Source organism: Haematobia irritans, chromosome 4 (genome assembly GCF_050003625.1).
Source record: "Haematobia irritans isolate KBUSLIRL chromosome 4, ASM5000362v1, whole genome shotgun sequence".
Taxonomy (NCBI): Eukaryota; Metazoa; Arthropoda; class Insecta; order Diptera; family Muscidae; genus Haematobia; species Haematobia irritans.
This window is the reverse complement of record NC_134400.1, coordinates 109,052,479-109,124,567: the sequence shown is the minus strand read 5'-3', so window position 1 is coordinate 109,124,567 and position 72,089 is coordinate 109,052,479. Positions and strand designations below refer to the sequence as shown.

The following is a 72,089-nucleotide window of genomic DNA, read 5'->3' as shown; positions in this document are numbered from 1 at the left end:
AAACAATCGATAGCTTTAATTTTATGGTACTATCGATTGTCATTTTTCGATAGCGATCGGCGAAACCCACATAACTACATCCTCAAAAAATTGCTTCTCTAACCTAGGTTTCAAACCTATTTTGAAGGAAGCATATATTTTTTGGACATTATGTTGTTTGTTTTATGTAAACATGTAAATTGTTTGGAAACACTTTATCCTAAACAATAAAATATGTTTGGGAACACCTTTCCCCAAATAACAGTGTGCTCTTAAACAAGTTAAAAATTATTTATCGCAAGTTGAATATAAACAAACAATTTTACCATCGAATCATATAGTAAATTAACGACAACCATTTACAAGAACATTATATTTAAATCCTAAACAATCATTTTTTTAATCCACATATAAAATTATTTACACCCACAAAAAAATCGCTTTTGTAACATATACTCCCCAAACACATGTAGCTTCGAGCAAGTAAATTTCTTTTCCCGCAAAAGGAAACCCTATATATACCCCCCTAGGTTAGGTTTAAGTGGCAGCCAGCTTTATTTCAGGCTTAAGGCCTGGTTATGCATCCAAAAACGGCTCGTAAGCGTAGCGTTGCGTGTCAGCTGTTTGTTTTTGATATTCGACAGCCCATACAAACGATTACCCAACGTTTGTACAACGTAAACGTGTCGTAAGTTGTTTTTCGATCAGGTGATGCGTTGTCGTATCACCTGATCGAAAAACAAGCGTCATCGATTGAAAGGGGAAGAAAAATGCTATTAGCGTAACAATATATTTAATTAAAAATGTACTACTGCGTTGTTTTCGGTTAAAAATGGGGAATGAGAAATTAATATTATTCGTGAAATTAATTTTAAGTGTAAAAAAATCAAGCATTTTTCTACCTGTTCTTGATAGTTGTTGGTACGTTTAGTCTATTAAGCGAATCGCCAAAAAATCATACGTTGCCGTTATGTTACAGCTACGTTACATTTTTAGATACATATCCAGGCCTTTAGACTATTCAATCCATTGTAATCCCACATTGAATAAAAATACCTATTACATATATGGTATGCACTACAAGCTTTTACGAGTAAACACACCAGATAATTTTCTTCTGTAGAACCAACCTGAGTGTTCCGTAAAACACTAAGGGCGTTTTCGTTTCGCAAAAAATATGTTGCCTTGGTGTTACACTACTTTTTCCCTCATTGTATTTTTGCCCAAATGATAGTGTCATTCCAAAGTTATTATTAATTCATAACATTTTGAGGGATACATGATCAAAAATTTATGACAGTGTCCTTCGTGTTTGAAAATCTATTACGAGAATATTGTACCTTTTTTCCCAATCGAAATCGCCATAAGTCTGCTTAAGTAAACATTTTTCAAGTCCTCCAGTAATCTAAAGCTAAAGCTTAAGTGTCAAACACTCACACCATAGATTTTTAATTGTTTCCTGACAATTCATGTATTATTACATACATCAGGCGTAACTTTACGGGAAATGTGTCAAATGGTACAGGACTTTAACATGGGTATGGCATTGGCGAGGAAAATTTACACTTTGGGACACATCTTGGACTCGTTCCAAAGGACACGTCTTGTGACAACTTAGTACACACAGAAAACAAATTCGTTGCCTCAACCGAATTATTTGCCAACCGAAAGCAGGTGGTTCCATCAACTATCAATGATATCTGTCAGCACAACTAACATTTGGCAATTGTAACTACATGGTAGTATGTTGGATCAACTTTGCATTGGTTGTCGCAATTTCATATTAATTGTTTTGTTTGTTGGTGCAACCGCCCTCGATTTTCTTTACTATTATCCTAACCAATTTCCAATATCAAATGAAAGGGCAGATTATATTGAGATTTTATTAATTTATTACAAGATTTACAATCATAATAAACTACGAAAATAAATACAAAAGGTGCTAACCACAAAGGCTTTTGATCTACATATATGTGAGATCAATTTACATTACAATTTACAATTTTTTATAGGTAATGTTTGTATACCAATGACAGATGGTTATTAGGTTGCAATTATGTGGTCAAACTACAGAACCTAATTCAATATATACTTGCCAGAAATTTCTTCCTTAAGCCTCTACATATAAATACAGATCGACTTAGACTCTTCCTGTATTCTTAATACAATAAAAAAAGCTCGCTTGCCGTAAAAAGTATTTGTGTTTGTTGGTGTATGAAGCCTGTAATTTTTATGGAAACTTTTGTAATATTCCTTTTTTATAAATCGGTGCGATACTTACCTGAAGGCAACTTCTTTTCTATGGGATAAACTTTATTCAATGTATTGCGGACTATTATCAAGTAAATGTTGTTCCCCGTTTTGCAACTTTTGTAGCGTCATACCATTTACCATGACGATGTTGATATAAATATTTATATGTTACAACAACTACCTTACGCCCGTCCTATAATTGAACTAAGATTCTATTAGTATACTCAACTTTTGGTTGTACCAACCATTTGTTGATTCCCATGATGTAGGTCTCACTATGCTGGTGGTTAGCTCAACAATTTTATGCAGCATAAAACCAAATTTATCGGCATTGGTTATTGTAACCAACTGAATGGTTATGGGAATTTCGTTTTGATCCTGTGAACTTTTTTATGGCCGTGTTGAATGTATAATGGGGAAAATAATCAAAACATTGTTCTTGTAACAATAAATAAGTTACTGACATCATTTCCTCATTGTAATTATCGAATTACAACCAACCATTTCTCTGGGTGTATGTAGGACTACGTTTTCTTTGACAACGTTTTTCTTTTGTTAGAGTTTTTTTTTTAATTTCTTCGAAAATTGTAAACCTTTATCACCAAAAAAAAAAATCGTTTGTTACAAAATTTTTATTTTTTCAATAAAAAAATTATTTTTGAACCAACAACACAGTGTATTTCGTCTATATCAAACAATGCTCTTTTCTGACTTTCAGTCTTTAATAAGACACATTTTACAGTTTCATAGTAAAAATTTAATATAGTAGTATGTAATGTTGAACACCTTTTCGGAATCTTCTGAACATATCTGGAATATATGTAAAAAAACCCGGAATATATGTTCGGTCGAAGCAAGGTTCGAACCTTTTTATACTTTTCTTCCAAATAAACTTCCTTACAGCGAAAAACAAATGAGAAACGATCTTTGTTTGTCTAAAATTTCGTTTGGGAGGAAAGAATTATTTTTAGCGTGTATGATAGTCTTGCGTCGTTCCAGGACGAACTAGTTCCAATGAACTGTTCACCAAATAGAACGACCGGTACTAGTTCTGTCACTTTCGTACCTACTGTTCCATACACACAAAAAATTTTTTTTGATTCAATTACCAAAATTATTGATCCAATTAATTTTTTAATTGAAATGTCTTCAATCACAGAAATGATATTATCAATTAAAAAATTAATTGACAGTCAATTAAAAATTAATTGATCCAATTAAAAAATTAATTGATACTATTTGTGTGATTGATTATTTATTTCAAATTTTATTGATTCAATTAAATTTTTAATTGAATATTTTTTAAAACTCAATTAAGATTCTTCTTCTTCCACTACTTTCATGTGAAAGAGAGACGACAGTTGAATGATTGAATTTATTCAAAGGAACTAAATGAAACGAAGGAACGATATAAGACTAGTTTATGAACCTGTTACATTTTGCAAAAGATTATAGAATCAATAAATTATATGAAAATAAAAAATTGCGACAAACAGCAAAGTACTGGTACCAGCCCTGTGATAGGTCCGTCCGACAGCTGAACTTGATCTAAACTTTTCGACTTTTGAAGTGCCGTCAACCAGACAACAATGCCATATAGCATTTTAGATCTATCCACTGCCGTATACAGTCAACGAAAAATTTTCTTTTTTTCTATTTATTTATTAAGTCTATAAATACAAAAATTCCTACAGACTAATATGTACAAACAAATACAACTATAACTATCTTTTCAAGTGCAAAATAATGTTTCTTTTCAATGCAACTCGGTTCTCAGACAGATTTATAAGGTTATAGTATTTTTTGACATAATGTTCGTGTTTAGTTACCTTGTAACCTGGTAAAAACTTTCCATACCACACACACTTTCGTTTGGTTTCTCTATCAAATACAGTTGTTTTTATTTATTATTTTATATCAATTGCAAATAAATAACTTTTACACTTCAGGTTTTATTTCTACACAACGTAAACTTATTTCAATCCATTGATTTTGTTTTATCTACACTTTGTTTTGAACTTTTGTCTCCTTTAACTTTGGCTTAAAATCGCTTTGCACTCTGCCGCTTGCCTCTTGGATATATTCGGTACAACTGTAACAAAACAACAAAAATTATGATCGATTGAAATGTCCCTTTCGACACTTCACGTAATACCACTCCACACGGTGAAATGCTTACGTGAACAATTCGAAACGGATCATTATTTGAATAGTTAGTTCTATGATACAGAATGTTTAATGGTTCAAAATTTCTGCTAGGCCTAACAGGTATATTGAATGAGAGACTGCTGAGAAGAAACTCTAATTCGATTTCACCTTGAATTATATTCATTATACAACAGATATTTAACATTGTTCTGCGACTTTCCAATGAGGGTAATTTTATAAGGTTTAAACGAAATTGATATGATGGTAGATTGGTGACCCCAGCCTCTGTGCCGAAGACAGAATAAAAGAAATTGTTTCTATACAGATTCGATCTTATTGGAATAGATGATGTAGTATGGATCTCAAATTATGGAACCATACTCACGATTGCTTCGTACTAATGACTAACAGCCTGTTTCTGTATGTCGAATGAGCTCTATCGATCGACTGAAATGCATAGAAACAGTTGATTTTTGGTTATAAATTCAGCTGTTTGTCTCCACTTCAGTCGATCGATAGAGCTCGTTCGACATACAGGAACAGGCTGTAAAAATCTTCACTAAGGGGTTGATTGTGCTGCCTAAAAAGATTTTATTCCTATTTGCAAATGGTCCTTGAATAAGAATCACATATATGTCCCCTTTCATCGGGAGGATTTTTTAGGCAGCACAATCAGCCTTAATGGTGAATATTTTTTGCAGAAGCCGTAGAATTCCCAAGATTTTCAACCACCGTCACATCAGTCATTTCGATTGATACATCACAGATCTCAGTGACTCTCGCAACCACCCATGGCTCAACTTTGGTTTTATTTTCTGGAAGGAAAAAATATTAATATTATAAGAAAAGATTAGGAGACTTAGTTGTTGGCTCTTTGACTGCCGTAAATAGACAGCGAATTTATTTTTCTTCAATACATGAAACCACAAAAAAATATTGAACATAAATCCAAATATAAAATTTAAAATTTTTATCGTTGTATATGTTTGTATATTCATTTAGCAAAGATGCATCAAACATGCCAAGGTTCGATGTCAATATTGAAGTACAACAATCCCTCGATTTACGATGTGTCGATTTACGTTGTCAAATTTTCTGTTCCATCCAAGTGTGCAAATATAACCATAGCGATAGGCGGTAGGCGAAACATTTTTGCCGCAACGGCAAATACAATAAGCTTGACGGCGAATAATTCCCTTTTTCACGTTTCCTAGCGTTTTTGTTGTCAATACAGCATGCTTTGACAATATTAAACAATGAAGTTGAATAAAAACATACAATGGCTTGTTATTTGTTGAGTTATTTCAAGAAAAAATAATATACACGTGTCCAGGCAACAGCAATTCCTAGTGTTGAGCTAAAAAAATTGATAAGCGATGGCAACACTATACCAGTTTTCGCCAAGGAGTTAGAATTAGTTTTAATTTAGCGACACGCCGCTATCCGTCACGGTATTCCGTCGCGGATTTTGGGCTTCCCATAAGAAATACACGTAAATAAGTGTTCGCCTACCGCCTATCGCTATGGTTATATCTACACACCAACTTTGATTTACGTCGCCATTCGATTTTTGCCAACTTTATCAAAAACGCCTTCCATAAGTGAAATAAGTACCAACGATGATGACATCGAACCGGAACCATATACGACGTAAGTCGAGGGATATCAAAATGGGGTATCAAAATCGTTGCAGCATATATTCAATGTTGTTCTAATTGTAATTTGTTACAGTAGTTCTGCATACAGCTGCTTTCTCCTTTGATTTAATCGCCAACAAGAACCGATACATTGCTCAAATACTGGGTTAGATATGTATTGAGGTTGGTTAATCGGTTGGTGCGGTTGAAAACGCAGTGAGTGGTGAAGGTATGAATCCCACATATGCAAATGATTTGCATAGCGGAGAAGCTATCGTATGATCTGTGCTAATGAAGTTAAGGATGATCAATAAGGCCGACCATGATACATTAATGAAGTTTTGTTTGTAAATTTTGATGATATTGGAGGTGGATTTTTAATTGGAAAAAAATAGATCCCTTATAGGTTGAAGAATCTAGGTATTTCCGTCAACACCTGTTTTGCGTTTTGAAACCATATTATACATTGCCCCACTCTTTATGATAGCCAACATAAAGCTGTCTTTTGTAGCCCTGGAAAACGATCTTTTATCACTTTTTGATGTTTGAAACTCATCAGGGGATATTTCCCTTTTGTCAGCTTCATGGATTCTTTGCGCATATTTTAAGGAATTATTCTACGTAGCGCTTGGGTCAACTAATCCTAATTTCTTTATGCAAAACAACTCATTTCTATGTTCCTTAAAACAATTTTTTTTTGAGGGAATACCATCTTTTCATGTCGTTACCTTTATAAAGGTTTGACTTGCCAACAAGGTGTCACAGTCTGTCGACCCAGTTGATGACGTTGAATTTCGTCGCATCGTGGCTTGTTATACCACCAGACTTGAAATCCGTAACAGGTACCTATTACGATAAATTGATTTAATCTGATTTAGAAAAACACGATTGAATATAAATATCCTCCACAGATTACTTTGGAAATATTTCTGATAGATGCTACAGTGTAATTGACATAAGTATTTCTATTCCATGATCTTTTTAAACCATAAGATTTAGAAAAATCTGACAAGAATGATGTGTCCTTCCCCGACCAGATATCGAAAAACAAATTTTGCACTTTCATTACATGATCGTCCTCTACGTTCTCTGAAAATTTAACGAAAATCGGCTCAGCCGTTTACGAGCTTACCCGGAAGTTACCACGAACAAATAACAACAATACGGATTATATATATATATTGACATTTTATAACTTTATGGGATTTAGGAATGTCTTTTTCAGAAATTAATTAAAATTTTAATTGATTCAATTAAAACGTTGATTGAATTTTATGTCAAAAATAAATCACTTTTTTAATTTATTCAATCACACAATTAATTGATTCCGTGACAACAGTCAATTAAATTTTTAAATGGATATCGTATTGGTTTTCAATCAAAATGGGAGATTGAACTCAAAAAAATTTTTTTTTTGTGTATGACATTTTTGTTGTTTAGGAAAATTTCGAAGAACAAAATGAAGGTTAAATTTTATGAAAATATCTTTGGCGACATACAAAGTTCAAGGGGGGCACAAAATAGAGATAATTTACACATTTTAGAAAATTATGAATTATTTTGTGCGAAATTTGAATTTTGTTTGTGTTTTGTTTTCTTAATTTCTGTTCTCGGAACAGAAAATTAATTAAAATAAAAATGTTCTCATATTGAAGAAAATTTAACTTTTCATTAACTAAAATACAGTTCAATAGGCTTTTGAAATTATCATTGGCTTTTTTGAGGATAAGAGAGAAGTTTACCAGTGTGGTACCGTGAACGTGATTTTTTTCGTGAGCGTGAATTTGGTGTGATCGGGATTTTGAAGAAATTTTACTCAAGCCCATTCACGAACACATTTGATTTTCACTCACCCTCATACATATTAGTGTGATTTTTATTGTTTTTATTATTTCCAGTTATTCATGCTAATCATATTTATTTACGCCTCCATTCGATCTGGATCAGATTATCGTTTTCAGTAGCATATTAATCACCTTTGTCACATTCGCACGACCGTTATTATGAAGCATTCATCATTGAATCAGTCCGTTATTATGAGACGTTCATCATTGAAATTGAATACCAAAATAATCACCATAATTCGAATCTATAAACTCGATTATTCAAATTCCAAATTATGTAAATGGTCGCTCTTTATGTGACCATCATTGTCCATTGCCTGTCTGTCGTTAATCATGTGAATTTAAATGAGAACATCGGCCCTCCTAAGACCACAGATGATCGAGGCAAATGCGTTAAACGTCAATTGAAAGAAATGTTTACGACTCTAAAATTTATACCTTTTTTATGATCCAAATCAAAGTCAATAAACCAATGACATTCAATACCAGCTGCAGTTATGATGGAACAATAGAAAATCACTAATTTGTAACTATAGAATTATGAATTAAGTTATGCATCGCCAACTCGTTTGGATTTTAATAAAACTAAAAGATTTTGAAGAACATAGTTTCTATGGTGTTATCGACATCGGTTATACGGATTCAGTTACAGAAACCGTAACCGGATATGAAGAAAATGTCAATTACGGTTAATCGCGGTTAAAAACGATTTTTTGAACACCTGTTAACCTGGTTTTCAATTCACAAAACAATTTCAATTAATTTTTTTTTACTTTGCCACGTATTTCCGTCGAAAGCTAAAGCTTTCAACCCCACACTGAAAAAAAATCATGCCCGGTTCCAAAGATTTTGTCTTTACTTTAAAAATGTTGGTATTGATTCCGAGCCAAAGAAGCGGAGAATACAAGTAAGGATACTTTTAAGACACAATTCTCTTTTAAATTTGGGTTTTGTGTACTTGTTTTTGGGAGGCAAATTTTAATTTTTCGCTTTTTTTCTTCATATGCTATTAAAATCCTTTAAAAACGAGTTAACCACACCTTTAACATATTTTCCAAATTAAGACTCGACTTCCAGTAGAAATTATGCTATGTTTCAAGTAAAAAACGACTTTAAAATAAAGTGTTGAAAAACATGTCCTATATTTGAATGACTTTTTGCATTTTTTAAGTCTAGATGCAAAAAGACAACAATTTAAAGATAATTTCATTACATTTAAAGAATTTTTCTGAATTATTAAAGTCAGGTTGACCTTAGCAAAAAAATGTTTTTCTTTCATGTTATGATACCCATTTTTAAGTGAAATCACTTAATTATAAGGTCAATACGACTTCATTAAAAAGTTTATCGACTTTTGGACCAGGAAAAAAACTTTATATTGGAGAAATGCGTATTCTATGCTAAGCAAAATTTGCATTCGTATTTTAAAGACATGAAATCTTTGACCTCACGACAATATTTTTTCAGTGCAGATTCGACCAAACACCAAAAAGTTTTTCATTATATCCCCTCAGTAATGCTGGTGAGTGTTTCAAAGCTTCGCCATTCGGACTCTGTTATAAAAAGGAGGTCTGTTGTCAATGAGCTTAACATACACGCACAGAAAAAACATGTTTGGACATGGTTGCCGCATCCATTTAATGCTTATCTAGAGTAGGTAATTGTCGCGAAAATCATGTATTTTGTTTTTGTAAAAATTATTTTCGAGCGGAGAAAAATATATGTTGGCAATAAGCATTTAAATGGTTCTCAAATGCCGCAAACATGTTCTATTATTTAAATGATAGAATTTGAGACCATTGGTCGGGAAAATCATGTATCTGACCATTCAATTTGTTTACTTTTTTGTAGAGAAAAAAATATTTTTATAGGTTACGTATAGACATGTCTAGAACCATTACATGGCCATAAAGACCATGTACATTGTTTTCGTGACCATTTAATTTTTTAATTTTGTTGCAGCGAAAAGGATTTTATAAAAACATTGAGCAGGTACACTCGATTTTCATTTTGCGCGTCAGTCGTGTGTTGATTGTTTCTTGGAATGGAAGGAGAACACGGAATTACTGTGTTTTGTGTTAATTTGTTTATTCAGAAGTGGCACGTGGTTTTATGTGAACACAAAAAAGGAAAGTGTAATTGAAAAAATGTACCTGTTTTTATACCCTCCACCATAGGATGGGGGGTATATTAACTTTGTCATTCCGTTTGTATCACATCGAAATATTGATCTAAGACCCCATTAAGTACATATATTCTGGGTCGTGGTGAAATTCTGAGTCGATCTCAGCATGTCCGTCCGTCCGTCTGGTGAATTCACGCTAACTTCCGAACGAAACAAGCTATCGACTTGAAACTTGGCACAAGTAGTTGTCCTACATAAAGGTCGGATGGTATTGCAAATGGGCCATATCGGTCCACTTTTACGTATAGCTCCCATATAAACGGACCCCCAAATTTGGCTTGCGAGGCCTCTAACAGAAGCAAATTTCATCCGATCCGGCTGAAATTTGGTACATGGTGTTAGTATATGGTCTCTAACAACCATGCAAAAATTGGTCCACATCGGTCCATAATTATATATAGCTCCCATATAAACCGATCCCCAGATTTGGCTTGCGAGGCCGCTAAGAGAAGCAAACTTCATCCGATCCGGCTGAAATTTTGTACGTGATGTTAGTATATAGTCTCTAACAACCATGCACACATTGGTCCACATCGGTTCATAATTATATATAACCCCCATATAAACCGATCCCCCGATTTGGCTTGCAGAGCCTCTAAGAAAAACAAATTTCATCCGATCCGGCTGAAATTTGGTACATGATGTTAGTATATGGTCTCTAATGACCATGCAAAAATTGGTCCATATCGGTCCATAATTATATATAGCCCCCATATAAACCGATCACCAGATTTGACCTCCGGATCCTCTTGGAAGACCAAAATTCATCTGATTCAGTTGAAATTTGGTACGTGATGTTAATATATGGCTTCAAACACCCATGCAAACATTGGTCGATATCGGTCCATAATTATATATAGGCCCCATATAAACCAATCCCCAGATTTGACCTCCGGAGCATCTTGGAAGAACAAAATTCTTCCCATTCGGTTGAAATTTGGTACATGATGTTAGTATATGATATCCAACAACCATGCAGGAATTGGTTCCTATCAGTCCATAATTATATATAGCTCCCATATAAACCGATCGCCAGATTTGACCTCCGGTGCCTTTTGGAGAAGCAAAATTCATCCGATCTGGTTGAAATTTGGTACGTGGTGGTAGTATATGATATTTAACAACCATGCCAAAAGTGGTCCAATCAGTCCATAATCATTTATAGCCCCCGTATAAACCGATCCCGAGATTTGGTTTTGGAGCCTCTTGGAGGAGCAAATTTCATCCGAGTGAGTTGAAATTTGTGGATGACAGTCTTTCGTAGAAGTTTCTACGCAATCCATGGTGGAGGGTACATAAGATTCGGCCTGGCCGAACTTACGGCCGTATATACATGTTTGTTCTGCATTTTGAAATATGGTATAATTTATTTTTATTTACAGTTACATGATGTCTGCGTTGGTACATTTGATGGGCACGAAGTAAATATGGAATGATTACTTATTGTTGAAATTGAACCAAAATAGAGTGTGTACAAATATGTGATGTTTGCTTGCACGACATTATAAATACAAATAAACAATGAATTAGTTTATAAATAAATAAAAACAAATAAATAAAGTTAATTTTGTGTTTTCTTTTCTCAAGTGGCGTTTTTTTCTGTACGACGAAAAAAGTTTTTTTTCATAAAGATCAAAACATTTTAGGTTGTGACCATGTTCTTTTAACTGGAAGAAAAAAATTTTTACGATACCATGCCATTTTAGATCGTGACCATTGACTGTTAATTGAAACAAAATTCTTTTTATCAATATAATAACATCTTAGATGAGGACAATTTTATTTTTCTTAGAACCATGTTTACTGAGCCAACATGGTTGCAGGTGAAAATGTTACGTGGTCGCCGCAAAAATAGCTCCTATCATATTATTTTGCTCTTCGAATATGGTTGTGGCAATCATGTTTCTTCTCTGCGTGTAGACTCGGGCGGTAGAGAAATTCACATCGTGAGGTATCACAATGGACTGAGTAGACTAAGTCAGCCTGCTACTATATCTAATCTATCTGCTACTATATCTAATTTATTCTAAATGCAAGGATAAAGGTAGTTTACCACCCCCTCCCATCATATGGTGGAGCTTATAACAATATTTGTTTCCAATATTCGTTCTATTAAAATTAGTGGTTATGTTATTGTTTTTTTTACAAAACAAAAAAACTATACAGGCAATGTTTTTGAAACTCATTTTCCCTGATTTTTATTTTTCTTAATCGTTATTTTCCAAAAAACCGACTTTCAAATACACCTAAAACCGCTTTAAAAATTGGTCACGAAACCTTAACTTTCCTTGCCAATAACAAATCTTGGAGTAAAAATTAGAACTTTTATTGAACACTCCTTTTGGTAATATGTATGGGACGGTGAATGAAACCGACTCATTTTCGTCGGTGGATGCGGTTACTACGCTTTTACCCTTCACGGCAGAGGCTTAACAGTTAAGCTGGGCGACGAACTGGTCTACACTGATAGAGAAAACTGAGTTGCCTAATTGTTCAATAAAACAAAAACTAGCGTTCACGAAAAATCAATACCCAAAGTTCATGGTTTCATCAGAGTAGGTTCATGATTCAATGAACGAACGTTCGCTTTTCAATAACAAATCTTGAAGTGGTATTTGCCACTCCTTTGCTGAAACATTATGCTAACGTCTATGAGGCAGAGAATGAAGCCAACCCATTTTTGTCGGTGGAGGCGGTTACTATAACGCCGACCGCCGAACGGACGAGCCGATACAAATTTGTATAGATCCATTATCCATTTTTTCAACGATAGCATTCATGAGTTTTACTTGGAAACTTTATTACGAGTATTTTATTTTAATGAGTTGGCGGCTAAATTTCAGTCGATATAATTGATGGCGCACAGAAAAAGCCTTTTAATGCTTATTTTGAGCATATAATTGTCGCAAACACCACGTATTTTGTCTTTGAAAAAAGAGTTTTCTGATATAACAAAATATAGTGGCTATAAACATTTAAACGTTCCCCAAAACACAAAAAACATATTCTAATATTTAAATGACAGAATTCACACAATTTTTTTTTTCTGATTCAATCACGAAATTAATTGATCCAATTAATTTTTAATTGAAATGTCTTCAATCACAGAAATGATAGTATCAATTAAAAAATTAATTGAAGGTCAATTAAAAAGTTAATTGATCCAATTAAAAAATTAATTGATACTATTATTTTTGTGATTGATTTTTGTTTCAATTAAAAAAATTGTTGAATCAATTAAATTTTTAATTGAATATTTTTTAAAACTCAATTAAAATTTTAATTGGAAAAATTTTCTTGAAGTTTTTTTGTGTGTTGGTAATCATTCAACTTTTCGTCTGATTTGGGGTTTAAAGAATTTTATGAATATTTGTGGTACACATGAGATCATAATATCCCAGCAAAAAAAATTGGAAGTTGTTCCACAAACATTTCTTTTAAAGCCCATCCCAGAATCCCCCGTCGAGTTTTTTCAACTTCCGATGCAGTCCTTTTGGACAAGTCCACAAACATTTCTTCTAAAGCGCGTCTTGGGATCCCCCAATGATTTTTTTCTACCTCCGATGCAGTCCTTGTGGACAAGTATTAGAAAGAACGCAATCAGGCTATTTTAAGTGCAAATTTTGTACAATTACATTTTACAAAAAAATAGAAAACTAAAAAAATAGAAATTCATAAAAAAGTAAAAAAATAAAAATAAATTTCATCCGCGCTGGGATTTGAACTTGTGCCGATTGACTTTTTCGCTTCCATGGAAGTTCTTTTGAGAAGGTTTTGCAAATTACGAGAATTTTTAATTTTTTTGTTGATTTTTAATGGAAAAAATATATTTATACGAAAACATATGCCGAAAATAACAAATAAAAACGATGCATGACATAAAAAAATATTTTTTTAGAAAAATATTTGATAAAAAAAATTGCCGCTGGTGAGATTTGAACCTGCGTTTCTTATTTTTTCGTTCATACTAATAAAGAACATCTTGAGAAGCAATTAAAATGTTATTCCTTGGTATCGTCTTACGATCATATCATAAACATTTGAATTGACCTTTCGACGCTTTATGTTCAATGGCGTTTGTGGCTGAGTGTGCTAAGGCGTTCTGTTATGGTGCCAGCAAACCCAGGTTCAACCCCTGTCGGAGCGAAAAAGTTTTTCAAATTGTAAAAATTAGATAATAGGAAAATAATTGTGTAATAAAACATATGGATGAAAAAAAAGTGAAATTGGTTGAAAAAAAATTTTTTTTTCGCTTTTTAAATTTCTTCATTCAAATTAACTTCCAGGGCATAACTTCTAAAGCAATGCAAAGGATCCAAAAAGGGAGTACTTCCGTCCTATGACAAGCACATGTAAAATTCATTGGAGATGATCCAAGTTTGCACTACTTCCGGATCACAGATTGGGGATCCAAACTACTTTTTTGGAAGCTCTTTTTTTGCTGGGATCTTAAACGACAATCAATTTATTTTCATTCCTAATATGTTCACTGGGCGAACATGGTTGGACCAACTTTTGATTGATTATTAGAATGCATATACTGACGTCATGTACAAATCATCGCTATATCTACTCAGAATTTCACCACGACCCATATTTTTAATACAAACGTAAGGAGAAAGTTAGTATGTACCCATGCTATGGTGGAGTGTACATAGAAAAAAATTTCCTGAACATTTTTCCAATTAAAGTCTTAATTGAGTTTTAAAAAATAATCAATTAAACAATTAATTGATTCAACAAATTTTTTAATTGAAACAAAACTCAATTACAAAACTTAATAGTATCAATTAATTTAATACTAGCATTTCAGTGATTGAAGACATTTCAATTAAAAACAAGTAAGTAAAGTAGAAAGTCAGGCGGGGCCGACTATATCATACCCTAAACCACCCTTACCGAATTAGAAATCATAAGCATTTTGGGGTAACATTGATATAGATTTGGGAGATAACCGCAAATCCATATTTAAGAAAATTAAGGGGTACATGTTTATGGGTGCTTTGTCTTTGTCTGAACGGAAATAATTGATATTAGGAGCTATAGTCAGTGTTGCCAGGGAAAATGTTCGGTTTATTCTATAAGGACAAAAAAAATTCCCTACTTTCCCATACAATTTTCCCTACAATATTTTTCGTTAAATTTAAACAAATTTTACAAAACAAAAATTGTTCTATGTACTTTATTATCCTAAAATATGAAAATGCAACGTATACGTGGGCAGTTCGGAAACTTCTTAGCCTAGCACAAAAAGCGCGGTATAAACAGAAAAAAGTTAAATGTTTGGAAACTTCCATCTCTGTTATGAACACATGTTAAATATTGTTTCGATCTGGCAACTCCTTCATATAGAAACAGGTGTTCAAAAAAGACGCATCCGCAATTTTTTTACAATGGAAAAATTAGAAATGCGTGCTGTCATTAAATATTTACATAAAAAAGGTTTATCGGGACAAGAAACTCATAATGATATGGTGAATGTGTTAGGTGAAAGTTCTCCCTCATATGCAACAGTAAAAAATTGGGTTGGTGAATTTAAACGTGGTCGTACAAGCATTGAAGATGAACCACGTAGTGGATGTGGTATATATTACGGTGTTAGGAAGTTTTAAGATACCTTGGCAAGGTATCTTAAAAGTAATTCGATTGTGGATGACAGTCTTCAGTAGAACTTACGGCCGTATACACTTGTTTTTTTTTTTTTTAATTAACATCCAACTAAATTATAAAATAATTCGGAGTAAATATAGGGAAGAATAAGTCATGAACGACAGAACTTCCCAAGTTGATTGTATGCTGCTATTACGAAAAAAGCAGTCTATGTTCACCATAAGAAAACTATTTTATAGTTTCAAGAAAATGCGATACAAACTTTTCGAGATACGGAAGCTTTGAAAACCCAAACCCAGCAAAAAAATGGAGCACTATTTCAGCAGGATTGTAAGGGAAAGAGGCAATACCAACTACTTACAAAACAACCGAATCAGCGCTGATTTTTGTGGGCAATGTCCCGATTTAGAGCAGCTTCTACACCCTCACAAAAAATCGCTTCTGTAACATATACTCCCAAACATATTTTGCTTCAAGCATGTACATTTTTGGGTATTGCCCAAACATTTATATTTTTGATCTCTACCAATATATAATATGTTTGAAAGCATATTGGTCTAAACAATATATGTTTGGGTAGTCTAAGTTCCAAACATTTTGTATTTTTGCATCCAAATTCAATAATGTTGTCTTCCAAAAAACAATATGTTATTATGTGACCATATAATATGTTTGGAAGCATTTTGCACCCAAAAATATTATATGCTCAAAAAAAAATCTCCCAAACAATATTGTGCTCAAAATTTTATTTATTTATTTATATATTTACAATCATAATGAATTACGAAAATAAACAGGTAATATAGGTGCTAACAACATAGGTTTTCGACCTGAATGCTCAAAATTTTGTTTCTGCCTAATTGTATATTCCCCCACATTCTTTCTCACTTCCACGAGATTTTTTAGTTCTTAGCACCTTTTTCTGTAATACAAACATTGTAGAAGAAATTATTCAATTTTATGATTTTTATTTTATTTTAATTTTACCTTTTGCCGGACGGGGATTCGAACAGCGGACCACACAGTTTGTAAGGATCAAAGAAGTAGCTGATCAATTGCCCAAGGAAAAATAAAATGTTCATTTTGTAATAACAAGCAACAACCACCAACTTAATTCAATATCGCTCCCTGTTAAATAGCGTTCCAAGCTACTAAACACATATATGTTTATAGGCTATTTCTAAATTAATATATGTTTGCATCCAAGCATATTATATTTACAAACATTTTATGTCCCAAACATAATATGCTCTAACATATTAACATATATGTCCCAAACATGTTATGCTAGTTTATGAACATTATATGATTGCACTCAAAAATATTGTGTTTAAAAATTTGTGTTCCAGACGTATAATGTTTATAGCCAAACATATGAAAAACAGTCTTTTTCATCCGTGCGGACGTCGGACATCGCTAGATCGACACAGAATTTCTCCAGAACCCAGAAAAATATATACTTTATGGTGTCTGATACCATTATTTCGATGTGTTACAAACGAAATGACAAAGTTTGTACACCCCCATCCTGTGGTGGAGCATATAATAAATTGTTTTTTATCGTTATGTAATTAGATTTTGAGTAGATTTAGCGATATCCGTATGTCAGTTAATGTCGTTTTGTGTGCAAATTAAAACTCATAGTTTAAGTCCGATCGTCCACAATCGTCGTCATAGGGTTCGACTCAAGACAATCGCTATTGATTTTGAAAAAAATGGCTTCAGATTTAGATATAGTTGCCATATATTTATCACGGTTCTGGTCATAATTGACTTTGACTGATCTTCTTCAAATTCCATACATTCGATTGTTTTATGGATCTAGTAAAACTTGAGATCTGGCCGGGTGAGATGATTGTAAGTTATACGAAAAGATGATGCACAGTGCTGGTGAATAAATGGTTGAATTTGGGAAGAATAATGCTCGTATGTAAATTTCATAAGGAATTAATATAAAAGACCCAAATTAAATCATCTCACCCGGTCAGATCTCACTAAAGACTATGGAAATGTGTAGTGGCCAACACTGAAACATATGTATAGTCAGGCTTGCGGGTTGGGCATCTGGCATTTTCTTTTCAGTAACTTAATAAAATCAATTCAATTAAAAATTAAAAATTTTGTTAAAATTTTATTTCGATAGAACATTTTGTTAAAATTTTATTTCGATACAAAAATTTTGTCAAATACATAAACACATAAAATACATAAAAACCGTTAACAAAATCGGGTCGGATTTAAATATATTAATATTGGAATGTAAACTTTTATATATCTCTCACCACCGTGGTGCAATGGTTAGCATGCCCGCCTTGCATACACAAGGTCGTGGGTTCGATTCCTGCTACGACCGAACACCAACAAGTTTTTCAGCGGTGGATTATCCCACCTCAGTAATGCTGGTGACATTTCTGAGGGTTTCAAAGCTTCTCTAAGTGGTTTCACTGGAATGTGGAACGCCGTTCGGACTCGGCTATAAAAAGGAGGTCCCTTGTCATTGAGCTTAACATGGAATCGGGCAGCACTCAGTGATAAGAGAGAAGTTCACCACTGTGGTATCACAATGGACTGAATAGTCTAAGTGAGCCTGATACATCGGGCTGCCACATAACCTAACCTAACCTATCTCTCAACAAATTTGAGAGATTTGAGATGGAATCAAAAATGTTGGTCCACAAAGTGGTGAAGGGTATATAAAATATCTGTATATCATGAAATACTTTGTTATACCCTAAACCACATAGTGGTCAAAAAATGTGCCTACCAGAAATATTGATTTTAGACCCCATAAAATATATACCGATCGACTCAGAATCACCTCCTGAGTCGATCTAGCGCTTGGTGTCCGCCCGTCCGTCCGTCTGTCCATGTATTTGTTGTTCACAGGATTCCGGTCGCAATTATTAACCGATTTGGATGAAATTTGGTACAAGGACGAACGCTATTGAATTTGGAAGAAATCGGATCAAATTTAGATATAGCTCCCATATATATGTATCGCCCGATTTCGACAAATGGAGTCACGTTGCGCTTTTTTACAAACCGATCGTCATCAAATTTTGCACATAGTAAACTTTTTCATCACCCTTTAAGTCTGCAAAATTTCATCGAAATCGGTTCAGGTTTAGATATAGCTCCCATATATATGTATCGTCCGATTTTCCCAAATTTGGCCATAAAAACCTTATTTATTAAGCGATCTTACTCAAACTTGGCTTACTCTAATCTTTTATGGTACTGACAATATGTGCCAAAAATAATCGAAATCGGTTCAGATTTAGATATAGCTCCCATATGTATGTATCGCCCGATTTTGCCAAATTTGCCCGTAAAACCCTTATGTATCAACCGATCGTACTCAAAGTTGGCTAAAAGAAATCTTCTATAGCACTAACTGTATGTGCAAAATTTCATCGAAATCGGTTCAAATTTAGATATAGCTCCCATATATATGTATCGCCCGATTTTGAAAAATTTGCCCCTAATAACCTTATTTTTGACCATAGGGGCCTCATTTATTAACTGATCGTACTCAAATTTTACACCAAGTGATCTTCTGTGGTATCAATCATACCTGCAAAATATTATACAAATTGGTTCAGATTTAGATATAGGTGCCATATGTAATATATGCATCGCTCGATTTTGTCATATTTGGCCATAATACTCTTATTTATTAACCTAACATATGTTATTAAAATTTCAAATTTTGATGTACTAGCTGATCGTATTTAGACTTACATGTAGCTCTTACATGAATCTATTGCCCTATTTGCAGAAATTTGGATTTATTACTCACAACTAATTGACCGATTTCCTCTTTTTATACCCTAAACCACATAGTGGTCAGGGTATAATAAGTTTGATCGGCCAAAAAATGTGCCTACCAGAAATATTGACTTTAGACCCCATAAAATATATACCGATCGACTCAGAATCACCTCCTGAGTCGATCTAGCGCTTGGTGTCCGTCCGTCCGTCTGTCCATGTATTTGTTGTTCACAGGGTTCCGGTCGCAATTATTAACCGATTTTGATGAAATTTGGTACAGGGGGTTTTTTGGGCACAAGGACGAACGCTATTGAATTTGGAAGAAGCTATAGCTCCCATATATACGTACCGCCCGATTTTTCTAAATTTGGCCGTAAAACCCTTATTTATCAACCGATCTTATCCAAATTTGGCTAAATGTAGTATTCTATAGCACTAACTATATGTGCAAAAAATCAACGAAATCGGTTCAGATTTAGATATAGCTCCCATATATATGTATTGCCCGATTTTCCCAAATTTGGCCATAGAACCCTTATTTATTAACCGATCTTACTAAAAGTTGGCTAGATCCAGTCCTCTATAGTACTAACTATATGTGCAAAATTTAATCAAAATCGGTTCAGATGTAGATAAAGCTCCCATATATGTATCAACCGATTTTGAAAAATTCGCCCCTAATAACCTTATGTTTGACCATACAGGCCTCATTTCTTAACTGATCTTACTCAAATCTTGCACAAGGTAACCTTTCGTGGTATTAATCAAACCCGCAAAATATTATGCAAATTGGTTCAGATTTAGATATAGCTTCCATATATATGCATCGCTCGATTTTCCCAAATTTGGACATAGTACTCTTATTTATTAACCAATGTTACTCAAATTTCAAATTTTGATGTATTAGCCGATCGTACTTATACGTACTTGTAGCTCTTGCATAAGAATATTGCTCGATTTTTACAAATTTGTATTTATTACCCACACTAATTTAACGATTTTCTCTTTTTTAATAATGGGCTCAATATTAGTGGCATACTAACTCCGTAGGTGCAATATCAACACAGCCAGTGTTGCTAGAAGTAGGGGAAATTCCCTATATGTAGGGGTTTTCTAATATTTAGCGTCTTGTAGGGACGCAGGGCCACAATGTAGGACATTTTCACTCAACACAATTTGTAATAATTTTTACATTTTGGTGGCTCCAGAGGAGGAAATTAGAAGCCGGCAAGAATTGATCTTTAACAATGTGTGGTAAACTTTGTCAACATTTTATTTCTATAGAACATTTGGTCAAAATTGTATTTCTATAGAAATTTTTTTTCAAAATATTATTTCTATAAACAATTTTCTCAAAATTTTATTTCTGTGGAATTTTTTCTCAAAATTTTATTTCTATAGAATTTATTGTCAAAATTTTATTTCTATAGAAAAATTTCTAAAAAAAAATTGTTTATAGAAACTTTTTCCAAAATTTTATTTTTATAAAGATTTAACAAAAAAGATTACTAATTTGGGTAGAATTCTACCAACTGTGGCAACCGTGGTCATAATACAAATTTATATTCTAAGTTATATACGTTGCATATTCATGTTTTAAGATAATAAAGTACTTAGAACCATTTTTGTTTAGTAAAATTTTTTTAAATTTAACGAAAAATATAGTAGGGAAAATTGTTTGGGAATGTATAGGAAAGTAGAGAACTTTTTATGTCCTTGTAGGGTAAACCGAACATTTTCCCTGGCAACATTGACTATGAGCTATAGTCAGATTGACACAAAGCACCCATAGACATGTACCCCTTAATTTGCTTAAATATGCAACAGCGGTTTATCTCCCAGACCTATATGTTACCCCATGAATGCTTTGATTACTAATTCTGTAATGGTGGTTTAGGGTATGATATAGTCGGCCCCGCCCGACTTTCTACTTTACTTACTTGTTTAATAATGGACTCAATATTAGTGGCATACTAACTCTTTTGGCGCAAAATAAACTATAGCTCCTAATATTAGACATTTCTGCTCAGATTGTGACAAGACATCCATAAACATGAACCCCCCTTTATGTTCTGGAAAACCTATACCAATGATACTCCAAAACCTATACCAATGATACCCCACAAATGCTTATGTTTACTAATTCAGTAGGGGTGGTTTAGGGTATGATATAGTCGGGCCCGCCCAACTTTCTACTTTACTCACTTGTTTTTTTTTTATATAATGGAAAAATGAAGTGGCATTATAAGGCAATGTGTATACTACACTCAAAGAAATTTGTTAGTAGGGACAGCAGAAAAGTCTGCTAAAACAGCAGAAAGGGACAGCAGTCACGGTTTGCTGAAATAGCAAACATTTCCTGCTATTTTTTAAGCTCGATTACACTAAAACATGTTTTATTTTGGCTAAAATAAATAAAAATATCAACTTAGAAGCTATCCTAATATAATTAACAAAATATTTTATGAATATCTATAGTATTTGACCAAAAATCTGAATATTTATCGAATTGAGACATAAAAGCAAACAAAATGTTGGCTGATCGTATTTAGGAGCTTGTAAGTATATTACAGTGCAAAAATATACCAAAAACTACTTATGGTTCTTAAATATGCTTTGGGGAAAACTTTATAACCTAAAAATGTTATAAATTGTTGTTCATTAGACCCTGAATTACAAAAATATAACAGCAGACATCGACTGCTGTTTTTAGCAGACTTTTTTCTATGAGTGTATAATTTTCTCTAAGAAGGAGCGGAGCTGGAGCTGAGCGGAGCGAAAACTTTTTTCTCGGAGCGGAGCAATTTGTTTCCTTCGGAACGGAGCGAAAAACATGGACCGCTCCGGTTCCCGGGTTGCATATTTACTTAACTTTTGCTCTATGGAAGTTAAAGTCATACAAAAGCCCAATTTAGATATTTTCTAATTGTATGACCACCACAAATTCCGCATAAGAATAATTTCGGTATAGCAAATACCTCGAATGATGTATTGGACCATATTCAATTATATTTATACTCTGCACAGGAGAAATAGATGATGGGAGATTTGTTCAAATCTGAAAGCAGCAAATATCCGTTCCAATTTTCCACAATAAATACAAATTTTAAATGTGTGTAAATTAAATTCATGTATGCACAAATAAAATACAAATGTTTGAAAGCAAAATAAACATCAAAAATAGCTGTCATGTACCATACAAAGTTTAACAATGCCTGCGATAAATATGCATAGAAAATAAAAATTTGTTTGCTTAAAATCATGGGTATAAATTAAAAGCCACTTAGTTGCAATGATACATCGGAATTGGAAACCAAAACCATAACGGATAATATTAATCACATCACAAATTCAAAAATGTTGAAATTCGTAAGTTATCTGCATTTTCAAAATAGAAATAAAGAACAAAAATGTTATTCAATCTATTCTTCTACGTTTCATTTAATTTACAGGTCATTGTAGTTTGCGCTTTTATTGCTGTGGCCCATTGTGCCAGTGGCGACGATAAAACAGCTGAAACATTGAAATATGTTAATGAAGTAAATGCCGATGGAAGTTATAATTTCGAGTACTCTTCCTCGAATGGTATTGATTTTGGAGAAGCTGGTGTCGGTGGTTCCTATGGCAAAGGTTCCTATAGTTATACCTCACCCGAGGGCCAGCCTATTGCATTAAGCTACACTGCCGACGAAAATGGTTATCAACCACAAGGCGACCACTTACCCACACCACCACCAATTCCCGAATATATCCTTAAGGCTTTAGCCTATATTGAGAGTCATCCTTTCCCAAAATCGAATTTGGTCAAGAGAAAATAAGCGATGCCTCATGTACTTTCAAAAATTACATAGTGAATTAGTTTTAAGATAGAAAATTTTCTGTTATAAGAAATAAAAAAATTAAAAACTATATATAGAATTAATTTGTCTCCAAAAAGGGAAATTAAACCAAATAAAAAATAAGGTTTGAAAACGACTAATATCTATATAACACCCTCTAAAAAAATCCATTCTCTACCATATACCCCAAATATATTTTGGAAGAAGCACAGATATTTTTAGATATTCCCATTAGCGTAGCTAGACAATTTTCCTAGGGGGGGCTATAGCCCCCCTAGCTAAAACTTTATAGACTGAACTTATAGGTTCAACTAATGTTTTATTTCATAAAATTGAATAAAAAAATAGACATCAAAATAACTCAACAATCAATTTATAATAAAGCCACTAAAAGTACCCTACGGGAAATTGGTGCAAATTGCCACTGACGGACCTATCACAGAACTGGTACCTTTGCTCCAGTTGCAATTTTCGACATATTTCAAAAGTTTTTTTTTTCATTTCGGGTTCGATTAGGAGCCCAAATTGAAAGAGATTTCTAAGAGTTTGTCCGAGACTGGTTCCTGAGGACCTGTTTATGGGTTGCTCCTGCTAAATTGTCGTTCTTGCTAAATTGACGTGTCCTTTGGGATGAGTCCTAAAATGCAAGTTTACTCCGTCAATGACAACCCCATGTTAAAGTGGACGGTCCCTTCCATACGTTTCGATCAGAACTGGGACTGGTCCATACAGACCAGGGACTAGTCTTGTACCAGTTCTGTGGTTGATCCATTTCCCGTAGGGTAGTTCCACACTTTTCCCAGCAATAAAATTGGGAGTTGTTCTAAAGGCACAACTTTAAAAGCACTTCCAAGAATGTTTTCACAAAGAAGTTAACTATTTTAACTACACAGAAAGTTTTTTTACTTCATTTTTTCTATTTTTATGCGTAAGAATAAATAAAATGGTACAAATTATTCAAATTTTGCCACGAAAATGCTAAATCCATTATTGAAAATATTCGAGGGAAAACGTTTCAAACAAGCGTTAGAATGCATTAAAAAAGTATAAAAATTATTTATTTGGGAAAATATCACAAAATTTTTAATTCACATTCAAAACACTGAATTCGGATCACACCTTAAAAAGTGATGCAAATTCATTGCAACGGCTGTTGAAACGGTGGACATTCGCTCTATGACAAATTCATATTACATTCATCGCTTCTCCGCCAATTTTGTACCACTTCCAGATCCAAAAAGAACATTTTCACTTCTTTTTTGGCGACGCTTTTTTGCAGCATTACTAAGATATTAATTTATGAAAGAATATTTATAATATCAATTACTATTTTTTATTCAACTAAATCATAAGTTCAACCACAGCTTTATTTCAAAAATATCAGACTTCTACCACAACCCAAGTAATTCGATTGTGCGTGAAAGTCTTTAGTGGAACTTTGTGCTTAGTACAAGTATATACTTGTTTAATTTTTATAAAAATGTAAAATCGTAAATAGGTTTTAAAATTCTGGGGGGGCTAAAATTTTTCTGGGGGGGTCAAAGCCCCCTCCCCAGAGGCCTTCCTACGCTTATGGATATTCTATATATATATATATATATATATATATATATATATATATATATATATATATATATATATATATATATATATATATATATATATATATATATATATATATATATATATATATATATATATATATATATATATATATATATATATATATATATATATATATATATATATATATATATATATATATATATATATATATATATATATATATATATATATATATATATATATATATATATATATATATATATATATATATATATATATATATATATATATATATATATATATACATATATATATATATATATATATATATATATATATATATATATATATATATATATATATATATATATATATATATATATATATATATATATACATATATATATAAATATATATAAATATATATAAATATATTTATATATATATATATATATATATATATATATATATATATATATATATATATATATATATATATATATATATATATATGTATATATATATATATATATATATATATATATATATATATATATATATATATATATATATATATATATATATATATATATATATATATATATATATATATATATATATATATATATATATATATATATATATATATATATATATATATATACACTGTTAGAAAAATATGTTTTTCATATGTTCCGATATAAACAAAATGTGTTTCGGGCACAATTTTTAAACACAAAATGTTTGGGACACATATGTTAATATGTTAGAATATATTATGTTTGGGGCATGAATGTTTCATAAAAATAATATGTGTGAATGTAAACATATATAAATTTACAAATTTCGAGTAAACATATATATGTTGTGATACTTTATTCAGAGAGCGACAAAGAGAGAGAGAGTTAGTATAGAGAAAGAAATAGATATGGAAACCGGGAGGGTTGAATAAAAAATATCAACATAACACAGCGAGAGAATGAAATGAGAGCAATTTCTGTGAATGTATGTTGTTTCGGAAAACTGTTTTATAATAAGGCCAAAAATTTGGTATGCTTATGTCTAAATATTATTTAATTTGAATAGTAGAATGAGTATTCGGAATAAAGAGAATAGATATTCGGAACCAAGAGAATAGACATTTGAAAAAAAAAACAGCATATTTGTATTACAGAAAAAGATGCGAAGAACTCAAAAATTTCGTGGAAGTGAAAATTATGTGAGGGAATGAGCACAATCTTCTTTGAGGAATTCTTCCAAGCATATACTATTTTTGGACTCAAAATGCTTCCAAACATATAATATGCTCACATAAAGCAAACATATTAATGTTTCGGCAGTATCCAATAATATATGTGCTTCCTGCAAAATATGTTTGGAACATATGTTAGAAAAGCGATTTTTTTTTGAGGGTGTATATATATATATATATATATATATATATATATATATATATATATATATATATATATATGTCATGTTTGTTTTATGTGGACATATAATATATGTCCACATAAAACAATAATATGTTTGGGTGCATCTTCTCCCAAACAAGATATCTATTCTACACCCTCAAAAAAAATCGATTCTCTAGCATATGTCCCAAATATATTTTGGAGGAAACAAAAATATTTTTAGATATTGCAGATACATTGTGATGTTTGTTGTATGTGAACATATAATATGTTTGGAAGAACTTTTACCAAAAAATATACAATGTTTGGGAGTATCTTACCCCAAACAAGATTTTATTCTTATTGATATTAAAAATTAAAGGGTGATTTGTTAAGAGCTTGATAACTTTAAAAAAAAAAAAACGCATAAAATTTGCAAAATCTCATCGGTTCTTTATTTGAAACGTTAGATTGGTCCATGACATTTACTTTTTGAAGATAATTTCATTTAAATGTTGACCGCGGCTGCGTCTTAGGTGGTCCATTCGGAAAGTCCAATTTTGTGCAACTTTTTCGAGCATTTCGGCCGGAATAGCCCGAATTTCTTCGGAAATGTTGTCTTCCAAAGCTGGAATAGTTGCTGGCTTATTTCTGTAGACTTTAGACTTGACGTAGCCCCACAAAAAATAGTCTAAAGGCGTCAAATCGCATGATCTTGGTGGCCAACTTACCGGTCCATTTCTTGAGATGAATTGTTCTCCGAAGTTTTCCCTCAAAATGGCCATAGAATCGCGAGCTGTGTGGCATGTAGCGCCATCTTGTTGAAACCACATGTCAACCAAGTTCAGTTCTTCCATTTTTGGCAACAAAAAGTTTGTTAGCATCGAACGATAGCGATCGCCATTCACCGTAACGTTGCGTCCAACAGCATCTTTGAAAAAATACGGTCCAATGATTCCACCAGCGTACAAACCACACCAAACAGTGCATTTTTCGGGATGCATGGGCAGTTCTTGAACGGCTTCTGGTTGCTCTTCACTCCAAATGCGGCAATTTTGCTTATTTACGTAGCCATTCAACCAGAAATGAGCCTCATCGCTGAACAAAATTTGTCGATAAAAAAGCGGATTTTCTGCCAACTTTTCTAGGGCCCATTCACTGAAAATTCGACGTTGTGGCTCGTTAGTAAGTCTATTCATGATGAAATGTCAAAGCATACTGAGCATCTTTCTCTTTGACACCATGTCTGAAATCCCACGTGATCTGTCAAATACTAATGCATGAAAATCCTAACCTCAAAAGAATCACCCTTTATTTGTCGAATATGAACGTTAATATTTTTCCATCGTTATTTTTATTTTGTGTGTTATTTTTAAATCGCAAACTATCGTTTTTTCAGACCAGGTATAAATTTGTACTTAATTTGATTTCTAACTTTATCTTGTAAAGTGTATTATACCATAAGATGAAGCACTTCCTGTCTGTCAATACATTTAATTTTTTTTTTCTTAAAAATGTCTGGCAAGAAAGAGCTTCTCCTCCTGTGCAAATATCAGAAAATTAAGTACTTAGTTGTCATACAGCAACCACCCCCTACACCCTCACAAAAAATCGCTCCTGTAACATATACTCCCAAACATATTTTACTTCAAGCATATACATTTTTGGGTATTGCCCAAACATTTATATGTTTGATCTCTTCCAATATATAATATGTTTGAAAGCATATTGGTCTAAACAATATATGTTTGGGTAGTCTAAGTTCCAAACATTTTGTATTTTTGCATCTAAATTCAATAATGTTGTCTTCCAAAAAACAATATGTTATTATGTGAACATATAATATGTTTGGAAGCATTTTGCACCCAAAAGTATTATATGCTTAAAAAAAATTCTCCCAAACAATATTGTGCTCAAAATTTTATTTATTTATTTATATATTTACAATCATAATGAATTATGAAAATAAACAGGTAATATAGGTGGTAACAACATAGGTTTTCGACCTGAATGCTCAAAATTTTGTTTCTGCCTAATTGTATATTCCCTCACATCTTTCTCACTTCCACGAGATTTTTTAGTTCTTAGCACCTTTTTCTGTAATACAAACATTGTAGAAGAAATTATTCAATTTTATGATTTTTTTATTTTAATTTTACCTTTTGCCGGACGGGGATTCGAACAGCGGACCACACAGTTTGTAAGGATCAAAGAAGTAGCTGATCAATGGCCCAAGAGAAAATAAAATGTTAATTTTGTAATAACAAGCAACAACCACCAACTTAATTCAATATCGCTCCCTGTTAAATAGCGCTCCAAGCTACTAAACACATATATGTTTATAGGCTACTTCTAAATTAATATATGTTTGCATCCAAGCATATTATATTTACAAACATTTTATGTCCCAAACATAATATGTTCTAACATATTAACATATATGTCCCAAACATGTTATGCTAGTTTATGAACATTATATGCTTGCACTCAAAAATATTGTGTTTAAAAATTTGTGTTCCAAACATATAATGTTTATAGCCAAACATATGAAAAACAGTCTTTTTCATCCGTGTACCTTCCATGCACATTTAGAGAAAATCGGAAAACTTTCGGGCAAGGAAGAGGTACCCCTCTCGAGAGCTTCCAGTAACTCAAAGAAGTTTCAAGAAAATTTGATAAGTTTCAATTTTCAAAAAAAAAAAATAGGCAAGGATCAGATATCGAATAATCACGTACCATATATGTTATGTATTAATTTACTCATATATTCCTACGTTCGCTGTAAATTTCAAGTACACCGAAGAAGTTCAGATTTTGCTCTGAAAATTTCAGAGAAGTTTAGATTTTGCTCTATTGTTATAAAAAAAGGAACGATGAAATATCGAAAAACTATTAAGGTGTTTTTGTCAAGAGACAAACTTCGCTGAAATGTCAAGAAAATCGAACTTGTCTTCATGTTTTAAAATGTCGGGCAAAGGGAGGTCCCCCTCCCCTCATAAAATCGAGAAAAACATACAGGGTTTTGAAAGTGAACTTACCAGGGATGAGAAGCTAGGTTAAATGTAGACTTGTTTACTAAACTATATTAAAATATGACAGAAATAGGTAATTATATTTATATTATATATATTTATATATATATATATATATATATATATATATATATATATATATATATATATATATATATATATATATATATATATATATATATATATATATATATATATATATATATATATATATATATATATATATATATATATATATATATATATATATATATATATATATATATATATATTTTTTTTTTTTTTTTTTTTTAATTTGAAATAAAATAATTTCATTAAAAATATTCATTTACCTTCCATATTGTATTCTACTATTTGAATATGGTACCGCGTAATATCAGGTTGTCTTGTCCGACATATCTTGTATTCTAGTCCAGACCCCAACGGACCCCCAATTTGTTCAAAAGAAGGTTATAAATAAACAAATTACATTCACTACAAAAATAAGCATTTCATCTAATCGGTTGTATAAAGATATTTTGAATGAAAGCTGAAGAATTTACCTCGGTTTGACCTATAGGCGTTGAAAATTGGCGTTAGCTTCAAAATCCGCAATTATGAACCAATTTCCATGACAATTATTTTTTTTTTATGGGCCGAACAATTTATTTATTTTTTCTTTCATAACTGCATTCTCAATTTTTTCCAGACTTTTTCCAATTTACATTTATTTACAAGTGTTATTCACCAAAGAATAAATCATGGAAAGAACAAAATTTCATGCACCCGATATGACCAACTTTCAACCACTATAGGCCAGCCTGTGGACCCTTTAGGTACCTACAAACGAAGAGGGAAACTCCTCATCTTATCACAAAAAAAAAAATATGTTGATATATTTATCCATTCAAAATTTTCACAATTACGATTTGGATTTGTGCATCGCCAAATAGGTTTGAAAGTTTTTATAATTGTTTAGAAACGTCAGAGAGGTTGAGAGAGAATAAAAAAATGGGAAGTTCTCCTATGTCATTGCTTCCCAGCAAAAAAAACGTCGCCAAAAAAGTAACGAAAATGTTCTTTTTGGATCCGGAAGTGGTGCAAAAGTTACGCAGAAGCGATGAATTTAACATGGGACGGAAGTTCTCCATTTCAACAACCGTTGCACAGAATTTGCATCACTTCTTTAGGTGTTATCCGAATTCAATGTTTTGGATGTAAATTAAAAAATTCTGTGATATTTTGTCAAATAAATAATTTTTATAATTTTTTATAATTTTTAATGGATTCTAACGCTTTTCGGAAAGGTTTGAACTCAAATATTTTCAAAAAATCACAATTTTTTCAGATTGGATTTAGCATTTTTTTCGACAAAATTTAAATGATTTGTACCATTTTATAAATTCGTACTCTGTTTTTAACCTATTTGAAACAAAAAAGTTAAAATTGACCATTAAAAGTATGAAAAACCAAGTTATTAAAAATTGAATTAAAAGAACTTCCTGGGTAGTTAAAATAAAGAACATCATTGGGAGTGCATCTTCCCGCTTCGCAAGACGTTTACCACTTCGCAAGATTTGGCAATAAATTCAAAATTTCTATATTTTACTGTGCATAAAACACAGTAGAAATTTCCAAAAACTATCTGAGGAGTGTACCGATCCATTCTTCGGCAGCCTTAGAATTAGTAGAGATAAAAGACGAAAAAGTTAAGAAAGTAAGTTTGTAAGTTTTTCGCTACTTTTTTTATGAAATCCGAAATACTGAAATAGCATCATATCTGAAGAACTAATCCCAAAATCAATACAGTGGATGCTTAAAAAGTTCACTTCCCTCATGTAAAATTTGTCACTATTCCAAAGAGGAATTCCCCTTCAACGACCACACGCTCACAAAAAATCGCTTCTGTAACATATACTCCCAAACATATTTTGCTTCAAGCATATACATTTTTGGCTATTGCCCAAACATTTATATGTTTGATCTCTTCCAATATATAATATGTTTGAAAGCATATTGGTCTAAACAATATATGTTTGGGTAGTCAATTTCCAAACATTTTGTATTTTTGCATCCAAATTCAATAATGTTGTCTTCCAAAAAAAAATATGTTATTATGTGAACATATAATATGTTTGGAAGCATTTTGCACCCAAAAATAGTATATACTTAAAAAAATTCTCCCAAACAATATTGTGCTCAAAATTTTATTTATTTATTTATATATTTACAATCATAATGAATTATGAAAATAAACAGGTAATATAGGTGCTAACAACTTAGGTTTTCGACCTGAATGCTCAAAATTTTGTTTCTGCCCAATTGTATATTCCCCCACATCTTTCTCACTTCCACGAGATTTTTTAGTTCTTAGCACCTTTTTCTGTAATACAAACATTGTAGAAGAAATTATTCAATTTTATGATTTTTATACCCTCCACCATAGGATGGGGGTATATTAACTTTGTCATTCCGTTTGTAACACATCGAAATATTGCTCTAAGACCCCATAAAGTATATATATTCTGGGTCGTGGTGAAATTCTGAGTCGATCTAAGCATGTCCGTCCGTCCGTCCGTCTGTCCGTCTGTCCGTCCGTCCGTCTGTCCGTCTGTCCGGCTGTCCGTCCGTCTGTGGAAATCACGCTAACTTCCGTACGAAACAAGCTATCGACTTGAAACTTGGCACAAGTAGTTGTTATTGATGTAGGTCAGATGGTATTGAAAATGGGCCATATCGGACCACGTTTACGTATAGCCCCCATATAAACCGATCCCCAGATTTGACCTCCGGAGCCTCTTGGAGGGGCAAAATTCATCCGATCCGATTGAAATTTGGTACCTGATGTTAGTATACGGCCTCTAATAACCATGCAAAAATTGGTCCATATCGGTCCATAATTATATATAGCTCCCATATAAACCGATCCCCAGATTTGACCACCGGAGCTTTTTGGAGGAGCAAAATTCATCCGATCCGGTTGAAATTTAGTACGTGGTCTTAGTATACGGTTTTTAACAACCATGCAAAAATTGGTCCATATCGGTCCATAATTATATATAGCCCCCATATAAACCGATCCCCAGGGTTGACCTCCGGAGCCTCTTGGAGGGACAAAATTCATCCGATCCGGTTGAAATTTGGTACCTGATGTTAGTTTACGGCCTCTAATAACCATGCAAAAATTGGTCCATATCGGTCCATAATTATATATAGCCCCCATATAAACCGATCCCCAGATTTGACGTCCGGAACCTCTTGGAGGAGCAAAAGTCATCCGATACGGTTGAAATTTGGTACATTTTGTCAATATATGGCCTCTAACAGCCATGTAAAAATTGGTCCATATCGGTCTTGAGTTATTATGACTTATTACACAAAAATTGGTCCATATCGCCAAAAATAATCTACCAAAACTTTATTTCCATAGAAAATTTTGTCAAATTTTATTACTATAGAAAGTTTTGTCAAAATTTCATTTCTATAGAAAGTTTTGTCAAAAGTTTATTTCTATACAAATGTTTGTCAAAATTTTATTTCCATAGAAAATTTTGTCAAAATTTTATTTCTATAGAAAATTTTGTAATCTACCAAAACTTTATTTCCATAGAAAATTTTGTCAAATTTTATTACTATAGAAAGTTTTGTTAAAATTTCATTTCTATAGAAAGTTTTGTCAAAAGTTTATTTCTATAAAAATGTTTGTCAAAATTTTATTTCTATAGAAAATTTTGTAAAAAATTTATTTCTGTAGAAAATTTTGTCAACATTTTATTTCTATACAAAATTTTGTCAAAATTTCATTTCTATACAAAATTTTGTCAACATTTTATTTCTATAGAAATTTTTGTCAAAATTGTATTGCTATAGAAAATGTTGTTAACATTTTACTTCCATAGAAAATTTTGTCAACATTTTATTTCTATAGAAAATTTTGTCAAGTTTTTATTTCTATAGAAAATTTTGTCAAATTTTTATTTCTATAGAAAATTTTGTCAAAATTTTATTTCTATAGAAAATTTTGTCAAGGTTTCATTTCTATAGAAAATTTTGTCAAAATTTTATTTCTATAGAAAATTTTGTCAAACTAGATTATATACGTATTTAATCGGCCTTTTTTTGTTTAATATATACCCCGTATGGGCTAACTTACAATTTAGAAGACAGTGTTAAAAAGTTTTACGATACCTTGCCATCGGCAAGTGTTATCGCAACCCAAGTAATTCGATTGTGGATGACAGCCTTTAGTAGAAGTTCCTACGCAATCCATGGTGGAGGGTACATAAGATTCGGCCTGGCCGAACTTACGGCCGTATATACTTGTTTTATTTTAATTTTACCTTTTGCCGGACGGGGATTCGAACAGCGGACCACACAGTTTGTAAGGATCAAAGAAGTAGCTGATCAATTGCCCAAGGGAAATAAAATGTTAATTTTGTAATAACAAGCAACAACCACCAACTTAATTCAATATCGCTCCCTGTTAAATAGCGCTCCAAGCTACTAAACACTTATATGTTTATAGGCTATTTCTAAATTAATATATGTTTGCATCCAAGCATATTATATTTACAAACATTTTATGTCCCAAACATAATATGTTCTAACATATTAACATATATGTCCCAAACATGTTATGCTAGTTTATGAACATTATATGCTTGCACTCAAAAATATTGTGTTTAAAAATTTGTGTTCCAAACATATAATGTTTATAGCCAAACATATGAAAAACAGTCTTTTTTATCCGTGCAGATATCGAAAAATCATGTACACTCCGACGTTCCCTGTAAATTTCAAATAAATTGGAGAAGTTAAGATTTTTCTCAATTTTTTTATAAAAGGGACGTCCCCTTCTCCGATCTAATATCGAAACTAGAGTAGGGGATTGTTGTCCAGAGTCTATCACGGTTGCCACAGTTGGTAGAATGCTACCAAAAATAGTAGATTTTTTACTGTTTGGTAGATTGGATTGATGTTTTGGTAGATTTTGCAAAATTTTCTATAGAAATAAAATTTTGCAAAATTTTCTATAGAAATAACATCTTGCAAAATTTTCTATAGAAATAAAATTTTAACATTTTCTACAGAAATAAAATTTTGATAAAATTTTCTATTGAGATAAAATTTTGACAACATTTTCTATAGAAATAAAATTTAGACAAAATTTTCAGTAGAAATAAAATTTAGATTTTAAATTTTCTATAGAAATAAAACTTGTACAAAATTTTCTATAGAAACAAAGTTTTGACAAAATTTCCTATAGAAATAAAATTTTGAAGAGGTACTTCACAAATTTTTATTAGAAATAAAATTTTTACAAAATTTTCTATAGAAACAAAAATTTTGCAAAATTTTCTATAGAAATAAAATTTTAACAAAATTTTCCATAGAAATAACTTCTTGCAAAATTTTCTATAGAAATAAAATTTTAACAAAATTTTCAACAGAAATAACATTTTCTATAGAGATAAAATTTTTGCAACATTTTCTATAGAAATAAAATTTTGACAAAATTTTCTATAGAAATAAAATTTAGACACAATTTTCTATAGTAATAAAATTTAGACAAAATTTTCTATAGAAATAAAATTTAGCCAAAATTTTCAATAGAAATAAAATTTTGACAAAATTTTCTATAGAAACAAAGTTTTGACAAACTTTTCCATAGACATAAAGTTTTGACAAAATTTCCCATAGAAATTAAAATTTTGACAAAATTTTCAATAGAAATAGAATTTGACAAAATTTTCTATAGAAATAAAATTTTGACTTTACCCTAATTTCCATGAAGCTCCGTTAGTGCTACGTCAGCTATCGAAGTTTTAAACCGTACTAAGGGTATATCTATCATCTTGCCTATATCGTATATTCTATATTCCTGTTAGGAACTTAACTGGTGAATTTTCGTCAGTTAACGTTAACCGGAGAGAGGACATTTACAATTTTCTTTCTGTCAACTGACAGTTAACGGATCCCAACAGAGCTACATGAAAATGGCCGTTAGACTACATAAATATTAATTTTTTGGCTTATTGTTTATTGGAAACTAAATGAAATGGGAATTTTGTACAGAGTAGAAGATGAATATCTAACAATTATTTACATTTGCTAAAAACAGTACTATTTCTTTCGTCACATTATTTCTTCTTCACTAATTCAGAAGTAGGATGAGGATGGGACTCAATATAAGCCAACGACTTGAGGATATATTCAGGAATTGGATGTGGAGTAGGCAAATGGTCACCTTTTGGTTGATATCCATTCTCATCGGCAGTATATGTCAACTCAATAGCATTGCCCTCGGGAGATGTGTAACTGTAGGAGCCTTTGCCATAGGAACCACCAACCCCAGCTTCTCCAAAATCAATGCCATTCGAAGAGGAATATTCAAAATTGTAGCTGCCATCAACATTCACGACATTGATGTATTTCAAAGTTTCAGCTGTTTTGTCGTCACCACCAGCACAGTAGGCCACAGCAATAATAGTGGATAATGCGATAAGCTATATTATATTGGATAGAAAAAAAAACGTTTGGTTTATTTTCCTCTAAAATACTCAATAAAAAGGTAAAACTTACGAATTTGAACATTTTTGATATTTTTATAACTACTTCTTCTTTGGTTGTGCTTTCAAGTTGATCTGTCATATGGTTTTAAATGGTCTTCAATTTATACCAAAGCTTTAAAGACAAAAATAAACTAATTTTCCTTCATAATATTCTTCATCGTTTGAATGATATAGTGTCGTACTTGAATATGACAGATATATGTATGCTTCAATATCTTCATTCGAAATTCAATCAATATCGATAATTTCTGCATGTGCTGCATGAATTTACATATATTTTTTAAGATTTAGAGCTAGTTATGGTTTCATTGAACTTTTAGGTTTAACGATGTTAAAATAATGCAATAAACTGCCAAATAATGCAATAATTTGAAGTTCGTCCGACAGATGGCGCAATATGTCATGCCCTCTGAATTTTAACCCAGCAAAAACTAGGTAACCACATCTTATTACAAGTTACATTACCAGGAGTAAAGCTGTCATTACACATTGCATTACATTGCGGTGAGTTATAATGACTAACTTGTAATGGCAATAATAAATACTTCTCGGTAATTTTTGAATTGATATTCTCAAAATGTAATGCATTTGGCCGTTAATGACTTACGGCCATTTTCATGTAGCTCCGTTAGGCTTTAACTGCCAGTTAACAGAAAGAAAAATGGAAATAACTTTTCTCCGGTTAACTTTACCTGAAAAATTTTCAACAGTTAAGTTTCTAACTGGCATTTGGAATATATACGCAAAGTGACAGATATGTAGATATCACGGTTTAAAAGTTCGTTAGCTAACGTAGCACTAACGGAGCTTCATGAAAATGAGGGTTAATAAAATATAATAAATGACGGTGCCATTAGGTATAATTATTCACATAATTGAGCATTTACTTAAAAAAAAAGTATCAACTATAAATGAATAAAATAAAAAAAAAAACTCAAAAAGAATATGTTATGTAACGGTAATTCTGAAGATTTTTCCGTTAAGGAATATTCTTCACGAATATTTCATAAAAATTGTGTTTTAAATTAATGATATTACCATTTTAAATAAATGCTTTATTATACCTCATTCACATTACATTTTCAAAATCGACTTCACACTTTCAAAATCGACTTCAACTGCCATTTGCCTTATAAAAAGGATATATAAAATCCACTTTTAGTAGATTTCGAACATAATGTGAATCTAACTCCCTTAAACGACAACATTTATTTATATTTTAACTGTGAAAATAATTTGCCTGTAATCTTATTTAGATGATTTGTTACATTTTTGTTATACCCTCCACCAAAGTTAATAGGGGTATATTAACTTTGTCATTCCGTTTGTAACACATCGAAATATTGCTCTAAGACCCCATAAAGTATATATATGTAGGTCGGATGGTATTGTAAATGGGCCATATAGGCCCACTTTTACGTATAGCCCCCATATAAACGAAACCACAAATTTGGTTTGCGGGGACTCTAAGAGAAGGAAATTTCATCCGATCCGGCTGAAATTTGGTACATGGTGTCAGCATATGACCTAACAACCATGCAAAAATTGGTCCACATCGGTCCATAATTATATATAGTTCCATATAAACCGATCCTCAGATTTGGCTTGCGGAGCCTCCAAGTGAAGCAAATTTCATCCGATCCGGCTGAAATTTGGTACATGGTGTTAGTGTATGGTCTCTAATAACCATGCAAAAATTGGTCGAAATCGGTCCATAATTATATATAGCCCCCATATAAACCGGTTACCAGATTTGACCTCCGGAGCCTCTTGGAAGACCAAAATTCATCCGATTCGGTTGAAATTTGGTACGTGATGTTAGTATATGTTATCCAACAACCATGCAGGAATTGGTTCATATCAGTCCATAATTAGATATAGTCCCCATATAAACCGATCCCCAGATTTGACCTCCGGTGCCTTTTGGAGAAACAAAATTCATCCGATCTGGTTGAAATTTGGTACGTGGTGGTAGTATATGATATTTAACAGCCATGCCAAAAGTGGTCCATATCAGTCCATAATCATATATAGCCTCGATCCCGAGATTGGGTTTTGGAGCCTTATGGAGGAGCAAATTGCATCCGAGTCAGATGAAATTTGGTACATTGTGCTAGTATATGGCCGTTAACAACCATGCCTAACTAGGTCCATATCGGTCTATAGTTATATATAGCCCTCAGATAAATCGATCCCCAATCACAAAAAATTGGTCCATATCAAGTTCATAATTGTATATAGCCCCCATATAAGCGACCCCCATATTTCAATTCTGGCTCTCTACCACGTATGGACTAATTCACAATTTAGAAAACGATGTTAAGAAGTTTTAAGATACCACAACCCAAGTAATTCGATTGTGGATGACAGTCTTTCGTAGAAGTTTCTACGCAATCCATCGTGGAGGGTACATAAGATTCGGCTTGGCCGAACTTACGGCCGTATATTCTTGTTTATTTCTACAATATTCGTTTCTATTCAAGTAATGTTCATATTACAGCATTACTCGTCATATTTTGATCCATTGTAATCGGCTAGAGAAGTCAATATTTTCGAGATTTGGTTGCCTGAGACAATAAGTGGTTATTTTGTAAACTTTGGTATATCAACGAATAAGTGATTATATATTAGGTGATTATATGCTTTAAAAGCACTAATTATTTCATGGTCAAAGGTATGTCTGGGGAGAAGTACTTTCCTCCTAGGACATGCGTATGTAAATGTAATCCGTAGCGATGATAATTAATAAGTGGTTATTAATTTTTAAACAGGCTTACCTACAAGATTACCGGGTTATGAGAGTTTTTGCTGGGAAGTTACAGAACGACTGAAATGGAAACAAACAGCTGAATTTATAATCAAAAATCAGCTGTTTCTATGCATTTCTGTCGATCGATAAAGCTCGTTCGACATAAAGAAACTGGCTGTTAGTATATATGAAGTCATTCTGATCGGATGAATTTGCTCCTCCAAGAGGCTCCGGAAGTCAATTCTAGGGATCGATTTATATTGGGCTAAATACAATTATATACCGATATGGATAATTTTTTGCGTAATTGTTAGATGGCATATTATAGCATCGCTTAGCAAATTTAACCTAAAAGTGGTACGATATGACCCATTTCAATAAAAAATTAAATAAATATATTTGTTTTTTTTAATCTCTATTTAGGCGATAAGCGTGTCCCAGCAAAAAAGAGGTTCGAAAAAACTTACTTTGAATTCCCAACTTGTGATCCGGAAGTAGTGCAAACTTGGATCATCTCCAATGAATTTTTCATGGGCTTGTCATAGGTCGGAAGTACTTGGTTTTCGGATCCTTTGCATTGGTTTAGTAGTTGTGCCTTAGAAGTTCATTTGAATGTAGAAATAAAAAAATAAAAATATTTCTTTTCCGCCAATTTCAACTTTTTATATTTATCACTATTTTTTATTACACTTTTATATTTTTGTTGTTGAACCTGGGTAAGTTGGAACCATAACCGAACGTCTTAGCAAACTCAGCCACACCCTCAAAAAAAATCGCTTCTCTAACATATGTTCCAAACATATTTTGCAGGAAGCACATATATTATTGGATACCGCCGAAACATTAATATGTTTGTTTTATGAGCATATTGTATGTTTGGAAGCATTTTGAGTCCAAAAATAGTATATGCTTGGAAGAATTCCCCAAAGAAGATTGTGTTCATTCCCTCACATAATTTTCACTTCCACGAAATTTTTGAGTTCTTCGCATCTTTTTCTGTAATACAAATAATCTGTTTTTATACCCTCTACCATAGGATGGGGGGTATATTAACTTTGTCATTCCGTTTGTAACACATCGAAATATTGCTCTAAGACCCCATAAAGTATATATATTCTGGGTCCTGGTGAAATTCTGAGTCGATCTGAGCATGTCCGTCCGTCCGTCCGTCCGTCCGTCTGTTGAAATCACGCTAACTTCCGAACGAAACAAGCTATCGACTTGAAAATTGGCACAAGCAGTTGTTATTGATGTAGGTCGGATGGTATTGCAAATGGGCCATATCGGTCCACTTTTACGTATAGCCCCCATATAAACGGACCCCCAAATTTGGCTTGCGAGGCCTCTAAGAGAAGCAAATTTCATTCGATCGGGCTGAAATTTGGTACATGGCGTTAGTATATGGTCTCTAACATCCATGCAAAAATTGGTTCACATCGGTCCATAATTATATATAGCCCCCATATAAACCGATCCCCCGATTTGGCTTGTTGAGCCTCTAAGAGAAGAAAGTTTCATCCGATCCGGCTGAAATTTGGTACATGGTGTTAGTATATGGTATCTAACAACTATGCAAAAACTGGTCCACATCGGTCCGTAATTATATATAGCCCCTATATAAACCGATCCCCCGATTTGGCTTGTGGAGCCTCTAAGAGAAAAAAATTTCATCCGATCCGGCTGAAATTTGATACATGGTGTTAGTATATGGTCTCTAACAACCATGCAAAAATTGGTCCATATCGGTCCATAATTATATATAGCCCCCATATAAACCGATCACCAGATTTGACCTCCGGAGCCTCTTGGAAGACCAAAATTCATCTGATTCAGTTGAAATTTGGTACGTGATGTTAATATATAGCCTCAAACACCAATGCAAAAATTGTTCGATATCGGTCCATAATTATATATAGGCCCCATATAAACCGATCCCCAGATGTGACCTCCGGAGCACCTTGGAAGAGCAAAATGTTGCACATTCGGTTGAAATTTGGTACGTGATGTTAGTATAGGGTATCCAACAACCATGCAGGAATTGGTTCCTATCAGTCTATAATTATATATAGCTCCCATATAAACCGATCCCCAGATTTGACCTCCGGTGCCTTTTGGAGAAGCAAAATTCATCCGATCTGGTTGAAATTTGGTACGTGGTGGTAGTATATGATATTTAACAACCATGTGAGTTGATAAAGGGTGATTCTTTTGAGGTTAGGATTTTCATGCATTAGTATTTGACAGATCACGTGGGATTTCAGACATGGTGTCAAAGAGAAAGATGCTCAGTATGCTTTGACATTTCATCATGAATAGCCGAACGATCTGCCACAACGTCGAATTTTCAGTGAATGGGCCCTAGAAAAGTTGGCAGAAAATCCGCTTTTTTATCGACAAATTTTGTTCAGCGATGAGGCTCATTTCTGGTTGAATGGCTACGTAAATAAGCAAAATTGCCGCATTTGGAGTGAAGAGCAACCAGAAGCCGTTCAAGAACTGCCCATGCATCCCGAAAAATGCACTGTTTGGTGTGGTTTGTACGCTGGTGGAATCATTGGACCGTATTTTTTCAAAGATGCTGTTGGACGCAACGTTACGGTGAATGGCGATCGCTATCGTTCGATGCTAACAAACTTTTTGTTGCCAAAAATGGAAGAACTGAACTTGGTTGACATGTGGTTTCAACAAGATGGCGCTACATGCCACACAGCTCGCGATTCTATGGCCATTTTGAGGGAAAACTTCGGAGAACAATTCATCTCAAGAAATGGACCGGTAAGTTGGCCACCAAGATCATGCGATTTGACGCCTTTAGACTATTTTTTGTGGGGCTACGTCAAGTCTAAAGTCTACAGAAATAAGCCAGCAACTATTCCAGCTTTGGAAGACAACATTTCCGAAGAAATTCGGGCTATTCCGGCCGAAATGCTCGAAAAAGTTGCCCAAAATTGGACTTTCCGAATGGACCACCTAAGACGCAGCCGCGGTCAACATTTAAATGAAATTATCTTCAAAAAGTAAATGTCATGGACCAATCTAACGTTTCAAATAAAGAACCGATGAGATTTTGCAAATTTTATGCGTTTTTTTTTTTTTTTTAAGTTATCAAGCTCTTAACAAATCACCCTTTATTTGTGGATGACAGGCTTTCGTAGAAGTTTCTACGCAATCCATGGTGGAGGGTACATAAGATTCGGCCTGGCCGAACTTACGGACGTATATACTTGTTTTTTTTTTTTCAAAAGTCTATTCTCTTGGTTCCGAATGTCTATTCTCTTTATTCCGAATACTCAATCTACTATTCAAATTAAATAATATTTAGACTTAAGCATACCAAAATGTTGGCCTTATTATAAAACAGTTTTCCGAAACAACATACAAGCGGTTTCACAGAAATTGCTCTCATTTCATTCTCTCGCTGTGTTATGTTGATATCATTTTATTCAACCCTCCCGGTTTCCATCTCTATTTCTTTCTCTATACTAACTCTCTCTGTCGCTCTCTGAATAAAGTATCACAACATATATATGTTTACTCGAAATTTGTAAATTTATATATGTTTACATTCACACATATTATTTTTATGAAACATTCATGCCCCAAACATAATATATTCTAACATATTAACATATGTGTCCCAAACATTTTTTGTTAGTTTAGGAACATTACATGTTTGCACTTAAATATATTGTGTTTAAAAATTGTGCCCGAAACACATTTTGTTTATATCGGAACATATGAAAAACATATTTTTCTAACAGTGCACAAATTCCATTGAAACAGAAGCGTCGAAACGTCAATTCAAATGTTTGTGATATGATCGTAATATGACACCAAGCCATAAACAAATTGAAAACCTTCACAAAAGAACTTCCATGGAAGTGAAGGTTTAGGTTATTGTTTTTTCACTTTTTGTTGATTTTCTTTTCTTTCTTTGTCAAAATTTTGACTTTAAACCATCAAATAGCGTACTTTCTAAGACTGGTTCAAAATAACTTCATCGGAAGTGGAAAAAATTGATGGGGGATCCCAGGAAGAACAAATTAAAAATTTCAGCCCCGCGGCGATTTGAACAAGTACCAGTTGAATGCGGTTGAAGCGATGTCTACACATAGATCCGTTACTTTATTTTTCGATATTTGGTTAAGGAGGATGACCTTTCCTTTGCCCGACAGTGAAAAACTAAAATTCTCCGACTTACTCAAAATTTACAGAGAACCTGAGGGAGGTTATGAAATTAAAGGGATCTCCACCGTGCCCTGCTTTTTGACTTATTTTTTAGTATATTGAAAACCCTAAAATTTACAAAGGTCCCGATTTTTTTGAAATTTTTATGGACCGAAGTTAGTTTTTTGGCCTAAGCCAAAGCCGAAGCCGATTATTTTCCTCAAATTTGTAATTTAAGAAATTTGGTGTGTTTTAGTTCAATATTAGCATATTTATACATTTCACCACTACTGTGGTACAGGGTATAATAAGTTTGTGCATTTGTATGTAACGCCAAGAAATAGTGGTCATAGACCCATCTTTTAGTATACCGATCGGCTTAGAATTAAATTCCGAGTCGATTTAGCGATGTCCGTCTGTCTGTCGGTCCGTCCGTCTGTATATATAATTTTGTGCACAAAGTACAGCTCGCAATTTAAGTCCGATCGTTCTCAAATTTGGCATAGGGCCGTTTCTTGGGACAGAGACAATCGCTATTGGTTTTGGAAAAAATCGGTTCAGATTTAGATATAGCTGCCATATATATTTATCCCCGATTTGGTCATAGTTAGCGTGTTTATCAACCGATTTTCTTAAAATACCGTACATCCAAATATTTTATGAATCTCGAAAATATTGCAAAATATCAGCCAAATCGGTTCAGATTTAGATATAGCTCCCAAATATATCTTTCGCCGATTTAGACTCATATGACCACAGATGCCAAAGTTTACAACCGATCTTCGTGAAATTTTGCACAGGGGGTAGAATTGACATTCTACCAATGCTTGGTAAATTTGATTGAAATCGGTTTCAAATTTAGATATAGCCCCCATATATATCTTTCGTCCGATTTGAACTTATATGGCCACAAAAGCCAGAGTTTTGCCGTGATTTGCTTCAAATTTTGCACAAGGGGTACGTTTCATAGTATCGTTAAGTTTGTCAAATTTTGTTAAAATCGCTTCAGATTTAGATATAGCTGACATATATATCTTTCGCCCGATTTGGACTTATATGGTCTCAAAAGCCAGAGTTTTGTCCTGACTTACTTCAAATTTTGCACAAGCGGTACTTTTAACGATACTATTGTGTGCCAAATATGGTCAAAATCGATTCAGATTTAGATATATTTTTATATATATTTAGCTCCCATATATATCTTTCGTCCGATTTGAACTTCTTTGGCCTCAAAATCCAGGGTTTTGCCGTGATTTGCTTCAAATTTCGCACAAGGAGTACGTTTAGTAGTATCGGTAATTGTGCCAAATTTGGTTGAAATCGGTTCAGATTTAGATATGGCTCCCATATATATCTTCCGTCCGATTTGCACTCATATGACCAGGGCCAAAGTTATACCCCCATTTACGTGAAATTTCGCATAGATAGCAGAATTATTATTCTAACTATACATGTCAAATTTAATCAAAATCGGGTCAGATTATATATAGCTCCCATATATACGTTCACCAGAGTTGGGGAAATATGGTAGACTGTTACAGATTTTAGACCCATTTTCAATGGAAGTTTCCTCCAATTGACTGGATAGCGTTAGCCGATTTAAATTTTAATTCTAGAGATTTTGTAGAATTAAAAAAATTGTCTCCTTTATATAGCTTCCAGCAAATGTGAAGTAGTTGAGATGGTAACACAAATTTTGACCTACATAGGGGTGAAGGGTATAATATAGTCGGCCCCGCCCGACTTTAGACTTTACTTACCTCCAATTGACTGGATAGCGTTAGCCGATTTAAATTTTTATTCTAGAGATTTTGTAGAATTAAAAAAATTGTCTTCTTTATATAGCTTCCAGCAAATGTGAAGTAGTTGAGATGGTAAAACAAATTTTGACCTACATAGGGGTGAAGGTTATAATATAGTCGGCCCCGCCCGACTTTAGACTTTACTTACTTGTTTTATCTACAAAGGCGTAACAACAATAAAATGTAATTCAGTCCATGTTTTATAATATTTTTAGAACTAAAAGACTTTATAAAGGGTGATTTGTTAAGAGCTTGATAACTTTTTTTTTAAAAAAAACGCATAAAATTTGCAAAATCTCATCGGTTCTTTATTTGAAACGTTAGATTGGTCCATGACATTTACTTTTTGAAGATAATTTCATTTAAATGTTGACCGCGGCTGCGTCTTAGGTGGTCCATTCGGAAAGTCCAATTTTGGGCAACTTTTTCGAGCATTTCGGCCGGAATAGCCCGAATTTCTTCGGAAATGTTGTCTTCCAAAGCTGGAATAGTAGCTGGCTTATTTCTGTAGACTTTAGACTTGACGTAGCCCCACAAAAAATAGTCTAAAGGCGTCAAATCGCATGATCTTGGTGGCCAACTTACCGGTCCATTTCTTGAGATGAATTGTTCTCCGAAGTTTTCCCTCAAAATGGCCATAGAATCGCGAGCTGTGTGGCATGTAGCGCCATCTTGTTGAAACCACATGTCAACCAAGTTCAGTTCTTCCATTTTTGGCAACAAAAAGTTTGTTAGCATCGAACGATAGCGATCGCCATTCACCGTAACGTTGCGTCCAACAGCATCTTTGAAAAAATACGGTCCAATGATTCCACCAGCGTACAAACCACACCAAACAGTGCATTTTTCGGGATGCATGGGCAGTTCTTGAACGGCTTCTGGTTGCTCTTCACTCCAAATGCGGCAATTTTGCTTATTTACGTAGCCATTCAACCAGAAATGAGCCTCATCGCTGAACAAAATTTGTCGATAAAAAAGCGGATTTTCTGCCAACTTTTCTAGGGCCCATTCACTGAAAATTCGACGTTGTGGCAGATCGTTCGTCTATTCATGATGAAATGTCAAAGCATACTGAGCATCTTTCTCTTTGACACCATGTCTGAAATCCCACGTGATCTGTCAAATACTAATGCATGAAAATCCTAACCTCAAAAGAATCACCCTTTAGTATTCGAATAGTTTGATATTATAATGACAAAAGAAGATTTTATAAAATTTCTTTACGTTTTATTTGTACTGGGTGTTTTGACTGTTTATCTTAAATCTAAAGATTCTATATTTCAGTTAAGTTAAGGACGATTTCTTTAAATCAAAAATGTGTTTCTTTACTTTTAGGAAAATTTGCCTTAGTTTAAAGACATGCAACTTTAACGAAGGAACGCAACTTTTCAAAATGTGTGTCCTAAATTTAATGAAGCAAAGATTATAAACTTTCTTTTAATTAAAATTTCATTATTTTAAAGAAATTTGTCCTTAATAGTGTGTAAATTGCGCATCCTAAAATTGAACTTGCGTAATCTTTAATATCACGTAAATATTTTTTTTTCAGTGTAAGACAAATAAATGGTTATAGACAATGTACACTTTAATTTTTGGCTTTATTATTTATTGAAGACTAGATGAAACTATAATGGATCGCTTAAGAGTTGAAGATGAATATCTAACTATTATTTACATTTGCTAGAAACAATACTATTTCTTTCGTCACATTATTTCTTCTTCACTAGTTCAGAAGTAGGATGAGGATGGGACTCAATATAAGCCAATGACTTGAGGATATATTCAGGAATTGGATGTGGAGTAGGCAAATGGTCACCTTTTGGTTGATATCCATTCTCATCGGCAGTATATGTCAACTCAATAGCATTGCCCTCGGGAGATGTGTAACTGTAGGAGCCTTTGCCATAGGAACCGCCAACACCAGCTTCTCCAAAATCAATGCCATTCGAAGAGGAATATTCAAAATTGTAGCTGCCATCAACATTCACGACATTGATGTATTTCAAAGTTTCAGCTGTTTTGTCGTCACTACCGGCACAGTAGGCCACAGCAATAATAGTGGATAATACGATAACCTATATTATATTGGATATGAAAAAAGGTTTGATTTATTTTCCTCTAAAATACTTAATAGAAAAATGTAAAACTTACGAATTTGAACATTTTTGATATTTTGATTATTATTTCTTCTTAGGTTGTGCTTTCAAGTTGATCTATCATACGGTTCTAAATGGTCTTCAATTTATACCAAAGTATTAAGCACAAAAATAAACTAATTTTCCTTAATAATATTCTTTATCGTTTGGGTGGTAAAGTGTCGTACTTGAATGCGACAGATATATGTATACTTCAAAATCTTCATTTGAAATTCAATCAATTTTTATACCTTCTGCATGTTCTGCATGAATTTACATATATTTTTTAAGATTTTGAGTTAGTTATGGTTTCATTGAACTTTTAGGTTTAACGATGTCAAAATAATGCGATGACCTGTTACCGCATGCAATGCTTAGTGAAGTATATATACTCTCCACGACTATGTGGTCGGAGGATAACTACGGTGGCCTACATGGAAATATGTCTACACCCAGAAATAGTGACCCCTTCTTTAAGTTAAAACAAGTAAGGAAAGTCTAAAGTCGGGCGGGGCCGACTATTTTATACCCTGCACCCATAAGCGTAGGAAGGCCTCTGGGGAGGGGGCTTAGACCCCCCCAGAAAAATTTTAGCCCCCCCAGAATTTGAAAACCTATTTACGACTTTGCATTGTGGTAGCAGTTGCCGATTTTATTTCCTAACATTGTCTTCTAAATTGTAAGTTGGTTTCTTTACTATAACGTGAATTTTGTGATATTTCCCGAATAAAAGTTTTTATGATTTTTAATGCATTATAAAGCTTGTTTATCGAATATTTTCAAAAATTATTAAAATATTAAAATTTTCTAGAATGGATTAGCATTTTTGCGGCAAAATTTGAAAAATTTGTACCATTTTATAAACTTTTACTCTTTTTTAATCCATTACAAAAAAATTACCCATTAAAAACACAACACGTCGCAGAGTTCCTCGATCTGGCCATAAGCTGAATACCAAAGCGTATAACATAAAAATGGATGAAATCACAATAAACTGTTACAACAACAACAACCCATTAAAAACAACAACAAAATACCCATTAAAGAAAAAATGAGTTATAAAAAATTGAATCAAAACAACTTCCTGCGTATTTAAAATAATTAACTTCTTTGTGAAGACATTTTTTGAAGTGATTTTACAGCTGTGCTTTTAGAAACACAACACAAAAATTTTTTTGCTGGGAAAAAGTGTGGAACTACTTTTAGTTACTTTTTTATAAATTAATTGTCGAACTGAAGTTCAGTCTATTAATTTTTTTCTAGGGGGGCTATAGCCCCCCCTAGGAAAATTGTCTAGCTACGCTAATGCCTGCACCACTTTGTAGATCTAAATTTTCGATACCATATCACATCCGTCAAATGTGTTGGGGGCTATATATAAAGGTATGTCCCAAATACATACATTTAAATATCAATCGATCTGGACAGAATTTGATAGACTTCTACAAAATCTATAGACTCAAAATTTAAGTCGGCTAATGCACTAGGGTGGAACGCAATGTTAGTAAAAAAACAAGTAAGAAAATGAGCATATGAGTGTAAATCGGGCGAAAGCTATATATGGGAGCTATATCTAAATCTGAACCGATTTCAATCAAATTTGGCACGCTTGACTATACTGCTAAATGTACTCCTAGTGCAAAATTTCAACCAAATTGGGGCAAAACTCTGGCTTCTAGGACCATATTAGTCCATATCGGGCGAAAGATATATATGGGAGCTATATCTAAATCTGAACCGATTTCAATCAAATTGAGTACAATTAACTACACTACTAATTGTGCTCCTAGTGCAAAATTTCAACCAAATCGGTATAAAACTCTGGCTTCTGGGTCCATATAAGTGCATATCGGGCGAAATATATATATATGGGAGCTATATCTAAATCTGAACCGATTTCAATCAAATTTGGCACACGTGACTATACTACGAATTGTACTTCGTGTGCAAAATTTGAACCAAAACTCTGGCTTCTAGGACCATAATAGTCCATATCGGGCGAAAGATATATATGGGAGCTATATCTAAATCTGAACCGATTTCAATCAAATTTGGCACACATGACTATACTACTAATTGTACTCCTAGTGCAAAATTTCAACCCAATTGAGCCAAAACTCTGGCTTCTGGGGCCATATAAGTCGATATCGAGCGAAAGATAATTATGGAAGCTATATCTAAATCTGAACCGATTTCAATCAAATTTGGCACGTATGACTATACTACTAATTGTACTCCTTGTGCAAAATTTCAAGCTAATAGGGATAAAAGTCTGGCTTCTGGGTCCATATAAGTGCATATCGGGCGAAATATATATATGGGAGCTATATCTAAATCTGAACCGATTTGAATCAAATTTGGCACACATGACTATACTACTAATTGTACTCCTAGTGCAAAATTTCAAGCTAATAGGGATAAAACTCTGGCTTCTGGGGCCATATAAGTGCATATCGGGCGAAATATATATATGGGAGCTATATCTAAATCTGGACCGATTTCTTCCAAAATCAATAGGGTTCTATCTAAATCTGGACCGATTTCTTCCAAAATCAATAGGGTTCTATTCTGACCCAAAAAAGGAAGGAAGGCGATTGGACTTATATTAGACTTTGATCACAAAAATGTGTTCACAGACAGACGGACATGGTTATATCGACTCAGGGAACCACCCTGAGCATTATTGCCAAAGACACCATATGTCTACCTCGTCTCCTTCTGGGTGTTACAAACATATGCACTAACTTATAATACCCTGTTCCACAGTGTGGCGCAGGGTATAATGAACTCATTGTGAAGAAAGTTGAACATTTTTATTTGTTTGAATGGTGTGATTTTCGTAGAAATTAGGTAGAATGCATTCCATATATTATTTAGCATTTTTCTATATTTATGTACCACTATACTACAGAATGACAAAAATTTAACTGAATTGAAATCTTGGATTCATTTTATTGAACTTTTTTCATTCATTTGGACAAATCTTACATACTTGTGGTAAACCTTTTACTTCAAAATTAGAACTGCTTACATTCCTTTTTAAATACAATTTATTTATTTATATAAGCAATTTTTTCTTCTATAAAATACATGTTTTATTAATATATTAAATATACTTACTTTATTAATATATTGAATATACTCACTTTTAATAAGTTGCTGTTTAACGATTTTGTCCTCCTTTTGCAATTTCAATACCTACAAATATAAAAAATCATAAACCAATTTTTTCACAAAAGGTTAGCGTCACTGAATATTACCTGATAATTGAAGACGAATTAAGGGGTTGTTATTCTTCTGGTATTTTTCTCACTAATTTAAAATAACAAATATTTTATATATTTTATTTGTTATTTATTATATTATTTTTTAACTATCTCTCCGTATATCATAACAACACGATTCCAACTAAAACAATTATATACGGCCGTAAGTTCGGCCAGGCCGAAGCTTATGTACCCTCCACCATGAATTGCGTAGAAACTTCTACTGAAGACTGTCATCCACAATCGAATTACTTGGGTTGCGGTAACACTTGCCGATGCCAAGGTATCTTAAAACTTCCTAACACCGTCTTCTAAATTGCAAGGTAGTCCATACGTGGTATATATTAAACTAAAAAAGGCCGATTAAATATGTATATTATTAAGTTTGACAAAATTTTCTATAGAAATAAAATTTTGACAAAATTTTCTATAGAAATAAAATGCTGACAAAATTTTCTATAGAAATAAAATTTTGACAAAATTTTCTATAGAAATAAAATTTTGACAAAATTTTATATAGAATTGAAGTTGTGACAACGTTCTCTATAGAATTAAAATTTTGACAACATTTTCTACAGAAATAAAATTTTGCAAAAATTTTCTATAGAAAAAAATTTGACAAAATTTTCTATAGAAATAAAATTTTGGTAGATTATTTTTTGCTCGAGTGGCAACCAGGGCTGTGGAGTCGGAGTCTGAAGATTTTGGTGGAGTCGGAGTCGTAAAAATTTTGCTCGACTCCGGTGTATTTATATGGATGAAATTTCACGATTATATAAATAGTAGGTTTTACTAGAATATGGGGTGAATTGATCAATTGTATTGTCAATTTTTAACATATTAAACTACACATTTATGACCCTATATATATACTCTTGATGAAGGTACAATTTTAATGCAATATAACAGTAGAACCTAACATTCTGTTTTTGGCTGGCATGTCGAGTTCGAAGATGGGCCATACCGGACAATTTTGTGATACAGCACTTACATATAAACCCATCTTCCGATTTGTTTTACGAAATTTTTCCCAGTCTAAAATTTTCATAAGATTTATCAGAAATTTTAAATTTAGAGTTGATTTGAGATCCATAAACAAATGCGGAAAATTCCCGTCGGCCCAGATTTTGTATATGGAGATAATTACTAGAGAAATCTCCATACACTCATAGAAAAAGTCATGCACGGCGTGCTCATTTCAAAACGATTCGTTCAATCTGACAACGATAAAATGACACCATGCGTTGTCGAAATAACAACCAGCGTTCACGATCTGAAAACGTTATGGTTACGAATTTATAAACAGAATTAAAACAAGTATATACGGCCGTAAGTTCGGCCAGGCCGAAGCTTATGTACCCTCCATCATGGATTGCGTAGAAACTTCTAAACACTGCCATCCAGAATCGAATTACTTAAGTTGCGGTAACGCTTGCCGATGGCAAGGTATCTTAAAACCTCCTAACACCATCTTTTAAATTGTATGTAAGTCCATACGTGCTATATATTAAATCAAAAAAGATCGATCCAATACGTTATAATTCAGTTTGACAAAGTAGACATAAAATTTTGACAAAATTTTCTACAGAAATAAAATTTTCACAAAATTTTCTATAGAAATAAAAATTTTGACAAAATTTGCTATAGAAAGAAAATTTTGACAAAAATTTCTACGGAAATAAAATTTTAACAAAATTTTCTATAGAAATAAACTTTTGACAAAATTTTCTATAGAAATAAAATCTTGGTAGATTATTTTTGGCTCGAGTGGTAACCATGATTATGAACCGAATAAAATTTGAACAAAATTTTCTATAGAAATAAAATTTTGACAAAATTTTCTATAGAAATAAAATTTTGACAATGATGAAAATTTTATTATGAACCGAATAAAAATTTAACAAAATTTTATCTAGAAATAAAATTTTGACAAAATTTTCTATAGAAATAAAATTTTGGTAGATTATTTTTGGCTCTAGTGGCAACCATGATTATGAACCGATATGGACCAATTTTTGTGTGATTGGACAAATTTTGGTATGGTTGTTAGAGACCATATACTAACACCACGTTCCTAATTTGAACCGGATCGGATGAATTCTGCTCCTCCAAGAGGCTCCGGAGGTCAAATCTGGAGAACGTTTTATATGGGGGCTATATATAATTATGGACCGATATGGACCAATTCTGGCACGGTTGTTAAAGATCATATACTAACACCATGTTCCAAATTACAACCGGATTGGATGGGGGCTATACATAATTATGAACCGATGTGGACCAATTTTTGCATGGTTGTTAGAGACCATATACCAATATCATGTACCAAATTTCAGGCGGATCGGATGAAATTTGCTTCTCTTTGAGGCTTTGCAAACCAAATCTGGAGATCGGTTTATATGGGGTCTATATATAATTATGGACCGATGTGGACCAATTTTTGCATGGTTGTTAGAGACTATATACCAACATCATGTACCAAATTTCAGCCGGATCGGATGAAATTTGCTTCTCTTTGAGGCTCCGCAAGCCAAATCTGGGGATCGGTTTATATGGGGGCTATAGATAATTATGAACCGATGTGGACCAATTTTTGCATGATTGTTAGAGACCATATACCAACACCATGTACCAAATTTCAGCCAGATCGAATGAAATATGCTTCTCTTAGAGGCTCCACAAGCCAAATCTGGGGATCGGTTTATATGGGGGCTATATATAATTATGGACCGATATGGACCAATTTTTGCATGGTTGTTAGAGACCATATATCAACATCATGTACCAAATTGGGGAGATTGTTTTGTAGTGTGAAGACGTGTTTGCGTAGGGCTCCAAAATACTGCCGGAAAAAAAACGTAAACAAAACAACGAATAGAGGATTGTGACCCAGAAGATCACAGATAAAGATTTTTTTGACAAACTCACTTGGAGACAGTTGGCGGATCATTGGTGGTGAGCAGATTTTTTTGTATAAAACTCAAATCAAAAAATACATCAAATACTCAAAAGAAAGAAATCACTGGAAAGTTAAAATAAAATTTGACACAACCACTAACAAAATCAAAAACTATACTGCTGGACTAGTCTAACAACAATGGTGATGGCACTGATATCGATTAGTTAAAAATCGAACAGTAGTTAGATTCTATCGATTGGCAATACTAATGCAATATAACAACAGGGTGATATATAATTTACAAAATTGAAACTCAACAACAGGTTGACACAATAACAAATATAATTGTAAATAAACAACAGGGTGTCCCATAACAAATTGGTTTTCGACAAAAAAAAAAAAAAAAATAAAATAAACAAGTATGCCCAGATCTTCACCTGAAAACTCCCCCGAGCAATCATCAAAAATTAGAATCATTCATAAATCTCCAGCAACACCTAACACATACACTCCTACACCTGCAATGGACCCAGTTGCGTTAGTTGCCCTAATAAAGGACACCATAAACACCAACCTTGATGAAAAGTTGAAAAACCTACCCTCGAAGGATGACTTTGAAGAAATCAAAAATCAAATGTCGCATGTTAGCAATGAAATAAATTCTCTGCGTAACGAAAATAAAATGTTAAAGGAAGAGATCAGTTTACTCAAAGAAACATGTGAATCTCAGGGTAGAGATATAAACTGGTTGGAAAATCAAGTCGAATCATGCAAGTTGTTTTTCAAAGGAGTAGAGGCATCCAACGATCCAAAAAAGGAAGTTAAAGAAATTTTAAATAAAAAATTAGAAATAAATCCAGTAATAAAAACTGTGAAGAAGGTCTTTGAAAGAAACGGTAAAATGTCAGTTATAGTACACTTCGAAAATTCGCAAGGGAAATATGACGTTTTTAAAAATATAAAGAAACTGAAGGGTACAAAAATAACCGTAGAGCGAGATCTTCCTCCGAAAAAACAAAACAAGAAGAAAACTTTATTGCATATAAAAAATAAACTTTTGGGAATAAGTAAAGCCCATAAAATTTGGGTTAAAGGAGACACACTAATTATCAACAAGCAGCGGTTTATGTGGAATGCAGAAAACATACTGGTATGCGGAAAAACGGCCGCAGAATCAGAATTGATCAAAATTTATGGGGAGGAAATAAAAGGCATTTGTCTGGATTATAACACGATCGTGAAACAACAAAATTCAAAAAACTAATAAGAGTTAGAAGAATAAGGGAAGAGAAAATCTGCTCTAAAATTGATTTAGTATCTTATAATGTAAATGGAATTGAAAATAAACTTCTATATCCGTCATTTTTTAGCTATGTTAATAGTACAGATATTTTTGTTTTAATTGAAACGCACTTATCGTCGGAGGCATTTGAAAAAGTAAAGAAATACTTCCCAAAACATCATTTATATAACGATCCGGCAATTCGGAATCATAGATATGGGAGAAGAATTGGTGGAATTCTGGTTGGAGTCAGCAGGGATATTGTAAAGAAAGGTGTGACATTTGAGGCAAGAGAAGAAGAAATGGCAACATTTTTTATATTTGAATCTATGGGCGCAAGGTTTACAGTTGTTCCAGCGTATTTAAGGCCTGCAACATGGGAAAATGATTTTAATATTATTAGAAATCTTTTCGAAAAGAAGGACCTTGTTAACACAATCTTAATCGGAGATCTCAATATTAGAATCGGAAATGAGAAACAGGATTATAATGAATACATTGGTGATATGTTTCAAGTGGGATATGAAAATAGGAGATCGAAGGATAGAATATTAAATAATAAGGGTCAGCAACTACTTGGACTCTGTACAGATAACAATTTATTAGTGCTAAACGGGAGAACAAAAGGAGATGAAGAAGGAGAATTTACATACATTGGAGCGCAAGGAAACTCTGTAAACGATATATGTGCAGCGGCATTAGATGTTCTGACTTATATTGATAACTTCAAAGTAGATGCCCAAACTTGGTCCGATCACCTCCCAATAGTGTTGAGCCTTAAAATTACCAAACATAGTGGCTCAAAACAACTAAATCTACTTCCTAAGCTAACATGGAAAGATTCGTTAAAAGATGAGTATAAGAGAAGAATGGATACAAATCTCAACAACACAGCGACAAATGAAGAACCAACATTAGAATATCTCTCCAATGTAATAAAAACATCTGTGCCAACTAAAGATAAATATAAACCGATCTTCGAGCCCAAACAAAGGTGGTATGATTCAAAATGCAATAGAGCTAGGGAGAAAAGTTTTGAATTGCTCAATGTTTATAGAGAGTCTAATAACACAGAGGATAAATTACAGTATTTGAATGCAATAAGAGATTATAAGAATATCTGTACAGAAAGCAAATTGAAATGCCACCAACAAATGATCTCAAAAATCAATGCAATTAAAAATGGAAAAGAATGGTGGAAGCTAGTACGAGAAATGCGTGGACAAAATCACCGAATTGGTATTAACATAACCACAACAGATTTAAAGGAACATTTTGCTTCCCTACTAAATCCATTAGAACACAGGGCAAATGTACAATACGCAGCAATGTTTTTTGAAGATTCTGATTTGGATAGCCCGATCACAATTAAGGAGTTAGAAGACATGTTGATGAAGGTCAAATTGAACAAGGCTCCAGGAGAAGACCGTATTTCATATGAGCATATTATATATGCAACTGAAATCTTCCACAAGTTATTAGTAAAAGCATACAACAGAATAATGGATGCAGGAGACATTGAGAATATTTTTAAAAATTCGGTAATATTCCCAATATATAAAAAGGGGGATCCAACTCATGCATCAAATTATAGGGGAATTTCATTCATGAACTGCATTGCAAAAGTCATGATGGGCATATTGAATGAAAGGCTTTATAACTGGGTGGAAAAACACAACGTTTTGGTTGACTATCAGTCCGGATTTAGAAGAAACTATTCCACTACAGATAATATATACAGCCTAGCTGCTATCGTACACCTGAAGTTGGCCGAAAAAAGGAAGGTCTATGCTTTTTTCGTCGACTTCAAGGCTGCATTTGATAAAATATCTAGACCGTCACTTATTTACAAACTACATACTCTAGGAGTTTCTACAAAATTCGTGAATGTGATCAATAATATATATAAATGTACAACATCATCGGTGTGGAACGGCGAGGAGATATCTGGTTACTTTGATACTAGTGCAGGAGTTAAACAAGGATGCTTATTATCCCCCTTATTATTTTCGTTATATATAAATGACTTGTACCATTATCTGGGAGGCGGGCTTAACATTGAGCAGCTAAATATCAGAATTTTACTCTACGCAGATGATATCGTCATTCTAGCTGATGATATAGCAACACTACAGAGCATGATTAAGAAACTAGAGGAATACTGTGATATGTGGAGCTTAGAAGTCAATAGAGAAAAATCAGAAGTGGTTATCTTTCGAAATGGAGGTCCCATAAGAAGCGAAGAAAAGTGGACATATAAAGGAACACAACTGAATATAGTCAACGAGTTCAAGTATTTAGGAGTATTATTAACGTCAAGGATGATTTTTAAAAATCATGTCAATAATAGAGCAAATCAATCAAAAATTGCAATAAACACAACATGGAAAGATTTCCTCAGTAAAAAAGACATAGCCCTTAGTGCAAAATGGAATATCTACAATGCTGTTTGCAGATCGATATTATCGTATGCAGCGCAAGTTTGGGGCTTTGGATTTGCGGATGAAGTGAATTCTGTACAAAGATTCTTCCTCAAAAAAATATTACGGCTACCCAGTCATACACCAAATTATGCACTTGCACTGGAGACTAATGTAGAGGAAACAAGTTTATATACCCTGAAATTGCACATCCAATATATAGGAAAAGTAATGTTAAGCTACAATGCAAACCGTTTGCCTAAACAATTAACAAGAATTTTAATTGAAAGGAATAGTTTTTGGGTTAAAGAATTAAAAGCTCACGCTAATAAAATAAACTTAACCTGGCCACAGATAATTTTATCGCAAGAACAATGGAACTGCTTCAGTAATGAATTGCTATATAGGACAAAAATACACAACTTGTCAACACACATTCAGCGAAAGCAGGCAAGTGAAAGACGAATATACAAATATCTTGATCACATGAGATCACAATACTATATTATGGACTCAACCCCAATCGAAATGGTATCATCTATATTTCGAGCTCGAGCAGGTGTGTTAAATCTAAATAGCAACATATTTGGAGCTAATGAGGAAAGAAGACAATGTAGTCTCTGCAATCTACATGAAGAAGAAACTATTGAACATTTCATCGGGCAATGCCCTGTATTTCGAGAAAATAGGTTGGCAATATTTAAAAAGAATGATCTAAGCTTAAATGAAGTAATTGAAGTATTAGACGGCCGAGATATAAATCACTGGAAAAATCTTGTAAAATACATAAGTTACTGTTTACGATATAGAAACTTTCTTATAAATGAATTCAATTGAAAGCAAACATTATTGCCAGACGTTACAATGTAACATGGCACATGAATTAAAATACATCTTCTTTATATTATCTTATATTCTTTTATATTAGAAACATACTCATATTGAAATTGTACCAACAAAATTTATATGATGAAATAAAGAAGTAATACATACATACATACAAATTTCAGCCGGATCGGATGAAATTTTCTTCTCTTTGAGGCTCCGCAAGCCAAATCTGGGGATCGGTTTATATGGGGGCTATATATAATTATGAACCGATGTGAACCAATTTTTGCACGGTTGTTAGAGGCCATATACCAACACCATGTACCAAATTTCAGCCAGATCGGATGAAATTTGCTTCTCTTTTAGGCTCCGCAAGCCAAATCTGGGGATCGGTTTATATGGGGGCTATATATAATTATGGACCGATGTGGACCAATTTTTGCGTGGTTGTTAGAGACCATATACCAACACCATGTACCAAATTTCAGCCGGATCGGATGAAATATGCTTCTGTTAGAAGCTCCACAAGCCAAATCTGAGGGTCCCTTTATATGGGGGCTATACGTAAAAGTGGACCGATATGACCCATTTTCAATACCATCCGACCTACATCGATAACAACTACTTGTGCCAAGTTTCAAGTCGATAGCTTGTTTCGTTCGGAAGTTAGCGTGATTTCAACAGACGGACAGACGGACGGACGGACGGACATGCTTAGATCGACTCAGAATTTCACCACGACCCAGAATATATATACTTTATGGGGTCTTAGAGCAATATTTCGATGTGTTACAAACGGAATGACAAAGTTAATATACCCCCATCCTATGATGGAGGGTATAAAAAGATTTCCGCTACAGTGACTCCAACCTGTGTTTTCTGCACCATACGCATTAACAGTCGCCTTAGCACATTGCACCACTGAGTGAGTTGCTATAATAACGTCTAACGATTATTTTAAGACTTTTCATGGCCAAAGAAAAACGAATACCGTTCATGAAATCGTGAACGCCCGTGGACGAAATTGTTAACATACCGATTTGATTTTTTATGAACGTTTCCGTTTCATTTTGTCACCGTCTGTTCACGACTATGGAACGTAATTTTTATACCCTCCATCATAGGATGGGGGTATATTAACTTTGTCATTCCGTTTGTAACACATCGAAATATTGCTCTAAGACCCCATAAAGTATATATATTCTGGGTCGTGGTGAAATTCTGAGTCGATCTAAGCATGTCCGTCCGTCCGTCCGTCCGTCCGTCCGTCTGTTGAAATCACGCTAACTTCCGAACGAAACAAGCTATCGACTTGAAACTTGGCACAAGTAGTTGTTATCGATGTAGGTCGGATGGTATTGGAAATGGACCATATCGGTCCACTTTTACGTATAGCCCCCATATAAAGGGACCCTCAGATTTGGCTTGTGGAGCCTCTAACAGAAGCATATTTCATCCGATCCGGCTGAAATTTGGTACATGGTGTTGGTATATGGTCTCTAACAACCATACAAAAATTGGTCCACATCGGTCCATAATTATATATAGCCCCCATATAAACCGATCCCCAGATTTGGCTTGCGGAGCCTCTAAGAGAAGCATATTTCATCCGATCCGGCTGAAATTTGGTACATGGTGTTGGTATATGGTCTCTAACAATCATGCAAAAATTGGTCCACATCGGTCCATAATTATATATAGCCCCCATATAAACCGATCCCCAGATTTTGTTTGCGGAGCCTCAAAGAGAAGCAAATTTCATCCGATCCGGCTGAAATTGGGTACATGATGTTGGTATATGGTCTCTAACAACCATGCAAAAATTGGTCCACATCGGTCCATAATTATATATAGACCCCATATAAACCGATCTCCAGATTTGGCTTGCGAAGCCTCAAAGAGAAGCAAATTGCATCCGATCCGGCTGAGATTTGGTATATGGTCTCCAACAACCGTGCAGAAATTGGTCCACATCGGTCCATAATTATATATAGCCCCCATATAAACCGATCCCCAGATTTGGCTTGTGGAGCCTCTAAGAGAAGCATATTTCATCCGATCCGGCTGAAATTTGGTACATGGTGTTGGTATATGGTCTCTAACAACCATGCAAAAATTGGTGCACATCGGTTCATAATTATATATAGCCCCCATATAAACCGATCCCCAGATTTGGCTTGCGAAGTCTCCAAGAGAAGCAAATTTCATCCAATCCGGTTGTGTTAGCATATGATCTTTAACAAGCGTGCCAGAATTGGTCCATATCGGTCCATAATTATATATAGCCCCCATATAAAACGTTCTCCAGATTTGACCTCCGGAGCCTCTTGGAGGAGCAACATTCATCCGATCCGTTTCAAATTAGGAACGTGGTGTTAGTAAAGGGTGATTTGTTAAGAGCTTGATAACTTTTTTTTTTAAAAAAACGCATAAAATTTGCAAAATCTCATCGGTTCTTTATTTGAAACGTTAGATTGGTCCATGACATTTACTTTTTGAAGATAATTTCATTTAAATGTTGACCGCGGCTGCGTCTTAGGTGGTCCATTCGGAAAGTCCAATTTTGGGCAACTTTTTCGAGCATTTCGGCCGGAATAGCCCGAATTTCTTCGGAAATGTTGTCTTCCAAAGCTGGAATAGTTGCTGGCTTATTTCTGTAGACTTTAGACTTGACGTAGCCCCACAAAAAATAGTCTAAAGGCGTCAAATCGCATGATCTTGGTGGCCAACTTACCGGTCCATTTCTTGAGATGAATTGTTCTCCGAAGTTTTCCCTCAAAATGGCCATAGAATCGCGAGCTGTGTGGCATGTAGCGCCATCTTGTTGAAACCACATGTCAACCAAGTTCAGTTCTTCCATTTTTGGCAACAAAAAGTTTGTTAGCATCGAACGATAGCGATCGCCATTCACCGTAACGTTGCGTCCAACAGCATCTTTGAAAAAATACGGTCCAATGATTCCACCAGCGTACAAACCACACCAAACAGTGCATTTTTCGGGATGCATGGGCAGTTCTTGAACGGCTTCTGGTTGCTCTTCACTCCAAATGCGGCAATTTTGCTTATTTACGTAGCCATTCAAACAGAAATGAGCCTCATCGCTGAACAAAATTTGTCGATAAAAAAGCGGATTTTCTGCCACTGATTTTGGTAATAAAATTCAATGATTTGCAAGCGTTGCTCGTTAGTAAGTCTATTCATGATGAAATGTCAAAGCATACTGAGCATCTTTCTCTTTAACACCATGTCTGAAATCCCACGTGATCTGTCAAATACTAATGCATGAAAATCCTAACCTCAAAAGAATCACCCTTTATATGGTCGCTAACAACCATACCAAAATTGGTCCAATCACACAAAAATTGGTCCATATCGGTTCATAATCATGGTTGCCACTAGAGCCAAAAATAGTCTACCAAAATGTTATTTCTATAGAAAATTTTGTCAAAATTTTATTTCTAGAGAAAATTTTGTTAAAATTTTATTCGGTTCATAATAAATTCTTCATCATTGTCAAAATTTTATTTCTATAAAAAATTTTGTTCAAATTTTATTCGGTTCATAATCATGGTTGCCACTCGAGCCAAAAATAATCTACCAAGATATTATTTCTATAGAAAATTTTGTCAAAATTTTATTTCTGTAGAAAATGTTGTCAAAATTGTATGTCTACTTTGTCAAACTGAATTATATACGTATTGGATCGATCTTTTTTGATTTAATGTATACCACGTATGGACTTACATACAATTTAGAAGATGGTGTTAGGAGATTTTAAGATACCTTGCCATCGGCAAGTGTTACCACAACTTAAGTAATTCGATTGTGGATGGCAATGTTTAGAAGAAGTTTCTACGCAATCCATGATGGAGGGTACATAAGCTTCGGCCTGGCCGAACTTACGGCCGTATGTACTTGTTTCTATTAGTGTATACACCCGATGTCCTTGACAGCTATAATTTTAAATTAAACCTCTGCCAAACTGCCATCTGAGCCCGTCTTTTGGGAGAAAGTTTGTTTCATCAAAGCCACTCGAAATTCTTTACAGTAAATTGATGGCCTCTAATGTCCATAACTGATAGACCATTTATAAATCAATGTTAAAATTCAGCCCGTCCTAATTTATGGCAGTTTATGTTTGTTTCATATATGTTATCCGACACATTATATTTTTTAACATCTAAACTTTCTGTCTGATTAGCCCGACATTTTGATGTTTGTGTATTTTTCTTTTTATATGGATTTATTTTTTATAAAATTACTAAATAGACCAATACGAAGATTTAACTTCTTAAACTTCTGGAAGCTTGATTATTTTTTTAAATTTTGTGTTTTTTATAACTTCATATTCTGGAGATTGTTGTTATCTACCCATATTTTGATGTGGTCTCTATACAGCCTTGTGTCGTATTTTAATTTATTGGCCCGAAAATAAAATGTAGAGTTCTTTACACCCCTAAAAGGCTGAGATTTGTCGTCGAGTCGTATCATAAATTAGAGTTCTTTTTGACATATAAACACATATGACAAAATAGAAAACTTGAAATTACAATTGGAATATTGTCAAAATGAGATTTAGGTACACCACCAGGAGTCGACTCCGGAGTCGGAGTCGAGGCTAATAAGAAATGCTGGAGTCGGAGTCGGAGCCGGAGTCGAGCAAAATTGTCTCGACTTCACAGCCCTGGTGGCAACCATGATTATGAACCAATGGACCAATTTTTGTGTGATTGGCGATCGGCTATATATAACTATAGCTATATATAAGTATATAGACCAATTTTGGCATGGTTATTAGCGGTCATATACTAACACCACGTTCCAAATTTCAACTGGATCGGATGAATTTTGCTTCTCCAAGAGGCTCCCGAAATCATATCCGGGGAACGGTTTATATGGGGGCTATATATAATTATGGACCAATTTTTCCATGGTTGTTAGATACCATGTACTAACACCACGTACCAAATTTCAACCGAATCGGATGAATTTTGCTCCTTTAAGAGGTTCCGGAGGTCAAATCTGGGGATCGATTTATATTTGGGGCTACATATAAATCTTAGAGGCTAAGAAAGCCAAATCTGAGCGTCGGTTTATATGGGGGCTATACGTAAAGGTGGTCCGATATGGCCCATTTGCAATACCATCCGACCTACATTAATAACAACTACTTGTGCCAATTTTCAAGTCGATAGCTTGATTCGTTCGGAAGTTAGCGTGATTTCAACAGACGGACGGACGGACATGCTTAGATCGACTCAGAATTTCACCATGGGGGTCTTAGAGCAATATTTCGATGTGTTACAAACCCCATCCTATGGTGGAGGGTATTGAAGTGTGGTTTGGTTGTGAAGGAAATAAAACTCAGGAATAAACAAGTATATACAGCAGTAAGTTCGGCCGGGCCGAATCTTAAATACCCACCACCATGAACCAAATATTAGGGTTTCCTTAAATACCCACCACCATGAACCAAATATTAGGGTTTCAGGAGGGCTTGAGGACTTGAGGACATTTCCCGAAGATAAATTTAAAGATTGCACCTATGAGGACTATATCAGATTCTGGATTTATAAGACCCATTTTTGTTTGAGTTTTAGAGGAATCATTAACATCTCTAGTAAGTGTGCAAGAAAATTATAAAATAACGTCTTGATATGAAATCTTAAATCTGTAGAAGTAAAATCTGGAAATTTTACATTGAGTTTCAAGCAATTTTCATGATCAGTGCGCCTTCTACACCCTCAAGAAGTGAAGTCGGTCTATATGGAGGCATTACCAAATGGACCGATAAAAACTTAATCCGATACACGTTTTTGTGAGCCTAAAATACCAGAATATTTACAATTTCAGGCAAATCAGATAAAAACTACGGTTTCTAGAAACCCAAGGTTAAATCGGAAATCTTATGGGGGCTATACTAAAATATGGATCGGTACTCACCGTTTTCGGCACACCTCTTTATGACCCGAAAATACCTCTAGATTTCCAATTTCAAGCAACTAGGATAAAAACTTCGGATTCTAGAAGCCCAAGAAGTAAAATCGGGAAATCGGTCTATATGGCGGCTATACCAAAATATGGACCGATACTCACCATTTTCGGCAAACCTCTTTATGGTCCTAAAATACCTCTAGATTTCCAATTTCAGACAAATTGGATAAAAACTACGGTTTCTATAAGCCCAAGACCCCAAATCGGGAGGTCGTTGTATATGGTGGCCATACCAAAACATGGACCGATACCCACAATTTTTGGCACACGTATTGGTGGTCCTACAATACCTCTAGATTTCCAATTTCAGGTAAATTGAATAAAAACTGCGGTTTCTATAAGCCCAAGAAATAAAATCGGGAGATCGGTCTATATGGGGGTTATACCAAAACATGGACCGATACTCGCCATTTTTGGCACACCTCTTTATGGTCATAAAATACCTCTAGATTTCAAATTTCAGGTAAATTGAATAAAAACTACGATTTCTATAAGCCCAAGACCCCAAATCGGGAGGTCGGTTTATATGGGGACTATATCACAACCTGGACCGATATAGCCCATCTTTGAACTTGACCTGCCTGCGGACAAAAGACGAGTTTGTGCAAAATTTCAGCACGATTGATTCATTATTGAAGACTGTAGCGTGATTACAACAGACAGACAGACAGACGGACATCGTTATATCGTCTTATAATTTCTCCCTCATCAAGAATATATATACTTTATATAGTCGGAAATCGATATTTCGATGTGTTACAAACGGAATGACAAACTTATTATACCCCCGTCACCATTCTATGGTGGTGGGTATAAAAACAAAATTATTTAATGCTATCAATGTAAAACCTTTTTTCGGAGGGTTCAAGTGTGGTTTTTGTTGGGTTTAATAAACTGCCTGAATTTATTCTGATAATTGGTTGATAGTTTTGCTGCAAGTAGAGGATGCTGATGAGGAATGTGGTAATTCCGAAACGTGCGTCCATCCAACCATCTTGCAGTCTATAGGGCTTTGCCCAAATAAATTTGACAAACATTCTTTTCCTCTGTTGGTTAAGCTACTCTTGTAGTTTAGTCAATGTATGGTTTTAAGCTGAAATAAAAAACAACAACAATGCTTAAAGAACAAAACCAACAATAACAAAACAAAACAAATGGAAACATTATTTAATATTTTACTTCACAACCGTTTCTTCAAATATCAATTTTCGAAAGAAAAATCACATTTTGTATACCCTCCAACATAGGATGGGGGGTATATTAACTTTGTCATTCCGTTTGTAACACATCGAAATATTGCTCTAAGACCCCATAAAGTATATATATTCTGGGTCGTGGTGAAATTCTGAGTCGATCTGAGCATGTCCGTCTGTCTGTTGAAATCATGCTAACTTTCGAACGAAACAAGCTATAGACTTCAAACTTGGCACAAGTAGTTGTTATTGACGTAGGTCGGATGGTATTGCAAATGGGCCATATCGGATCACTTTTACGTATAGCCCCCATATAAACGGACCCCCAAATTTGGCTTTCGAGGCCTCTAAGAGAAACAAATTTCATCCGATCCGGCTGAAATTTGGTACATGGTGTCAGCAAATGATCTCTAACAACCATGCAAACCCATATCGGTTCATAATTATATATAGCCCCCATATAAACCGATCCCCCAATTTGGCTTGCGGAGCCTCTAAGAGAAGCAACTTTCATCCGATCCGGCTGAAATTTGGTACATGGTGTGAGTATAAGGTCTCTAACAACCATGCAAAAATTGGTCCACATCGGTCCATAATTATATATAGCCCCCATATAAACCGATCCCCCGATTTGGCTTGTGGAGACTCTAAGAGAAGCAAATTTCATCCAATCCGGCTGAAATTTGGTACATGGTGTTAGTATGTGGTCTCTAACAACCATGCAAAAATTGGTCCACATAGGTCCATAATTATATATAGCCCCCATATAAACCGATCACCAGATTTGACCTCCGGAGCCTCTTGGAAGACCAAAATTCATCTGATTCAGTTGAAATTTGGTACGTGGTGTTAGTATATAGTCTCAAATACCCATGCAAAAATTGGTCGAAATCGGTCAATAATTATATATAGGTCCCATATAAACCGATCCCCAGATTTGACCTCCGGAGCCCCTTGGAAGAGCAAAATTCATCCGATTCGGTTGAAATTTGGTACGTGATGTTAGTATATGGTATCCAACAACCATGCAGGAATTGGTTCATATCTGCCCATAATAAACCAATCCCCATATTTGACTTCCGGTGCCTTTTGGAGAAGCAAAATTCATCCGATCTGGCTGAAATTTGGTACGTGGTGGTAGTATATGATATTTAACAACCATGCCAAAAGTGGTCCATATCAGTCCATAATAATATATAGCCCCCATATAAACCGATCACGAGATTTGGTTTTGGAGCCTCTTGGAGTCAATTTCATCCGAGTGAGTTGAAATTTGGTACATTGTGCTAGTATATGACCGTTAACAACCATGACTAACTAGGTCCATATCGGTCTATAGTTATATGTAGCCCTCAGATAAATCGATCCCCAATCACACAAAAATTGGTCCATATCAAGTGCATAATTCTATATAGCCCCCATATAAGCGACCCCCGTATTTCAATTCTGGCTCTCTACGTACCGTGCAAAAACTCCATATCGATTCGTAATTATTTGTAGACTTAACTATACATAACTTTTTTGTCTAATATATACCACGTATGGACTAACTCACAATTTAGAAAACGATGTTGAGAAGTTTTAAGATACCACAACCCAAGTAATTCGATTGTGAATGACAGACTTTCGTAGAAGTTTCTACGCAATCCATGGTGGAGGATACATAAGATTCGGCCTGGCCGTATTTACTTGTTTTTTATTTCTCAAATTTCAAAAGTCAAAGGTGCTTGTTAATTTTGATAACAAGTAAAATTAATTTTTTAAGGAAAATAAAAAATTGAAAAGTATCTTGATATGAAAAATTAATTGTTTAACAAGTAAAAAAAATTTTAAGCAAAACCAATTGAAGTGTGGTGTTTGACAGAGTGTTTGATAGCAGAAATTTTTCCATTATTTTGAGTAATATTGGGAAATTGTTGCAATAGAGTGTAAAATTTAGAACTTTCTGAAATCGATTTTACAGAGTGAAATTCCCCATAATATGAAATGCCTTTACTTCCAGATTTTGTGGAACGGTCAATAAGACAATTATTTTTTACATCGACTAGTAATCCATAATTACTTAAAAAATCGGCACCAATAATGGGTCTGTTGACATCGGCCAGGATAAAAGTCCAGGAAAAGTTTCTTTTTAATCCCAAATTTAAGGATAATTGGACTGTGCCATAGCAGACTGATTAGCAGCAAACAACTCAAGCGGTGATGCATGAAGTTGTTTTTCCGCTGAGCTCGCGGGGAATACCGAGACGTCTGCGCCAGTATAAATGAGAAACTCATAATTGAGCTTATTATCACGTATAAATAGGCGACCAATTTCTCGGCTAACCCCGTCCGTCACCATAGACGGGGTGCCTTCTAGTTTCCCGATGAAAGATTTGTCGGAAATGAACACGGTTGTACACATTTCCTGGCTTGTTCTCGGAACTTATAGTGAAATCAACACAGGGGCTTACCTTTGGTATTATTGCTTGACCGACTTCTCGATTTGGAACGGCTTCTGGACCCAGTGGTCATAGCTTCGATTTTCTTCGTCAATTCATCGATTTTCATTTCCAAATTTCGAATTTTGGATGATGAGGAACTTTCCGATGAGCTTTAATCAATCGCGTTAATGTCCCATGGCTCGGCTGTATCCGCAATTTTATCTGCCATTTGTGCCAATTTATTTAAAGTTTCACTACTTACGGACAATATGACTTGGGTTTGTTTCGGTAGACGTTGCATCCATAGGGATTTCAGTACTTCTTCAGAAACTTTATTTGCCGCTAAAGTTGACATTTCACGAAGTAAAGCTGATGTCTCCGATTTCAATTTCTCGGAGCAACCTTTTTAAGCGTTTTTCCTCCGAATCCATAAATCGTTCTTGTATGCTCCCCTTCAGAGTTTCGTTTGGATTCTGGGGGATTTATTATTATCTTACTTACTTCTGAGAGAATATTAGCATCTATTGATCAAACGACGCACAGTGGGTTAGAGTAGCATGTTTTCTTGGATCAAATCAGGGAAGCTATGTTAGGATAATTTTTCTTTATTTTTCAGTTAATACCATTCAAATAAGCTAAAAAAATGTTTTCTAAGTATATTTGAGTATAATTTTATTAAGTAATCCCAAATATCAGTGTAGGTATATAGTGCAAGGAGTACAGTATGAGAACTTAAACATTGCATTTTATACATCTTAAAGTTAATCATCCACATCATCATCATTATCATCATCATTATCGTTATCATTATTATCATCATCCGCAGCATCAGCAACTTCAACATCACTGAAATAGTTCTTGTTCGGAGCTGCAGGTACAATTAAATCAGTTGCCTCCTCTGGCAATCACTATTTGTCAAAACAAAGATTATTATTAAAATAAACAAAAACAAAATATTATTGTAACAAAGAATATTATTAAAAGAAACAAAAGTAACAACATTAATATACGGAAAAGAAGAGCACAAATAAATAGAAAAAGTAACATGAAATACAACAAAACACAACAACAGCACCTGTCGCGGTATCAATAGGGCTGTTTTCTTTTAGCACTGGATATGCTAAGCCGTTAAGGACTAAAATAAAACAGAGTACTCGTTTATCCAGGACATCTCCAAAAATATGCAACACTGTCATCAGCTGTTTAAAAACAACCATAGAAAAGAAGTGAAATCTTGCATTTTTAATGTATGAAATGCTTCAATTAGTAATAAACATTTACTGCTGCGATTATTTATGACACTGTATCACTTTGAATTTCATGTTTTTCGACAAAATAGTCACAATAAATTGCTATTGTGAATCGAAGAAGCGTCACTTTATCCAAATACAATCTGGCAACATCGGCGCGACTTGCACTGATGAGATGTTCTGGATAGAACACCAGTGCAACGATGTTCTGGATAGCCCATACAAATGTTACATCCAGTGCAAAAAGAAAACAGCCCTAATGTGACTTTTAGCTAATTTGACTGCTGAAACACTTGTATTAAACAATGCATGGCTTCTAAAAAGCACAAAAGGGCAGCGTAAAATTTTGCAATATAACACAGATTTATGTCCTCTTTAATATAAACTACAAATTATGACACGAATGTGGACGAATAATAACTATATATCCATTTAAAATATAAAAATATTAATTTTTTTGGCATTTTCAATATAAATAACTACATCTAAATCACTTCCACACATAATTTGAGACACAAATGTTAACGACGTATTTGCAAAATAACCTGAACTTGATGGTTCCATTGAAAAATGTTTAACTTTTACAATACTTTTTAAAATAAATAAAATTTTCAACGGGAACGTTTTCACTGTTTTCAGCCTTTTTTGCACAAAAATTTGTATGAAGTTTGACTTTGAAGTTTCACTGCAAAAACACCAGACCACTTGTGACATTTATTTTAACGACAAGTGATGTAGAATTTTATATACTGTAACCGTGTGCAAAAAATTTTAACGATACTTAATTTTTGTTTTGTTTTTTTTTAATTAATCCAAGAAAACAGGCTATTCTAACCCTGTGTGCGACGGTGTGAAACTTAGTGGAGTCTGATACTATACTGGATGTGATAAACTGGCTTTCGACCTGCTTAAACCAAAATGGAGAGATCTTGACTGAAACGCTTGCAATTTTTTGATGTCCAGCGGTCAAGGGATCATCCATCGGATTTGTGGACCTATTACCTTGTTCTGGTGAAGGAGGATTCACGCCCGGTATAAGGACATCTCGGTGAGTTTCTCTGTTGTCTTGATTTGCCATGGTAATTGAAGTTCTTTGTGGGCTATGAAACATATTCTTTTGGTCTTCAGAGATTGATGAATGTTCTCGGACTTGTCGGGGTCACCAATTGAAGTGTAGTTTGGTTGTGAAGGAAATAAAACTCAGGAATAAAAAACAAAATTATTTAATATTTTATTTCACAACCGTTTCTTCAAATATCAATGTTCGAAAGAAAAATCACATTTTTTTCTATTTCTCAAATATCAAAAGTCAAAGGTAACTCGATTTGAAAATTAATTTTGATAACAAGTAAAATTAATTTTTTAAAGAGAATAAAAATTTCAAAGGTATTTTGATATGAAAAAATTAATTGTTTAACAAGTAAAAATAATTTTAAGCAAAAAAAAAATCAAAGGTAACTTGATTGAATATAAATATGTTAGAGTGGTGTTGCTCCTACAACCACCACAGTATTAAAAATACCCACGCGCAAACATATCGATTGCATCGATGACAGATATCGATTACAGGCAGATAAAAGAAATATAGGAAAATTTCCTATATTCTAACAAGTGTGTTTCCTTAAGTTTTGAAAGGATTGAATACTTCTTAGTACGAATTAACTAAAATATTTTTCAATGCCAAGTGTTATTCGTATGTATAAGCTTTATATAATAAAGGAAATCAGAATTATCATTTTATAGGAAATTTTACTAAATTTGAGGAAACTTGGGTTTAGTTCGGTTTTTGTTTATTTTTACGAATGCTTTGTTATCAGTGAATAAAATTTTCTTTTTCAGTAGTAAATTCTTATACCCAGCGAAGAAAACAGTATTATTAAAATTCCATGCCTTATTCTAGTTAATGAACTATTCCTAACTTCTTTCAGTTTAGGATTTTTTTACTGAAACAAGTAAAATTTATTATTTCACACAAAAATTTACCTTAATGGAAATAAAATGGCTAAACTAAATTGATGAACATGTTTCCTTTTAGTTTAGAAGGCATTTTTTTCTGGGTGTACCAGAAACTTTATGTGTCTACAAAAACCAATGGTCGATTCAGAATACACTCCTGAACAAGGTTGTGGAATCATAGTGTGAGGATTTTGCTGACGTCGGAATCGAACTAAACCAATCCGGACAACACCAATTTTGTATATCATCAAAGAAGAATGCAATTTTCTAGGAACAATGAATCTCTATGTCTACACCCAAAGAAAAAATGATTTCTCCTGGAATAAAATTCCCCTTCGCTACAATATATCTTCTTTAAGAGAAATTAAAACCGAATTTATGATAAATCTTTCGCGATCGATAAATTCAAAAACTATTGGTCTGATTTAGACGAAATTTGATATGCACACACAAAAAAATAATACTTTCCTCCCAAACAACCATGCAAAAATTGGTCCACATCGGTCCATAATTATATGGGTGTACCAGAAACTTTATGTGTCTACAAAAACCAATGGTCGATTCAGAATACACTCCTGAACAAGGTTGTGGAATCATAGTGTGAGGATTTTGCTGACGTCGGAATCGAACTAAACCAATCCGGACAACACCAATTTTGTATATCATCAAAGAAGAATGCAATTTTCTAGGAACAATGAATCTCTATGTCTACACCCAAAGAAAAAATGATTTCTCCTGGAATAAAATTCCCCTTCGCTACAATATATCTTCTTTAAGAGAAATTAAAACCGAATTTATGATAAATCTTTCGCGATCGATAAATTCAAAAACTATTGGTCTGATTTAGACGAAATTTGATATGCACACACAAAAAAATAATACTTTCCTCCCAAACAACCATGCAAAAATTGGTCCACATCGGTCCATAATTATATATAGCCCCAATATAAAGGGACCCTCAGATTTGGCTTGTGGAGCCTCTAACAGAAGCAAATTTCAGCCGGATCGGTATATGGTCTCTAACAACCATGCAAAAATTGGTCCATATCGGTCCATAATTATATATAGCCCCCATATAAACCGATCCCCAGATTTGGCTTGCGGAGCCTCTAAGAGAAGCATATTTCATCAGATCAGGCTGAAATTTGGTACATGGTGTTGGTATATGGTTTCTAACAATCACGCAAAAATTGGTTCACATCGGTCCATAATTATATATAACCGATCCCCAGATTTGGCTTGCGGAGCCTCAAAGAGAAGCAAATTTCATCCGATCCGGCTGAAATTTGGTACATGATGTTGGTATATGGTCTCTAACAACCATGCAAAAATTGGTCCACATCGGTTCATAATTATATATAGCCCCCATATAAACCGATCCCCAGATTTGGCTTGCGAAGTTTCCAAGAGAAGCAAATTTCATCCAAGCCGGTTGTAATTTGGAACATGGTGTTAGTATATGATCCTTAACAACCGTGCCAGAATTGATCCATATCGGTCCATAATTATATATAGCCCTCATATAAAACGTTCTCCAGATTTGACCTCCGGAGCCTCTTGGAGGAGCAAAATTCATCCAATCCGGTTCAAATTAGGAACAAATTATAACACAGATTTATGTCCTCTTTAATATAAACTACAAATTATGACACGAATGTGGACGAATAATAACTATATATCCATTTAAAATATAAAAATATTAATTTTTTTGGCATTTTCAATATAAATAACTACATCTAAATCACTTCCACACATAATTTGAGACACAAATGTTAACGACGTATTTGCAAAATAACCTGAACTTGATGGTTCCATTGAAAAATGTTTAACTTTTACAATACTTTTTAAAATAAATAAAATTTTCAACGGGAACGTTTTCACTGTTTTCAGCCTTTTTTGCACAAAAATTTGTATGA

General features: G+C 33.7%; 3 protein-coding genes and 1 long non-coding RNA gene across 6 annotated transcripts; 2 read left to right on the top strand and 2 right to left on the bottom strand.

The window, feature by feature from the left end:
• The first annotated feature begins 22,617 nt into the window (after positions 1-22,617).
• On the top strand, positions 22,618-23,345 carry LOC142235008 (larval cuticle protein LCP-17-like). Its single transcript, XM_075306229.1, has 2 exons — positions 22,618-22,796; positions 22,880-23,345. The coding sequence occupies exons 1-2, from the start codon at positions 22,785-22,787 to the stop codon at positions 23,243-23,245; spliced, it is 378 nt and encodes a 125-aa protein (XP_075162344.1). The 5' UTR covers positions 22,618-22,784; the 3' UTR covers positions 23,246-23,345.
• Positions 23,346-35,256: 11,911 nt separating this feature from the next.
• On the bottom strand, positions 35,257-52,996 carry LOC142234799 (pupal cuticle protein Edg-78E-like). Of its 3 annotated transcripts, XM_075305987.1 has the most exons (4): positions 52,857-52,996; positions 39,026-39,153; positions 35,820-35,921; positions 35,257-35,743 (listed from the first exon to the last, which is right to left on the bottom strand). In XM_075305987.1, the coding sequence occupies exons 3-4, from the start codon at positions 35,886-35,888 to the stop codon at positions 35,378-35,380; spliced, it is 435 nt and encodes a 144-aa protein (XP_075162102.1). In that variant the 5' UTR covers positions 35,889-35,921; positions 39,026-39,153; positions 52,857-52,996; the 3' UTR covers positions 35,257-35,377. The 3 variants fall into 3 exon arrangements, with proteins under 3 accessions (XP_075162102.1, XP_075162101.1, XP_075162100.1); XM_075305986.1 differs by lacking the exon at positions 39,026-39,153 and having other exon boundaries at positions 52,857-52,992; XM_075305985.1 differs by lacking the exon at positions 39,026-39,153 and having other exon boundaries at positions 35,820-35,940; positions 52,857-52,987.
• Positions 46,107-46,922, bottom strand: LOC142235707 (larval cuticle protein LCP-17-like). The gene is made up of 2 exons (XM_075306967.1): positions 46,914-46,922; positions 46,107-46,602 (listed from the first exon to the last, which is right to left on the bottom strand). The coding sequence occupies exons 1-2, from the start codon at positions 46,920-46,922 to the stop codon at positions 46,237-46,239; spliced, it is 375 nt and encodes a 124-aa protein (XP_075163082.1). The 3' UTR covers positions 46,107-46,236.
• LOC142234800 (uncharacterized) lies at positions 52,743-69,265 on the top strand. The gene is made up of 2 exons (XR_012721713.1): positions 52,743-52,883; positions 69,035-69,265. It is a non-coding gene; the product is annotated as an uncharacterized LOC142234800 (long non-coding RNA).
• Positions 69,266-72,089: the final 2,824 nt, after the last annotated feature.

Bases quoted from the DNA above. Each gene is read 5' to 3' on its own strand.
- LOC142234799 (XM_075305987.1), bottom strand. From the start codon at position 35,888: ATGACAGATCAACTTGAAAGCACAACCAAAGAAGAAGTAGTTATAAAA. The intron at 35,744-35,819 runs GTAAGTTTTACC...AATATAATATAG, and splicing joins TATCAAAAATGTTCAAATTC to CTTATCGCATTATCCACTAT.